Consider the following 72,089-nt stretch of genomic DNA (forward strand, 5'->3'; position numbering starts at 1 on the left):
TCTGTTCATTAGTAAACAAATTTTGATAAAAGTTTACTCAGACGTTTTACAGTGTCATAAAAATAAACTGAGTATGGAAAGGACACATGCATTTACTTAGTTTTTTCTGCTGTATTACATTTAAAGGTATTTACATGGAACATACATTTGTATGATATACTACCATTCAAAAGCTTGTGGTCGGTGATTTTTAAAAAAAATGTTTTTTAAAGAAAGTATTTTAGGCTAACCAAGGCTGCATTTGTTTACATAAAAAAACAATGGAAAAGTAGCACATTTTGAAAGGAAAAACATGTTCTGTGGGAATGGCACCTAATATGCTGATTTGGTATTGATACCACAATGCATTTTTTTTATATGATAAAAGTTTAAAAAGAACAGCATTTATTTGGAACGCAAATGTTTTCTAACATCATAAATGGCTTTACTGTAACTTTGATCAGCTTAATGCATTCTTTCTGAATAAAAGTATTAGTTTCTTAAATCATACCGACCCCAAACTTTTGAATAGTAGTGTACACTGTATGTAATACATTATATTAATTTAGTACCAAAGAAGCTATTTCCCAGTGGCTGGAGATTACATGACAGTTCACCCTGAAAATAATCTGTAATTACATGCAAGAAGCAATTAGAACCTTTTTATGTGTATTAGGTGTCAGTAATTCAGTCAATGACTGAATAAATGAAGTGAATCAGTGAATCATCTGTTATACCCTGTCTGATCATCTCTCCTTTCTTGCGTATGTAGGAAAGTGTGGTTGGATTGCCACGGCAGACTGGTGGAGTCCAGCCACCTCACGGAGGACCGGGGGGTGTGGCCTCATCAGGGCCTAACGGGGCGGGGCCTGCCGGGTACCTGGCCAATCCACAGCAGGCGGCCATGATGAAGCAGATGATGGCTATGGAGCAGGAAAAGAGGGTCCAGCTCCATATGATGGAGCAGCAGAAAGCACAGCTTATTAGAGAACAGAGACAGCAGCAGCACATGCTGGCAGAACAGGTGAGTGCCATTGACACCATAGACATACAGTGCTGGGCTTTTCTTTATGCTGGTATCAAATAGTCATCCTTTTGAGTGTGCAAGCATCTGTTGACCTGTTGACCTTTTGTGGCTTAAGAGGCCTGCTTTCTGTTCAGTTGTTTGTGATTTATTGATAAGGATTTTTTGATATTCATCTAGTTTTCTGCTTCGCTTTCCCTCTTTTTCCAGTTGCAGCAGCAGCAGCAGCATCTCCCTAGACAGATGAGTCAGGCACAGAGGAATCCATATCCACTCCAGCAGTTTCAAGGCAAGACACGCACATATACAAAGAAAGGAGGATAATATCCATTCTCGTAATCTAAACGCTTTGCCACTTAACGACCATATTACTTTGTGTGGCTAAAGGGCTTATTGTGTTATACAAGCACTGTAAAGACCTGAAGTGGATAGTAGACTAGACTTCTGATGTGAAAAATCTGAACTCTTCCTTTAAGCCTCTAAGTGCAGTTCCTCTATTTAAAGGGACATTGTGTAGGAATTTCTCCCATCTAGTGGTGAAATTGTATTTTGCATTCAAACGAATTGTGCTCTTCAGCGCAGTAGCACCTCATTGCAGTACACGAGATTAGGGGTGGGTTTAGGGATTAGGGGTGGGTTTAGGGATCGGGGGTGGAGATGGGTAGGTTTAGGTATATGTAAGGTGGGAGGAGTTGGATCTGGATCGAACTCCTCCCCCTGGATTTCGTGTTCTGCAATGAGGACCATCTCCTTCGGCGCCTCGCTTTTTCAAAGGCATGTTGCATCTACGTTAGCTGTTATGTACCAAAAAGCTATGACAGGATGTCACTTTGTCAAGTTTTACATTATTGTAATCTCCGGCCACGTTTCCTTTTACGTTACGTTGTATTTCTTCTCCTGTGGCTCGGCATATGTATGGTCCGCCATTAAAAATAACAGTGCAATGCAGCCTTCTAAATTTGCCGGGGCAGTGACAAGCGTCTCTCACTGCTCTGCTCCTCTGTTTCTGATGCTTTGCTTTCAGTTACGTGACGCTGGCTCTGAACGAAAACGCGTTATGGAAACGTGTTGGCCTAGTACTTTTTGACCCTCTCTGCTATTATAGTTTTTCAAGATGGCGGAACTACATGGAAGCCTCCCCGGACCTACCCATCACATGTATATAAAGATAATAAATTCTTTGTTTATGAGGATAAGTCAGATAATTGGCAGAGGTATTTGTACACCATTGAAGACATATTTATGAATAAAAATATTGATTTTAGATAATAAAATACCTAAAAACCTACACATTGTCCCTTTAAAACCGAAGAGAAAAAATGTTCTCGTTGGCACCTCAAATTTCTGCCTGGCCACTTACACACCCAGAGCCAGCCTTTCGCATGAAGCAGTATAAGGCACATACATTCACTCAAACGAAGTCTGTTGCTTTGACAGGAAACACGTCTATTGATTCTTTTTGTTGTTGTTGTTATTGTTGTTTTTAATATTAAATTCAAGCGGACATATTATTTTAGTCTGTCTTTTGGTTTGTTAATGTTAACATTTATGTAATGTAAACATTATTATTAATTTGACTTTAAGGCAAGTCAGTTTACTCAGCGGTCATTTTGGTCACATTGCCAGGTAGCTATTTTCAATGTAGGTACAACTAATAGAATCGAGACTAAAATGTCTGAAACAGTTTGCCAAGATTACATTGTGTTAACATTTCATATCTGCAGTAAAATCTGACATCAATATCAGAAATGTAGCCCCTTAAGCTATTTTTCAGGCTTGTGTATTAACGCGGGAAATCTGTTTCTATATATACACACACACACACACACACATTTGCTCTGCCTACACTACCCCTGCTTTATATCTAATTTTTTGTCTGATACCTGTCAACATAATTTTAATATGAAATTCATGTAGGTTTATTCAAGGTCTAAGGCCTAGTCCAAATGTATTTGTATAAACTGAGCTTTTCCACCTTTGTTTAAAAAAAAAAGTCACGTCCACACAAGCACGGTTTAAAAAAAAAATCTCTGTCCACATGAAAACGCAAAAACTCGCTGTGAAGCGCTGTCAAGAGCATGCCAAACCAACAGGTGTCGATATAACCCTAACTGTAAAGCCATATTGGCTAATCAGAAGCCTGAAAAAAGGTTATTACCGGTTCTGGTAGGCTAAAAACATGTTGTAATAAACAGTGACCTGCGTAGTATTGCATTCTGACACCTCTGTTCCGCGATATAATGGGAGAACTGTGCATGTATACATATAAGCTCTGTTAGCACAGTTATTAGCAGCAATATTTGCACAGACCCTCCTCATGTAAACAAAGGAGATAGCAGCGCACAATCTGACGTCAAACAAAGGAGATAACAGCGTGCGCTCCGACATCACAAGCCAAAATCTCCAGTTTCACCGTCTACACACGACAACACTGCAACCGGAGTTTATAAAAATCTTCAGCCTAGCAGGAGTTTTCAAAAAAGTTTGGTTTCAGTGACTGGATAATGCTTTTGCATATGGACAATCGGCCAAACCGCATAGAAAAATCTGCAGTTTTGAAAATACCCTTGTTCATATGGACAGGGCTTAAGAGGTGAGCAATTCTGTTCCTGGAGATCTACCTACCTGCAGAGTTCAGATCCAACCCTGATCAAACACACCTGCATGTAATTATCAAGTGCTCCTGAAGATCTTAATTAGCTGGTTCATTTATGTTTGATTTCTGTTGGAGCTGAACTTAGGAAAGTAGATCTCCAGGAGCAGGATTGGGAACATGGAATCTGGGAACATGGAATCATTTCATTTCAAGCACACACAGTCATCCTGAGATTTCAGTGTGCAGTTTATGTCATGATATACAATTGACAGGGATTTGCTATGCAATTGTGAGTGTGTATTTATCTTTAATTGAAGCAAGCCTTTAATGTACTGGAAGTGTAACGAGAACAACAGATGTCAGTTAATATTATTTAATTTTATATGATTTTAGGCACGTCCCAGGAGATGGTAGCAAGGAACCAGACACTGCAGAACATGCGGAACGCTCGGCTTCTGCAGCAGCAGCAACAGAACCCGGGGATACTGCAGATGGCGCCCGTCCAGAACTCCGCCGCCATGCCCTCGCAGGGTGACATGAGCATGGCATACGGAGGCCAGGCCAGTTCACAGACTGCCATGTACCAGGGTATGAACCCAAACATGGGCCAAATGCTCCAGCAGCAACCGCAGCACCATCCCAACCAGCCCGGTATGGCGATGGCACAAAGACAAGCGGGCGCCGGCGGGCAAGGAATGGTCGGCGGAGGCCCGGGAGGCGGGTATGGACCGGGGATGCTAATGAACCAGGCCCTCCCGCAGCAGCAGATAAAACCAGCCAGTGTCGCCCCTGGTGGGCAGCCGATGGCCAAAGTTCAGAGACTGCAGAGCATGATGGGAGGCGGAGTCCCGACGTGGCCGCAGCAGCAAAATATTCAGGCCATGGCCGGAAGGACTTCAAACGACATGGTGTTTAACAGTAACCCTGCGTACGCCATGCAAGGTGGCCAGCCTCCTAGGATAGCCAAGCAGCATTTCGCACAAGCGATGGGCGGACAGACTATGGTGGACCCGCGTTCAATAAACCCAGCTGCAATGGGTGGGCCGATGATGCCGCACATGGCGGGGCAACCAAGGACCAACCAGCCGCGGGGAATGGTAATGCCAGGCATGAACCAGGGAGTGCCCAACATGGCCGCTTTTGGACAAGGCCCTGCTCAGGGCATACCGGGAGCATCGGGAGGGGGTGGGTCGTACATGCCAGGGGGTCAGCCTCAGGGCTACCAGAGGACGTCAAATCAGGACCTGGCATACGGTTACGGCAGCCAATCAGGGGCCGGGGCCGGGGTTTCGTTCGGCCTGTCAGATGGGACAGATTTGGATTCAACGGAAGGTTGGATGGAAGAGTTTTTCCCCAACCAATAGCCTAAGGGATTTTTTTAACAGAACGATTTTGGAAAATGTGATCCTTTTTTTTCTTTTTTCTTTTTAACATGGTCAACAAATCTAAGAAATATATTACATGTTGTGTAATACATGTGTGTGCTGTCACAATATTTAAACCAATTCCTCTCTGTTTGGGTTGCTTCTCCAGTAAGGTTCCGGTGTTCAGTTGTTGTTGTTTTTTTGTTGTTTTTTAAAGAAATACCCATTTTAGATTTGATCCATTTGTGTCTTTGTCTTTTTTCTCTCTTATGTCCTTTGTGCTGGACTAAGGGCAAGAGGCACTGAAAACCTGCAAAATGACATTGGGAAAGATTTATGGATGTTTTTGTGTATTTAGTTCTCCCTTGTTCTGACATCCTGTTCATGTATTAAAGAGTGTGTGGAAATTTGAGGTGGGCCTTTGTCACCAATGGATCCCTTTTCCCAAACCAAACAATTCAACACACCTCCTCTTTCTTCTCTTACAAATCTTCTCTCTCTCGCTGCTCTTGATGTGTGTTGATTTGCTGTGTGTGTGTGTGTGTGTGTGTGTGTGTGCGTGCGTGCGTGCGTGCGTGCGTGCGTGCGCGCGCGTGCGTGTGTGTGTGTGTGTGTGTGTGTGTGTGCGCGCATTTATTTGCACTAAGAGCATCACAACAAAACACATCAGACTCCGTGTGCTCTCAGTGCATGCAAGATGGATGCTCTGCTGTCGCTAGGCGACCGGTGTCAGTAGAAGAGTGAAGCCGTGTGTGTGTGTTTGTCAACTAGGTGTTTGTTAATATTGCTTGAAGAGATTTGGCAGCTACGAACTTCTCCCTCCCCTCTCTAAAACTGTGAGAAAGATGTTTTCTTTAGTCACAATGGCAGCTATAGAAAGAATATACGAACTCATCTGGATTACAAGAAACAGTTCACCAAGTATAAAGTAATATTTATACGATTTTAATGTAATCCCCCACTAGTTTGTTAAAGTAATCTGAGGCAAATGTAGTGTTTTGATTCTATAATTTAAAACGCTTCACAACATTCTAGTTTTGTTCCTTTTCTGTAGATAATTGCTTGTGAACACTGGTTAAAGATATTTTAATAAAAAAAGAAAAAAATTAAATACACCGTTCATACTGTATTTCCGCTGATGGGTCATGCCACTTTTCTTTTATTTTACCAGTCAAATGACATATTATTTCAATGACTTCAAGCTCTTGCACACACTGACACTCCTTTAACCTTTACACAATGCCTGACAGAGAAATAACAAGCACATCAAGACTCCGGCAAGCCGTTTGTAATCCAGTCAACTTTCTTTTTCTCTTTCAACTGTGGCAGTTTCAACAAAAATAGAAAAAATTGACTTAATTTGTACATGTAAGCCTCTGCTCTGTATTGGGAATTTCAATTTATTTACAATCCATTCCCACCAACTTGTTCATTATTCGAAAAATGTATAGTTCACATAAACTAAAGAATGATTTGTTGTGTTACTTGTATGAGTTTAACCTGGTCTGTCAACTAATTTCAAATGAAGTCTCAAAATGGTAACCATTTCTTTACTTTAGTTGTCTGTTGTTTACCATGAAATGCCACACAAAGAATATCAGTCTTTTCTCCTAGTTGTTACTTTATGGTATTATAGTCATGCTGTCTCTTTCTGTGATCGAGCTCTAGTTTGATTGTTTCAGCTCTATGAGGAATGTAACTGACTTGAATTTCTTGAAATTTCTGTCTTAATGGGAGATTGAACGCATTCACATCTTCAGTGTTTCGCAGTGTTATATTGTTGCTGTGTCAAGAGGATCGCAGTTGGAGAGGGTAAAGCCCACGTTCTCCTGCCGTCTCACCAAATATCACCAATCTGGGACCAAGATGAACATGTTTTTGATTTCTGTTGAAGTCATCAAGATTATCTTTTTTCTCCTTTTTATTTCTTACTGGTGCTGACATATATGTGATGGAAAAAGATATATATCAGATACAGTTATATGTAAATATGTTTTTACAATTTTAAATACATCAGAGGATATGTCTCTACTAACTGTAAAATATTGCTGTTTGTTTAAGATAGAGAAGTATTTTTATTTCGTCTTTTTTTCCACTTTTAAACTCATCTGAGCTATACCATTGCACTTCAGACAATGTCTTACTACTAATTTGTAATGTAAACCTCCTCTAATTTTTATTTTGAAGGTTTTTTCTAGTTTTCAAATTTTAATCTGTATCTAAAGCAGTGCTTTTTTTCTTTTTCATGTACAGAATTATGTAAATGGTAATGCCAGAGAGTTACAAAGAATTTGTTTTTCAGAAAAAAATACATTAAAGAGATTGATCATTAAAAATGTTCTCATTAAAATAAGTCTCTGCAACTTTTTTGATACAAAAACAAGGGTATAACACATTTGACATTTTTATATGTTTAAACTATATTCAAAGAAACAGCAGAAAAAGAAAATAAGACAAAAAATATGGAATATTTACAGAAAAGCCAGAAAAACAGGTGTTGAACTGTCATCGTCGTGCATGAACTGTCATTACGGTTGATGATGATGATGTGTGTGTGTGTGTGTGTGTGTGTGTATATATATAGTACAGTCATGCTCAAAAGTTTACATACACCTTGCAGAATCTGCTAAATGTTAATTTGGTTTTACTTTATTTTGATGGTCCCTTTAACACATTCTGTTGACTAAATAACGTTGCACCTACATGTCTAACTCTTGTTAGAGTGCTAGTAGAGTATTAGTAGACTGTTAGGGTTAGAATAAGTTGACATGTAGTTGCAAAATTACTAGTCAACAGAAGGTTCAAAAGAGACCATCAAAATAAAGTGTTGTGGTTAATACTGTGTCTGGTTACCTGGATGATCCACCACTGCTTTTCTTGTTTCTGTTTTGTGGTGGCTATTCTTGAGTTAGTTGTCTGCCTGAGCAGTTAAACTCCCCAATTCTCTTCAGAAAAAGCATTCAGGTCCTGCAAGTTCTTCAGTTTTCCTGCATCCTTTGCATATTTTGAACCCTTTCCAGCAGTGACTGTATGGTTTTGAGATCCATCCTTTCACACTGAGGAGAACTGAGGGTCTCAAACACAATTATTAAAAAAGGTTCAAACATTCACTGATGCTCCACAAGGAGAAAAGGTGCATTCAGACCTGGGGGTGAAAACTTTGAACAGGATGATGTCCACATTTTTCTTATTTTGTTTAAATAGCAACAGAAGATACTTGCATGTTTCCCGGAAGATAAATTAAGTACAATTCAATGATCTTCAAACTCAAAAGGTTTTCACCGCTTACTCTTAATGCATAATGTTTCCTTCTGGAGCATCAGGTTTGCATTTTTCTGCATGGCGCATGTAAACTTTTTGAGCATGACTTTGTGTGTGTGTGTGTGTGTGTGTGTGTGTGTGTGTGTGTGTGTGTGTGTGTGTGTGTGTGTGTGTGTGTGTGTGTGTGTGTGTGTGTGTGTGGTTGTGTGTGTGTGTGTGGTTGTGTGTGTGTGTGTGAGTTGTGTATATATATATATATATATATATAGTTTTATATATATATAGTTATATAAATATATAAGTAAAACATGCTGTGAAATATAATACAAACAATATATGACCTTGAACCAATACAACACATTGAACAAACTGCATCTATCTCTCAATGTCTCGTGGTCATTTGCGATAAATTTAAAGTGTTGCCTACCCTGATTAAAGTCTGAAAGTAAATAAAGATAAACTAAATGGAAGACCAATAAAATATACCATGTTGCTTGTTTGAATAAAATCCAGGAGAATTGGTAGCTAAAGATGTAAATTACAGGGAGAGACAGGGGGCGGGTGTATTAATTAATTAAAGCCACATATGCTAAAGAACGCGGTTTAATATGAATCACTCTCCTTCTCTTTGTATCTTTCTCTTTTGCGCTGTGCTGCTTTTGCGCGCTATCTTCTGATTATGATGAATGGAGAGGTGTCACTATGACACAGCCATTACTCATCTTCAGGGTTGAAACAACCTCGCAGTGAGAAATTTGAGGGAGAAAGGGGGTGGAGGACGGAGTTTGTTTGGGCTGTTGGCTGCAGAGTAGAGATGGGACATAAACACACAGACTGCCGTGTCCCATGGGGTTTCCTTCTAAATGGGGTCATCTAGTCCCTCAGCACTTCGTCCATTAGTTAAATAAAATCATCCTTTAATCTGATCTAATAAAACAGCCAGTGCTGCGAATCATCTAGCAACCATCTGGAAGACTAGAACAAATCACAAGCAAAGGTGCCTGTGTGTTTTATCCCCCCCATTATTTTTCTAAATGTAGCCTACATGTACCCAGGATTGTAAACGAAGCAAAAACAAAATGTAGAAAATATATTATGCAAACAGTTTCCAGGGGGTGTCAACATCCAAAAAAGGCAGACCTATTAGTTTTTTTTGTTTTGTTTTTAAGTTCAGCCATATTATTTCTAAGCTATATTCAGGTTTCCTGAAGTCATATGAGAAATTTCTGTGGGGAGGAATAGATATTTTAAGTAAAGATTTATTTATATAGCACCTTTTAAAAACAAAAGTGCTTTAATGCTGACTCGACAATTTTATCCTTGTTTAACAAGTTTCTCATTGTCAGAAGGGGATATTTCTGAGTAGAATCTCATGATCAACTGTGTTAAACGTAGCACTCAGATCTAAAAGAACAAGGATTGCAAAGTTCCCTGAGTCCCGGATAACTTGCAGATCATTTAAAACCCAATTCAAGGCTGTTTCGGTGCTGTAGTTTTCCAGGTAGCTAGACGAAATGTTTCATTAAGTGTATAGGCATTGAGATAGTTAACAGGCTGTAAGCATACTATTTAAAAAAAAAAAAAAACATTTTAACAAGAAATGGAAGATTAGAGATTGGTCTGTATTTACCGAGCACAGAATAATCAAATCAAAAATTGCAATTGAAAAAGTTTGTGGAAAAACTCCTTGCTGTAGGCTATACTGATTAACGATATTCGGGGTGTTTGGTAATAGCCGATCATAACTGTTTCGAGACATTTAGTGGGTAATGGGTCGAGAGAGCAGCTAGATGAATTCATGTGAAATGACCGGTGTAAGTGTACTGGGGCTGACAGCTGAGATGGAGGACTGGTTACATTGCAAAGCACTAGCTGGGAGTCGGATAATTTACAAGTAGGACAAGTGCTGGCAATGTTTTGCCATATGGAAGTAAATTTGTCAATAAAAAATTCTGCAATCTCATTGCAATTTACTCTTGTTTTTACAATATTTAAGCTGAGGTTCAGCACGATAGTGGAGAATAATAATAATAAGTAAAAATTTGTTACATATATAGCACTTTTCTGGGTACTCAAAGCGCTTCACATCTCCTCAACCACTACCAATCTGCAGCATCCACCTGGATGATGCGACGGAAGCCATATTATGCCAGAACCCCCATCACACACACACACCAGCTAGGAGAAAGAGTGATACAGCCAATCTATGTATATGGGGATGATTAGGAGGCCATGATGGACAGAGGCCAATGGGTAAATTTGGCCAGGATGAATAGAATTAGAAACTAGTATTGTCTTTGTTGCAGTTAATTAAACTTGAAAAATAAGCTTTTCTGGCAGGCTTCATTGCATTATTTAACATTTCCAGATGCGTCTTATAGGTATCATGGTGAACTGTAAGATGTGTGTGCTTCCATTGCCTTTCTGCTCTCCTGGAGTCTCTTCTAAATCATATAATGGATGTACTATTCTCCATGGAGCTTTAATGATCACAGCAGAGACAGAAGGTGCAACAAAGTGAATACATTCATATAGCCTGGAACAAAAAATTTCAAGTCGTTATTCACAAAAAAAATAGCTCTTAATTGTTATTTGCTTAAATTTAATGAATCAAAGATCACAGCACGTGGGTTACGCCAATTGCAAGTTTGCTAAAACATGCCAGTATTTCAGTTCACTGCATTATTGAACTATGTTGTCAAAATATAGCTGTAATTAAAATAGCTGTAATTAAATATCCTAAAAGATGCTTAACTGTTTTACTGGACTTTACATAATCCTAAATCTGGCCGATGTAATATTGTCTCTCATATACCTGTCCCTGTAATGACCACTAGATGGCAGCAAGGTCTTCTACTAAAACTCAGAGCCTCTTGATTGAGAACCTTACGCACCTAACAAGATAAAATAATGAAAATTAGTTGTGGGGTAAACTGTCAATCCTGGATACTATATTACATAATTAAATGGTCAACATATTAGACAGGATATGAAGATTAATCTGAGCTTTGTTTGAGGATCCTTTGAGATAACAATGTCTGTCTCAAAACAGCTCTTTGTGGAATCCACACATCACAAAAGAACAAAAAGTTTGAAAAGCAACAACAGTTTTTTTTTTTACTGAAAATATTGATATAATAATATAAGAAAATAGTATGATTACTGTTATTATTATATAATTGTTTTTTTTTTTTTTTTGGTGTGCGGATTTGAACTCATTCTGGCCCAGTCGGAGGCGGAACTGATCTCTCACAGATCTGTGCTCCTCAGCCATTTAAAATGCCTACTGTAGGACTCAGAATAAATTCAGCCAAGAGCTCTCTGCTTCCCAGTCAGATGATCTCCTTCCTGGGTGCAGTTATAGACTCAGCCCAAATGAGGGCGTGGCTATTGCACAAACGCTCTCTCGCTATTTAGCGATTTGCGAGCTCGTTCAGAGTGGGGACCAAGAGACCCCTCAGAAACTTTAAGAAGATTCTAGGCCTCATGGCTCCGCATCATCCGTACTTCCACTGGGTAGAAACCACAGGTTCCCCCCCAAGAGGCGCTCAGGCCATCTTTATATCAGGGTAAACCATGGCTGCACCAGAGACCTGGCACCCTGGTCGAAACCCAGTCTGTTCGAGTCAGGGGTGAGCTTGGGGATAGTCTTGAGACTAATTAGTCTTGAGACCTCTGTGTGAGGGCGAACCGGCCTCCGGCTCTTGGACGAGCACGGAGGGACGTTGCATATCAACTGCCTGGAAATGCTGGTGGTTTTGCTGGCCCTCAAAACGTTCCTACCACGTCTGACAGGTCACTATGTTCTGGTCTGTACAGACAACACGAAGATAGTGTCCTATATAAACCACCAGGGCGGGCTGAGGTCGAGACGACTGTACATACTGGCCAGGAGTCTCCTCTTATGGGCAGGAAGCAACCTGCGCTCGCTGAGAGTGACGCATGTGACGGGCAAACTGAACCAGGGAGCAGACATGCTGTCCCAAACAGTTTTGATGTGGAACATCTTCGGGAGATCAGAGGTCGACCTCTTTGCCTCCGAAAACAATTCTCCTTGCCCAATATTTTTCTCGAAGAGCAGGGATGCGCTGGTCCATGAATGGCCCAGCGTTCCCCTTTATTCTCCAGTCTTGCTCCTCCCTCAGGTCATAAAAAGGATCAGGGAGGGCAGACATTCAGTCCCACTAGTGGCCCCTCTCTAACGGATCCAAACTTGGTTACCCGAGTTGATTCAGCTGCTCACAGCAGCCCCATGGGCAATACCCCTGAGGAAAGACCTTCTTTCCCAGGCGAACAGGACAATGTGGCACCCCCGTCCCAAACTATGGGCCCTCCATGTGTGGCCCCTCAACGGGAGCTAGTGGACCTCCCAGCGAGTGTCCTAAGCACAATCAGCTAGGCTAGAGCTCTGTCTACGAGACACCTCTATGCACTTAAATGATCTGAGTTCTCTGGCAGTTGCTCAGCCAGGAACCAGGACCCAGTCTCGTGTGAAGTATCACTGATACTTTCGTTTTTTCAAGAGCTGCTGGATGCAGGCCGTACTCCATCCACGCTCAAGGTCTACGTGGCAGCCATTGCAGCCTCATATGCACCGGTGGCTGGCCATTCAATAGGGAAAAGCGGCATGATTGTCCGCTTCCTAAAGGGAGCAAGAATGCTTCACCCTCCACGCCCTCCTGGGACCTATCAACGGTCCTCTGGGCCCTCAATATAATTATCTACCCCATTATAATTCGGTTTTTTTGCCCGTTCAACATGCTTCGGACCCTTATACAGGCGTCCCAAATTGGGTATCTGAACATGTCGTTGCGCTTATCATAGCACGACATGATTGGATTGGTTCCCCATAGCGTATAGCTACGCAATACGACTGACCGTTCGAAAGGGAACGACTCGGTTACTAATATAACCTCGGTTCCCTGAGATAAGGGAACGAGTATCGCGTATATGGCCGTGCTATGGCGCACACAACTTGCCGTTCGTCGCTTCAGTCGATAAACATGAAACCATGGCAAAATCGAGCGTCTTGTATAGGCAGATACCCCGCCCATTCTGGCAGGATCTGTGCTCAGCATGGCGGGCTTTGCACCGATTGGTTCGTGCAGTTACGCCGCTCTACCATGGGTTCGTGCGGTTACTACTGACCAGCCAATAGCGTGCAAGTAAGCCTCAGCACTGCTGGCTGTGCAGTAGCACTGCGTTATTATATAAAGGGCTTCAGTATTTGGAGAAAAGGATTTCCCCCATAAAGCGAATAGCTACGCAATACTCGTTCCCTTATCTCAGGGAACCGAGGTTAAGTTAGTAACCGTGTCGTTTTAAGGAACTTTGTGAAATTAAAAATGTTCACTGGTACCAGTCTATAAACATTTTAATTATCTTAAAATAATTAACTCGATTGCTGTTCCTGATCCTGATCGATTGCTCCTGTCTGCCTAGCTGCCTGCTGTGTTTTGTTTGCTTCGAGGCTGTAAGCTCCGTCTAAGCCTCGTATTAGCTTTGTATTTCTTTGAGTTTTGAACCATCATTTACTACCATTTCTAGTTGTTTATACTACTAAATACAGCTTAGACAACATCTCAGATTAACCTGACATCGCTAGTTTCCGTTATTGTTAGAACAACACGCTAGTAACTCGCTAGCCTGTTAACGCGCCACCCGTGCGCTCAGTTATTTATTTATTTTTCTCTCGCGCGCCTCTGAGGTCATAAAAAGCCCAGGTGAGTAAGAATCAGGCAACAAACACGGTGAGTAATGTCTTGTCCTGTTATTGTCACCTGCACTTCATGTTACATGTTTAGCATAGCCTTCCCCGTAAATATAGGGTTTATATGTGATAAATGCAAGGAAACAGTCAGGCTGACCGAGAAGATTTCAGAATTAGAAACACGCATCCAAACTTTAATTGAGGATAGTAAGTGTGCTAGAGCTTTAGATTCTACTTTGGATGCGCCTAGCATAGTGAACTCTTTACATAATTCGGTTCCGGCTGAATTATTGCCTGTGCGGCCAGGCAGATGGGTGACAGTAAGGGATCGCTCCAGTCACGGATCAAAAAACCACTCTTCCGTTCCGATTACCACAACAAATCGATTTGCCCCACTCAGAGAAACACCCACTGAGAATTCTGTTGATTGTGCCCTGGTAATTGGCGATTCTATTACACGGAACGTGAAAATAGGGACACCATCCAACATAGTCACATGTTTGCCGGGAGCCAGAGCGCCTGACATCAAAGCAAATTTAAAAGTGCTGGCTAATGCTAATCGTAAAATCTCTAAGATTGTTATTCACGTCGGCACTTATGATGTTCGACTCCGCCAGTCGGAGATCACCAAAATTAATATTAAAGAGGTGTTTGAACTCGCAAGTACGATGTCAGGCACTGTAATTTGCTCTGGCCCCCTTCCTGTTCGAAGGAGTGATGAGATAGTTAGCAGATTGTCATCACTCAATGGCTGGCTGTCTAAGTGGTGTCCGCAAAATAATATAGAATTCATAGACAATTGGAAAAGTTTTTGGGGCAAACCTGAGCTGTTGAAAAGAGATGGTATTCATCCCTCCTGGGATGGTGCTGCTCTTCTCTCCAGTAATTTGGCTCATAGTCTTAGAGACAAAACATGACAATCTGGGGCTCAGGTCAGGAAGCAGACAAACTGGCTAAACCGACCGTCTGCTAGCGGCCTCGCGTCACCAAGGTCAGATAAATCCCATCACATAGAGGCTCTTTCACCTAGATATCATCATATAGAGACTGTCTGTTCCCCGAATTTGGAAATCCAAAAAACGTCCAAACCGATCTAAGGTTAAAAATGTAATTGATATTCAACAAATAAAAAATAGATATAATACAGATGAGCAAACGATAAAGCTTGGATTGCTGAATATTCAATCCCTTACTTCAAAAGCACTCATAGTTAATGATATGATTTCAGATTATAACCTAGATGTGCTGTGTATGACAGAAACCTGGCTAAAACCAGACGATTACATTACTTTAAATGAGTCCACCCCTCATGATTACTGTTATAAACATGAACCTCGCCTGAAAGGCAAAGGGGGAGGTGTTGCTGTAATTTATAGTAATATTTTCAAAAACACAAAAAAATCTAGTTTAAAATATATTTCTTTTGAAGTGTTGGTGCTTAATGTAAAAATATATAATGTAAACGATAAATCAAGTTTGAGAATTCTGCTGGCAACTGTCTACAGGCCACCAGGGCACCATAAAGATTTTATCAAAGAATTTGCTGACTTTCTATCAGAATTAGTATTGACTGCAGATAAAGTCCTAATTGTTGGTGATTTTAATATACATGTAGATAATGGAAAAGATGCAATGGGATTGGCATTTAAAGACATTCTTAACTATTGGAGTTAGACAACACGTGTCAGGACCTACTCATTGTCGTAATCATACTCTAGATCTAATATTATCACATGGAATCAATGTTGATTCGGTTGAAATTCTGCAGCAGAGCGATGACAACTCAGATCATTATCAAGTCTCTTGTAAACTTCATTTAACCAAGGCTGCAAAGCCAACTCCATGTTACAAATATGTTAGACCTATCACTTCTGCCACTAAAGATTGCTTTAATAATAATCTTCCTGATCAGTTTCATCATCTCAGCATCCCAGATAGCTTAGAAGAACTTGATATTGCAACAGAAACTTTTAACTCTCTCCTTTCCAGCACTTTAGATACAGTTGGTCCGTTGCGCTTAAAGAAGATTAAAGAAAATAGTCCACCACCGTGGTACAACGAGCACACCCGGGCCCTTAAGAGAGCAGCCAGAAAAATGGAGCGCAACTGGAAGAAAACAAAACTAGAGGTATTTCGGATTTCATGGAAGGAGAGCTCGATTGCTTACAGAAAGGCTTTAAAAGCTGCTAGATCTGCTTATTTTTCAACCCTATTTAAAGAAAATAAACATAATCCAAGGTATTTATTTGAAAAAGTGGCTACACTAACGAAAAAGAAAGCTTCAAGCCCAGAAGTTTCCAAGAAACACAGCAGTAATGACTTTATGAACTTCTTCACTTATAAGATTGATAATATTAGGGACAAAATTATAACTATGCAACCGTCTACTACAGCATCACATCAGGGAGTGCATTATAGTCTCCCTGAGGTAAAATTTGATTAATTTGTTGCCATAGGAGAGGAAGAATTTTGCAAACTCGTTAATTCATCTAAATCGACAACATGTATGTTAGACCCTATACCGACTAAACTACTGAAAGAGATGCTTCCAGAAGTCATAGATCCTCTTCTTAACATCATTAATTCGTCTTTGTCTCTAGGATACGTACCAAAAACCTTTAAGCTGGCTATGATTAAACAGCTTGTTAAAAAAACGCAACTTGATCCTACAGATTTAGTCAATTACAGGCCGATCTCGAATCTACCGTTTCTGTCAAAGATACTAGAAAAGGCAGTATCCTCACAACTGTGTTCCTTTCTTAAAAGAAATGGTATCTGCAAGGATTTCCAGTCAGGATTTAGACCGCACCAAAGCACTGAGACAGCTCTCATTAGAGTCACAAATGATTTGCTCTTATCATCCGATCGTGGTTGTATCTCTCTATTAGTGTTACTTGATCTTAGTGCTGCATTTGACACCATTGACCACAACATTCTCTTAAATAGACTAGAAAACTATGTTGGCATTAGTGGAATTGCATTAGGATGGTTTAAATCATATTTATCTGACCGCTATCAGTTTGTAGCAGTAAATGAAGAGATGTCTTATCGATCACAAGTTCAGTATGGCGTACCACAAGGCTCAGTACTAGGACCGCTGCTGTTCACTCTGTACATGCTACCTTTAGGAGATATCATTAGGAAACATGGAATTAGCTTTCACTGTTATGCTGATGATACTCAGCTCTATATTTCTTCCAAACCTAACGAAACTCACCAATTCACAAAATTATCGGAATGCATAGTTGATATCAAAAATTGGATAACTAGTAATTTCTTACTACTAAATTCTGAAAAAACAGAGATTCTAATTATTGGACAAAAAACTTCCACACGTAATAACCTAGAATACCGTCTAACACTTGATGGCTGCTCTGTTAAGTCTTCGTCGTCAGTTAGGAACCGGGGTGTGCTCTTTGATACCAATCTTTCATTTGAAAGTCACGTGTCTAGTGTCTAATTTTTCCATCTTAAAAATATATATAAATTACGTCATATGCTCTCATTGACAAATGCGGAACAACTAGTTCATGCGTTCATGACATCAAGGCTAGATTATCGTAATGCTCTAATGGGTGGTTGCCCTGCACGCTTAATAAACAAACTACAGTTGGTCCAAAACGCAGCCGCTAGAGTTCTTACCAGAACCAGGAAGTACGACCATATTAGCCCGGTTCTGTCAACACTGCATTGGCTCCCTATTAAACATCGTATAAATTTTAAAATATTGCTGATTACTTACAAAGCACTAAATGGTTTAGCTCCCCAGTACTTGAGCGAGCTCTTAACGCATTATAGTCCTTCACGTCTATTGCGATCTCAAAACTCCGGGCAGTTGATAATACCTAGAATATATAAATCGACTGCTGGCGGTAGATCCTTTTCCTATTTAGCACCAAAACTTTGGAACAATCTTCCTAACATTGTCCTGGAAGCAGACACAGTCTGTCAGTTCAAAGCTAGACTAAAAACACATCTCTTTGACCTTGCATTCACATAACACTCTATAGACTTTAATAATTCAATATTAGGCTGCTTAGATTAGGTCAGCCGGAACTGGGAACACTTCCCTCAAATCCTGATGCACTCGTTACATCATAAGAAGAATGGCATCTACGCTAATTTTAGTGTCTTTGTTTATCCCGAGGTTTTCCCGCAGCCTGCTGGATCCAGGCCGTTTCCAGATCTGACGAAGGACTTTCGCCTGGACCCGATGACAATGCAGTGCTGAAGTGCCAACTAGCCTCTCCCTATGGAGGATCCCTATACCACTCTACAGATAAAGCTTTGTGGAATTTTTCGGTTCGCGTACCTACCCAAAGTGATAAGATAAAATAAAAATTCTGCATCAAAATTTATAGACAAGTAGTTTGTTTAGGCATGGTTTGTAAGGAATTACAAACCTGCGCACATATATTCAAACGCACATAACTATAGAATCAATTCTTAATGCGCATGTGAACGCCATCAGCGTCTATCACAGGTTCACGTTTAAAGTCTGTTTAGAGAGAACGGTGTCGTCTTAGCGGCCCCTAATTTAATAACAAATGATCATTTAGACGGAAGTGAATCAATTAAAACTAACTTTAGTTGGAAAAAACATTTTTCAAGAGCCACTATAAAACCAAACCAATCTCTGTTACCTTAAATTATATGTTTATCTCTGTAAAGCTGCTTTGAAACAATCTACATTGTTAAAAGCGCTATATAAATGAGGATGACTTGACTTGACTAAAAGTATTTATTTAGGAGTATCAGACAGGATGTAACTGAACTCAGTCTAACACTTCAAACCTAATAAGTACAGGTCACAGCTGAGCTCTCCCTTTTTTATATCAATTATTTCTGAATAATAACTTCTTAATAACTTCATATTATATAATCGTACTATATCATATTAAAAAGAAATTGAATACAATATTTTTTTTAAGTAAAAAGAGACAACTCTTTGTTCTCTGTAATAATTTTAATGATTATTGCACACAAAAAAGGAATTAGAAAAAGATAATAAAAAACCATTTTATCCACCACCTAAGCATTTTCACATGATTTAGACACTGATTAATGTAAATGTACTTAAGAGGCATGATATTCTTATCTCATTATATAGCTGAACTTTCAACTCAACTAAAGTTGCTCCTATTCACATAAAAAAACAATTAAGTTGCAGAGCAAAACAGACATTGAGAAAGACACAAAGTAGCCTCTATTGGGTGTGGTGATTGTCGAAGGCTTATTAGTGATTGTTGAGGGCTCAACTGTGGTTGCAGTTAAAGAGGGACTCTTTATAGAAGTGAAACATGTGCCCACATTTCCCACCATGTCCACAACTACCAGCTCTACTTCCTGAGTACAACAGGAAGCATTGTAGGACGCCACAGTCACATTTGCGCCATCCTCACTTATCACAATGCTTAAGCTGAGAGAGCCGTTCCCACGGCTGATAGACACACTGGATATGCCTGTACCATTCCTGTCCGTCAAGTTGGCGGAGAGTTCCCATGATGCCGTGCTGCATTCCACAGGACAGTCAGCTTTGATGCTCACTACCTGACAGACAGGGCTAGAAATATCAGTCACCTGCCAAAAAAAAGAAAAAATTGAGGTTAATCAGAGTCAGTGAAGGGATCAAATGCTAATACTGTTTGCACCCAAAACAATGAGTCACGAAGAAAGCTATTCTATTCAATGTAGATCGGTTACAGTACAATGAAAATGCAACAAAAGTCAAACTGATGGTAATTATAAATAATGTCTACTCTAGCCGCTTTCATAACAGCTACCTTAGGCATGACACTGAACCGCAGTGCCACGTAATTCGAGTCACTGGACTCTGGATCTTCTGCTTCAATAGTGAGTGTGACATCCGACCCTGACTTTGTGTTGGAGGGTGCAGTCAGTGTTACAGTTCCCTGAGCACGGCCCTCTGTCCCCATGCTCAGAGAACTGGGGAAAGACACGGTGAAGCCGCGGTCAGTCCGGGCTCGGATAGCGTAGTTGCTAGCTGTAGTATTATTGACCAGTGTAAAGTTGAGATCGAAAGGAATTCCAGGCTCTATGGTACTATTTGGTTGGGCCTGAGAAGTGAAATTGTTAATATGGTTAGAAATATTGTCAATGTAGTATTTTGCATATATTTCATTGAATATTCTGTGCTGCTCATACTAAACTTATACAAAAATCATGTGTCATTGTTTTTTTTACTGAACTATCCCCATAAGCTCACCGTGATGGTAACTCTAGAGCCTTTTAGCTGTGTGGGTGACTGTCTCTGGAATTGACTAGCCAAAGATCGAGTTGAGTCATTCAATAGTCCTTTAAGTTGGACCACAAATGCCCCCTCTGGGATCCTGTCTACGTTCACCAGGAAGTCTGTCGCTCCCACTGCTTTGATGGTTCCATTAACAACATCAGATCCTGAAGCTTCAACTAGAAGCACGTCAGTCACTGTGACTGAAACTCCTCCGGTCACAGAGACAAACAAAGTAGCATTCCGACCTGATCAGCAAGCAAAGAAAAACATTTTTCATTCACATTGACTACACTAAAAAAAAAAATTGTTGTTCATGTTTATACACTCCTGTTCAAAAGTTTGGGGTCAGAAAGATTAAAAAAAAGTTATACTTTTATTCAGCAAAGACAGGACAAATTTTTTTATAATGAACTCTCTATTCATAAAATAATCCTGAAAAAAAAATTCAAACAAAATGTTAAACAGCACAAATCAAACGTAGTGTCAGTTCTGGCAGGTCACATTAGTCAAGCTCGCATCAGCTTACTCACAGCTGATCAATGTCTACCTATACGAATACGACACCTATCACTGTATACATATAAGCTCCTCGGTATTATCAAATGGTGAAATTTGGCAGGGAAACCGCATCATCTCACAAGGAATAGTGCAATCGGGAATTCAGCGGGAGGAATTTGTTCCCCACAAGGATTTCACCTCAGATTAATTGAAGTTCATGAACACGAGATTGGCCGCATTGATCATAAGCTGCCTGATTTGGAAGTGACTTCAGTCTGCATTGCTGCTCACATTGCTGCATTATTTACAAAGCACTCGATTTGATTCACTCTCCATTCATCTCTGAAAGTCTTCATGAAGCTAAACTATAAGTTCCTTTTTTAATGCTCATTGCTAAAAGCTATCATCATGGTATTGGCAACATGCTTGTTGCTAATGTTATCCGTGTTGCTTGGGCTTATCTAGTCGTTTTCATTAAAATGGTCTTGCTAGGCTTATGCAATCATATTGGCTATGTGCGTTACTTGTTGTCATCGGCAACTGCTCGCGTTGCACATGCTGTGCTATGCAGCACAGATTCAAGCAGCTTGCAGTGATAGTTGGGAAATAACAATTCATGGTGCAAACGGAAATAATTTCTGCTGTGGTACAGCTCTAAAAAGACATAGTAAACAGTCACTATTCAGTTGAGTCAGTTCAGCGTTTATTCTGTCAGGTATCAGACACGCTTGGTCTGTCTAGTTCTTGGAAACACGGGAATTCTTAAAGCTATAGTGTATTGGAAATATGCTTGCTCTAAAAACACTGCTTGGTCTAAAGTGTATCTAGTTGCTATTGAAAACTGCTTGCTCTACACGCTGTTTGTTGCTATTGGAAATATGGTTGTTTTAAGGTTATTTAGCCCAGTCGTTATTTGGAACATGGCTGTGTTTTAGGCTTATATCGCATTGTCACATGCTGTGCTAACCTTATCAGGTATCAGTAATATGCTGTCCTTTCAGCAACTTGCTCTCAGTACTGTTCTGGTGGTTGCTAGAGCAAATGTTATTGAATATATGCTTGTTACTTAGGCTTCTAGTATTATTGTGCATACTGTCTTAAGCAACGTGCTGTAGTAATCAAGTATTGTTTTAGGCTTATCTGGTTGCATTGTAAAAATGCTTGTTCTTTATTCTATCTGATTATTGCAACATGCTGTGCCGCTAGGGGTGTAAGCTTCCCCCAATAGATCCCGTGCACTGTTAAATTTGCTACAGCAACACGCTTGTTGCAATGTGTCCTTGCTTGCTCAAGCTGGGGTGATGCTTCCCCCATTAGATTGGATCTATATTGCTCAACATATGGCACTAACATCAGGATGTATTAACCATTCTATAAGCATCAGTCAAAAAAAAAGGCTTCCAGAATTTCGCTTTCTGTTTGTGTTGGGGGGGGATATTGGCATATGGTCTAAAAAAAGATGATATCATACCGATGAATGGACGATTGGCTTTCGGTGTGAGGTCACCTCCTTCTGACTGCTCCACAAAGTTAAAGAGAAAGTTCACAGAGCTCTGACCTGTAGTCACAATTCAAATATAGTGAAGTAGCACTTACTGCAATAGCACTATTGCATTAATAGCATTATTGCATCTTCCAAATGAAAACATTTGACTGCTTTTCTTTTCAAAACCATTTCAACTAAATTCAAGTTAGTTAAACAAATGTAATTATAATAATAATAATACATTTGAATTTTTTTTGAATCTCAATGGTTTACATATCTGGCAGATTAAAACCACTTACCAGTGACTTTAAGGCTGTAGAAGCTTGCAGAGTTAATGCTGATCTTCCATTCCATCCCTGTCTGGTTGTCAGAGTTTAGATTTATTCTCCTTAAATTCCCAACAGTCAGGATGCTACCCAGAGGACCATCTGCCACCGAATCTGACTGAGACACACCTGAAAGGCAGGAGAAGCATAGCTTAGTTATTTTTAAAGGGTCATTCCACCGGTGGAGACATGAATATGTATTGAAAGTGGGTCATATATGTAGTAGAATAGTATCATAAATTTCTAATTTGAAAGTGAAAAGTGAAAGTGACACGTGATGGCCAAGTATGGTAACCCATACTTGGAATTTGACCTCTGCATTTAACCCATCCAAGTAAGTGCACACACATTAGGAGCAGAGTAGTGAGTAGTGAACACACACACACACTGCAAACGTGGATACACACACCCGAAGCAGCAGGCAGCCTTGAGTGGCGCCCGTTGAGCGATTGGGGGTTAGGTGCCTTGCTCAAGAACACCTCAGTCATATTCCTGTCGGTACTGGAATCGAACCAGCAACCTTTGGGTCACCAGTCCAACTCTGTTACCATTAGGCCATCATCATAGTATTATAGTATCACTACAGTAGCTAGCTAGCCCCCAGGGGGCAGTCATGGGGCCTTCTTGGCCGAATTTGGGAGCTTCTTGGCCGATAAAAGGCAGAAAATGACTTTTTAGTGCTTGTGGATTTTAGACAACAATCCCCATAGTGCATTGCAATGCTCAGCTCAGCAGACCACTCCCACTACAGTAGCTAGCTTAACTGCAAGATATTTGTGCAATGAACCTGCCACGTTAGCGTGTTAACAAAATGAAAATAAACTTACTTTACAAAAAGACGACTATTTGACCCTGTAGGCTTTGGCTGACGTTGCCAGTTGACCGTAGGTATTCTAAAGTAGGTCTCCAGGACGCCGCCATCCATATGGGGTGCGAAACTCGGGTGAGCAACAACACACACGTCCGTGTCATCCTCCTATTCCGTATCACCGCTGGAAATCTCGGGAGCAGACAGACTCTTGTTCTGTGTCCATTGGCGCACAGTGAGAGCACAGGCACCACCAATCTGCCCCAGCTCGAGCCATTGCGGGCTCCTCGTCCGCGGCAGGCAGATCGTCTGCATCGGCTGTGGTGACAGCAGCTTCAGCCGCCTCCGGTTCCTCCATAGAGCTCAGCTGCTCGTCGCTATACTGTGGCTCATAAAGGTAGCCACGAACATCCGTTTCTACCATAACTTCGTCAAAATCCAGATCCTCCATAATGCATCCGCCTGTGAATTCAGTACCTTCGTCCATATTTTCAAAAAGTTTCTCCCGGTGAAATCAAACGCACTGGCACTGATCTGATAGGTCTGTTAGCGCATTAGGTCCAACCCCCTATGGGCGGGTTTGAAAGGGTGGGAACTAGTGCTTGTAGTCTTCACAGAAATCCCCCCCTTTTACACTTCCTTCTACAATGACGTAAAATGACGATTTTTGCGTCATTGTAGGAGGAAGTGAAAAAGGTAAATAGAGGATTTTTCTCGTCTCAGGGGAAAATGAAAGAGTGTTGCACGACCATTCAATAGTATGACTGGATTTCTAACAATGGAAATTTTAATGCAAATGGGTGGAGTGACCCTTTAACAATGATTATGGCATCCGGATTTTTGTATTGGAGAAAATAAATCCCTCATATCATCAACACACAATGTCCGAGGTGCGTTGGCTCACCTGTAGGGCTGTAGAGAGTAAAGACTGGAGAGTCTCCGGTGACATACACAGTCACATTGGACAGAGATGGATCCAATACAAAATAAAAGTTTTCTGCAATGGCTGGACTTCTCACAACCTGAAGAACAGTCACCTTCAAGAAACACAGAGATGTTTTCAATGTTGCAGTGTTTCACAGCAAAATTCCAACCACCAAATTGAAAAATTTAAAATCACACATTTTCCGATACTGAGTCTGAGTCGGATACCTATACTTTCATCTTTGGTACTTGAGATAACTGTATTTTCACCGCATTTTTATATTTTTTTATATTTTGGGTTGACAAACCAAAAGAATATGAATCAGAGCTGTTCAAATATTGCTGTTCCAGCAAAGCTCAGTGCTAAGGATTGAGTCAGTGGTTCAAATGTTTAGATACCAGTGAAATATCACAATTCTCTATTCCAATACTGATACCGATACTGGTATCGGTATCAGTGCATCCCTAATATATATTATACATTAGTCATTGTCAGAACATACAATGGTTGAGGTAGATGCATCCGTAATGACTGCAGTGGCCTGAGAAAGTGTAGCCCTTGGGACCTCTATGGTCTGTCCACCTGAAATTTGAGCCAGGTCTCTGTACAGCTGTATGTCTAACCGAGGAATCGATCTTGAACTAAACTGTTGAGATTGTGAGACATCCCGTCTTCTACGGAATGAGAAGGCGTCAGTCAACATGAAAGTGACCTGGAGGGCAGAGAGAAATTGCAGAGAGCAGATTGAAATGCAGAAAAATTTCAGTTACAATTCAACAACACATTAAATTAGCAGCAATGACGTTAAAGTGATCTGCAGGCACTCACTGTTGACTTGGTGCGTTCTATCATGGCCTGAATGGTGCTTTTTAATTCAAAGTCCTTTGCTGAAGCATCTGTGAAAACAAAAATGTCTGAAGATGGAGAAGCACCTGCTAGTGCCAACTAGAGAACAATGAGAGAGAAAAAAACAAGATAAGTGGACCTCGAGATTGTTATAATTTCTCATTCCATCTATCTCATACCCAGCTGTGATATTCAAAATAATTATATCAGTAATATAATCTGATATACTGTTTCAGTGTGAATAGGAGTGTTTTTCTTAGTTTAAATCAATGTTTACAAAGCTCTCCAAAAGACATGCATGTAAACACACACACACACACACGCACCAGCAGTCCTGACAGGCACATCTCTGGAAGGTCTCCTCCACCAGATGCTCTGAGGGAATTTATTTTCGCTTTGAAAATATCTGCATCTGCAGTTCTTGTCAAAGGTCCAAAATCTGTATGACACAAACACATACCAGAACACTACAGCAACGATAATGTTTTACATAAATTAAATTGAATAATGTACACATTTAATAATAATAATCTAACAGAAATATTAATATATCTTTACATAATTTACTTTCACTAACTATTATTCAGCTATCATTCAGATCCTCTGTAAACATCACACTTGTATTGATGATGGCAGACATATACTTTTAATATACCGGTATTCTATAAAAAGCAAATCACTCACAGATCATTTCATGTTCAAGTCATTGCAAGTTCAAGTTAGATTTGAACATGAACATAAGTGATTGTCCGAATAGGTGAATAGTTTACTAATTATTCCATCCATTTTCACTTGCTGCAAATGCCTCAATAAATGTTTGATGCATTCAGGTTCATTTGCGCACACGCATAATGGGAAGGCATTCATGTTGACCGCGTGATCAGCCAATCACAGCATTACCACGCCACAATGAGTGTCATCACTGTGTCACATTGGGACAGTGAGTGCATATAAGCTATCATAAAAATTAGTAGTCGATAGAATATTAAATCTCATATTTCTTATTTTTTTTACTGTTGATTGACTATTTTGTCATTCAAATTCACTGTTTTGAGGCACTGCCTCCTTTGCTTTTTTGCCCTTTGTTTGGGGGGGGGGGACTGGATAATATATACATCTAAATACACAATATGACTACCTGGATCATTAAATGGGACTAGAATATATTCTGAAGGTTCCTCTGATGTTCCTCTCCTGCTGTCTATGATACTGAAGGACACTCTCTTGGCTTCTTCAATGTCATCAGACATACTGCCCGTGGTGTCAATCACAAAAGCCAGGACTGAGGTCTGACTGAGGCCCATCAATCTGAGAGAAAGAAAAAAAACAAATAAGACTGGCAGTATAAACAGACTCTAGGGGCGCTATAACTAAAGAACTTTGTGTAACTACAGAATCAGCAGAAATGGCATTTTCCCCACATTTTTCCGGACAGTCCCCAAATAAATTCACAATACTGCATCCTATATAATAATTCAGTTGCTATGCTTAGTTCAAGTCATGTTGGAAAGATCGTATTTATGAATTGAATGTTGTAACCGACCCTTTGCAGGGAGTTTGATTGACAGGCTACCTGACCAATCATAATCCGCCGAATCCGCCATTTTTGTCTGACAAAGCAGTCAGGAGAGTTAGTAGATTAACGTTGAAGGATTTGAACTTGAAAAACGGTGTGTACTGACGTCTTTCCAAGGTTAAACAACATTCCTTCTTATGTATTTAATCTATGGCTTGTCGGACATAGCAACAGTATCTAAAGGGGGCAGTGGTGATGATCAACATGATGACGTTTTTATGTGGGCGGAGCTTAGGTGGAGGCAGAAAGATCCCTCTGGCCCGCTTCACTAACGCTAGTTTGCAAGTTTTGTTACCTTGTTTTTTAACAATGATGGGAGAAAATCTGATGTTATCTAAATGTGCAAGGTCACTCACTGTCCAGGACCGCGATTGTTCTTTGCAAAAGGTAATTTAAAAAAATAAATTTTAACGGATGGAACCAGATTAGCTGACCCATACACGCCCAGTCAAAGGATGGACGATCTGACAGGATTAACGTTAATGTTACCTCGGTTGAGTGGCCTTCCTTCTACACCTACCTGATAGAGAAACCGAGCGTAAAGACAAACTGAGGGCATATATATCTTTAGATGCCTAACGTTATAACTATGTGATGAATGGTCTTGACTTGTTGCAACGTTACATTGCGCCGTCCTGCCCAGTGCCAAGGCCAGAAGACGATAATGTAAAGAGTGACATTATTACAGTGTAATTTTAATGATGTTTCAGAAAACTCAGAAATAAGAAAACAATAAACGATAGCAGTTTGAACACTTCTCCACTTTATTATCCATCTCCTCAGATCACTACTTCTCAGAAAACAAAAACCCCGCGACCCTCTAGTACCAAGTGCGCATGACCAATGCCTATCTACGGCAAGCCCCGAGGGGAAAAATACATTTCATACACATATACAACGAGCGCCAGTACATCCAGAGTTAGTACATCATAACAGGATCCAACAAAGTCTGTTACATACGTCCCCTCCTCACAAAATAAACATCCCCGTTTATATTTCAGAATAACAACATCAACCGTCATAAACAATAAACAGCCGTGTACAATGGAACACAGAACAGAGTACATAGAACATTATTGTTACTGCAACAAGCCTATAGAACACAATCGTTATCTTTTTTTTTCCGACAGTTGCAACAGGCTCTACAATAGAACAAATTCTAACTTGCACACTCCCATACACATAGGTATACAGTTATATCAATACAAAACAAAATCCTTCAAATGGCCCGGAAGTCTATGAACTCTCCCAGTCCTACTCATGATCCGTTCAGACCCTATAACTGAACATGGTGAATCAGACAAAGCACTCAGATATTTCTGGGGAGCAACGCAATCCTTTCCACCATAAACTCCTGACTCCAGGGAAAGAGACTCAGGCTGTGAGTCCGGAACATTGGACAATGTCTGGTTCTATGACCCAAGAGAAACAGGCAATGTGTAAGGCCGCACCCTATTGCAGGGGCGCAGATGGCACTAGGGACGGGGGGGACATGACCCCCCCAGATTCATAGTGACCCGATCCGTCCCCCGCCCTCACTATCCCTACGAAAGGCGACAAAAATCGGTAAAACAGAGGATTAACCAGTGTTTTCGCCAAGTACATTAGCCAAAGTAGTGTCCCGGCCCGCCGCTGCTTCAGAATCGGGTCGGGGCAGACGCGGACTGACACACAATAATAATCTACACCGGTCACCATTACTTTGTTTGTACCCACGTTCTCACAACACGCTGTTCTGTTGTCAATAAACACACGATGCCATCATGCCACCGACGTTTACACTCTCTCTTCTGTGTGTGTGCTACGACTCCTGAGTGACGTCGCCGGGGTCCTATGAGGAGCTGGTAGCTGCCTCAATCGTGCCTGTAGGGGCGGGCCGGTAACCATAGTGATCATATACAATCTATGACTGAGCTGAGTCGGTGATTTTCTGAACTGAAAAAAATCGACTGTATAAATGCCACATAAAGGCAATGAAGAGACAAAAAACAATCACCTCATTTTTTCAAAAACAAACAATGTAAGTATCCTATGCCTGTTGACTTTCCCAGATGTGGCAGATTAGATTTGTTAAGGGGAATAGCTAGTCTGACAATAATGGCAAGAAGGCTTTTGCACTTAGTAAACACAGCAAAATGTGGAGACCATAACTATGCATTTAGGTGAGTGGACAGAGACAAATAATGAATGAACACAAAAAGAATGGTTGGATAAATCAAACAATTTATCGTCGTCAGGAAATAATGTTTTATCTTATCATTTAACCCATTGTACTGTATAAATTGACTGAGGTATGTTCACTGTCGTGTAAGCCACTATAAAAATAATCATAATAAGTAAATTTGTGTGGTGCAAGGTTTATGCAAACAACAAATAAAGGCCTACATAAACTTTTGAGATCCTCTTATAGCAGGAAATCATGTTTTCTCTATTGTATGGACTGGAGCAACGGAGGATATAGATTCTTAAATTATGGGCTATGAAAAACATTTCTTAATTTGTCATACATCATTTGAAAGATATTTCTAATCTATAAATTGCAACAAACTTGTAATTAACACTTAAATTTAAAATTGAGTTATTCTTAGACATTTTTGAAATAGTAGTTTTAGCCATTAATTCTCAGGAATATGTTGTATTTCACATTGTTGTGAAATTCTATAGAGGTATAGAGGGTTAACTGAAATTATAAGATTTAAAATGATGTCCTCCTGGCCTGCAGGCGATTTCTGATGACAGTAAGGCAGGCCCTAGTCCAGAGGTCTTCAATCCTGCTCCTGGAGGGCCACAGTTTAGTTCCAACCTGCTTCAGCACACCTGCCTTTGTATATTCAAGCGATCCTGAAGAGCTTGATGAGCTGTGTGTTTCAGGTGTGTTTGATTAGGGTTGGAACTAAACTCTGCAGGACAGTGGCCCTCCAGGAGCAGGATTGAAGACCTCTGCCCTAGTCAGGCAAGTGAGGATCTGCAGGAGGGCAGCCACAAAACATACTTTGCTGAAGACATGAAGTTTTGGTGGGTGATTGAAATACTAGTCAAATAATAGTATGATCATGCATTGCTAGTGGTGATCAGGTAGGCATTTGTTTACCTTTGTTCATTGTTGTTTATCCATGATTTCAAATAAGAATCCCCCAATGGCTTTTAGTGCAAATCATTAGCCCAAATTACGCAAAGTAACTACTTGACCACTTATTAAAGCCCAAATTACGCAAAATAACGAATTTAGTTTAAATCATTTGCTGACAGCTTGGTCCCCCCCAGTTAAAAAATCCTATCTGCGCCACTGCCCTATTGTAATGCACAACCGGCGCCGTCTCACCAGAGTCAAAAGGATCTACAATCTGGTAAGTCAGTCCCTGTTCCCCACATGAATCCATGACTTGCACTACTTTATACGGTCCCTTCCAATGGGGTGCCAGTTTCATGCGGCTCTCCACTGGGTTGTGGAGCCACACCATGGCACCTACATCATAGGGCTGGTGACGCAATCCAACATCATGGTACAGTTTTTGACGGTCGTGAGCTGCCTCACCGTGCATCAGTGCACTGCTAAAGGCAGAGTTCAGGTTTGACAGCAATTTGGAAACAAACTCAGCATGTGATGCTGACATCTGAGAGACAAGAGCATGGGTGGGTAACAGTAAATCAGCAGGGACTCGTGCTTCCCGACCGTGGGTCAAGAAGTAAGGTGTGAAACGAGTACTGGAGCGAGTCGTTGTGTTGTAAGCAAAAGCCACATGCTTCACATAATCGTCCCATTCCCCTCCATAAGTCAAAAGAGTCTTAGCCAGTTGATCAATCAGGGTCCGATTAAATCGTTCAACCATACCGTCCGACTGCGGATGGTAGGCAGTGGTGCGTGTCTTTTTAATGCCCAGCAGATGACAGAGATTCTGAACCACCTCCGACTCAAACTGACGACCCTGATCTGAATGCAAAGACTCTGGAACACCATGAATCAGAACATAGTCCTCAAACAGACAAAGTGCTACTGTCTGTGCTGACTGATTAAGCAAAGCATACAGGTTGACAAATTTGGTGAAGTAGTCCTCGACAACCAGCACATACCGGTTTCCTTTCGAAGTCTTTGGCAGCTCTAAGATGTCCATAGCCACTCTTTCAAATGGCCGTACTGAATGCTGGAACCGGGCCGCGCCGTGTCTGACATGCCTTGCACTGCTCACACCATGCTTTGATGTCCCTGTACATAGAAGGACAGTAACAAAATTGTCTCGCCCCTCCCACACACGCTCCGAAGAGAAATGGGCAGAAGCTGGGGCTCCATGCAGCTGCAAAAGAATATCCGATATTAGAGTAGAGGGTACAACCATTTGGACTACAGGGCCACTTGTGAGGGGACAAAAAACTGAGCGGCCATCAGTCCATCAATTATAGAAAGACGGTTGAATTCAGTCCAAAGCTTCCGTAAGCACTGAGAAGATTCTTGTAGTTTTCTCCTGGATGGTCTTTGGAATTGCATCACCCAGCTCAACACAGTCTTAATATCAGGGTCATCATGCTGCATTGACCTAATGTTCGATAAGCTGTGTGACAAAACATTCATGGAAGACATGCAGTCTGAATTGTCATGTGAGTTGACAGCAGTCGCATCTCCTGCCGAATCAGTGACTTCAGAGGAACATGGAATGTTATCTGTTTGACTACAACTCACCACATTCACTTCCAGTACCTCTTTAACACTGGCCTCTGCCTCGCTAGGGCCAGGTGTCTCAGGGCGGCGAGAAAGCGCGTCCGCATTCTGAGGTTTTTTTCCCATCTTTGTGTACAATGACCCAATTCAATGGATCGAGCTCCAGAATCCACCTCTCTCTTCTTCCTGTTGGATCATCATCAATGGACATACGCCGAAGCGCCAAGAGTGGTCGATGGTCTGTGATAATGGTAAATGAGGCAAGTCCAATGTAATGCTTGAATTCCCTTACTGCCCACACGATAGCCCACAACTCACGATCAAAGGTGAACCAACGCCTTTGTGTGGAATTCAATGCCCGGCTGGCGTATCCGACCACATGTTCGAGTCCATCTCTGTCCTGGGCAAGAACTGCACCGACGGCCAGGTTGGATGCATCAGTGTAGATTTTAAAAGGCACACTGAAGTCAGGCAATACGACTACAGGACCGCATGACAACACACTTTTCAAAAGGTTAAACGATTTGTCTCACTCAGCATTCCACACAAAGGGCACATTTTTCCCGACGAGATGGTTCAGTGGAGCAGCAAGTTTAGAAAAATCCTTGACGAATCGTCTGTAATAGGAACACAGTCCCACAAAGGCTCTCACCTCAGAAGGAGAACAGGGAATTGGCCAGTTCAAGACTTTCTCTGTGTTCTTTGGATCAGGATGAAGACCTTTTCGAGAAACGACATGGCCAAGAAAGACCACGTGATCTCTGGCAAGGTGACATTTGCCTGGATTTAGTCTCAAACCAGCAGATTGTATTCTTGAAAACACCTCTTTCACGCTAGACAGGTGTTCTTCAAAAGTTTTGTTATAAATTAAAATCTCATCGAGATATACCATGCAGATGTGCATCGGGAGCCCTCTGAGGACAAGCTCCATTAAGCGTTGAAATGTGGCGGGGGCGTTAGATAGGCCCATTGGCATGGACCGCCACTGATAGAGGCCCTGTCCTGTGGTAAAGGCCGTCTTTTCTCTGTCCTCTTCAGTAACTTCCACCTGCCAGTAACCATTAGAGAAATCTAGCGTGCTGAACCACACTGCGCCCGATAACGCATCCAGTGTGTCATCCACACGGGGTAGAGGATGAGAGTCTTTAATAGTCGAACTATTTACTCGCCTGTAGTCTACACAAAAACGCCATGTGCCACACTTCTTTTTCACCAGAACAAATGGTGACGGGTGATACAGGGACTACAGCTCTCCTCAATGACGCCATCTTCTAACAGGCCAGCCACTTGTTTCTCTATCTCAGCACGTATTTCAGGGGATGCACGATATGCACGCTGTTTGATAGGCGTCTGCTCACCAGTTCTGATGCGATGTTTTACTATTGTACACCTACTGGAATTCCGTTTGGAGGAGCTAAAAATGTCATTGTATTCCAACAGCAATGCTGAAATCGCAGCTCTCTCAGATTCAGAAAAAGGTGACTCATCCAGCGACACAGGAGGCACAACCCTGGAAAAGGTTGCTGCAGCTACGTCAACCAGAGCATGAAACAGCTGAACATCTGAGTCATCAACTGTGTAAAACTCACCCAGGTGCATACCCTGTTTCAATGAAATGTCCTGTCCAGTAGGATTCAAAATCCGAGCTTTTGTCAGTCCGTTGTGAACCATCTGCTCAGTCCCCTGCGAGACACAGCCCTAGCCCCGGTCTTCGCAGATTGAAGGGTGTCGACAGGTCAGGGTGTTATCGCGTGCAAATGGCGGGGGATTAGCTGGCGATGAACGCTCGCCAATCTGTTAGTATGAAAGAGCCAACAAAGACGCGTCGCCGGCCTAGAAAAATATCTAGCATGCTAGATATCCAGAGCTGTCGCACGACTCAATCTCATTGATGTCATGAACAACAGCCAATCAGAGCAAGGCATGGGTTGAGGTCACCGGGTAAATACGCGGGTAAATACACGATTTTTGCCGTCAGCCAAACATAAACATGCAGCTACATCTCCGATATAAACATGCTGTACTCACCTCCAACTCTCTCTGTAGCACAGACAATCCCTGCTGTTTGCGTATGCGGATCCACTCGACCATACTCTCTTATTTTTTCTTTTTTTGCGTTTTTTTTCAGAGCAAATCATCGCGCAAACAGTTTGCAGCACTAGTTTCTGTCTGACGTACACATTCGCGGCCGTGTTTGTATTCTTCTTCGGCGCGCGTGCGGTTTCGCCTCATTTCCGGTTCGCGTGATTTTTCGTGACAAAACGTGTTTTGTAGACAAGATAGAATCGTTGGGTGACAGAGTTGTTGTCAACTCGTGTAGTGCGTTACCTCCTGTTGCGGATCAATCACGTTGTGTCGTGTGGTGTGAACAGCTCAACAACTTGAACACTCCTGATTTCACAGAGAGCAAGTCATGTAGTGTGAATCCCACAGTTCAGCCCGACGTTTTAAAATCATGTAGTGTGAACTAGGCATAACCTGCTCATCTCCGCCGCATACACCTCCAAACTTTCCCGTGGAGCACGAAGGCGGGCTGATAAACTGGCTCTGAAGCGATCCATAAACTGCCTCTGCCCGAAAGCCTCCTTAAGTCTTTCCTTTACAGCTGTATAGTCAGCCTGAACAGTTTTAGGAAGGCTGTCCCACAGAAGAAATGCTGCATTGCTTAAACGTGTCGGCAGAATCCTCACTGGCTCATAATTAACCAACGCAGGGCCATCCCCCTCTGTGAGTGCTCTGACGGCGACCTCGAACTGCCTCGCCCAGCACAGAAAGCTCTGCTTCTTGTCACCAGAGAACGGCAGGGGTAGCTCAATTTTCACGAGTCTGTTGATATTGTCGCGGTCCCGTCTCGAATAGAAATCATCATCGCCTTTACACCACATGATGGCCGCGTCGACGTTGAACCTGCGCGTGCTTACTCAGCTAAAAACTTTCCACTGTAAACAAACTAGTTAAACACCCGTCGTAACACTGGACCACGTAAACGCAAATAAATCAAAACAACACCGCTGCCACCAATGTGACCGAGCGTCCATACAGGGTTCGCCTAACACTCAGAAATAAGAAAATAATAAACGATAGCAGTTTGAACACTTCTCCACTTTATTATATATCTCCTCAGATCACTACTTCTCACAAAACAAAAACCCCGCGACCCTCTAGTACCAAGTGTGCATGACCAATGCCTATCTACGGCAAGCCCCGAGGGGAAAAATACATTTCATACACATATACAACGAGCGCCAGTACATCCAGAATTAGTACATCATAACAGGATCCAACAAAGTTTGTTACATTGTGAATATTTTCTAGAAATAAAAATATTTTTTATGTATTAAAACGATATTAATTAGGACTTCCGGTTTAACGTCTGACATGTGAGGTCGTAGTATCGGAAGCTCTGCAAACTAATTGTTATATTTACTTTCTATATAAGTTATAACCCACTCAACTTACGCATCACAGCTGTTAAATTGTTTTGTGCGATATTTCTTAGCTTTGCGCCTCAATGTCAAAAGCTCCGCGGCAGAAAAAGACTGATTCGGCGAGCTCTAACGGATCAGCAGAGTAAGCAAAAGATGAAACTAGCATAACGGAGGGTGCTACAATAATGTCAGCGATTAAGTCTTTAGAAGCTGGAATTTACCAAACGTTTGACGCGCATGCAGCGGAATTTCGGAAAGATATATCATCCATGAGAGAAGAAGTACATAATTCACTAACGGCGGTAACTTCAGAAGTGAAAGCGCACGAGGATAGACTAACTAGTCTGGAAAATGCTATGTCAGAGTGGACGACTAGTCTGCAGGCACTTGAGCCCACCGTGACCTCCTTACGGAACGAGATTACCGCTCTTCAGGCTAAGTGCACAGATTTGGAATGCCGCTCCCGTCGAAGCATTTTGCCTCTTGTGTTTATTCCCAAGGGTATGGAAGGTACACAGCCGACAAAATTTATCTCAGAAGCACTGCAAGAAATATTCAGCCTCCATGAACCCCCGCTTCTTGCCCGAGCCCATCATACGTTGGCAGCGCGACCCGCGGAGGGTCAGAGACTGCGGGCATTTGTCATATGCTTTCACCGATTTGATGTCAAGGAAGACATTCTGTGGATGGCCATTCAATCCAAACAGATCAAATTCAAAAGCAGTTCTGTCTATATTTTCCCTGATTTCCTCCCTGAGATCGCCAAAAAGAGGGCAGCGTATTACGACGTGAAATGAGTGCTGAAGTCCAGATCGAATGTGAAATATGGACTGAGAGGTCTAACTGGCTTTCGAATCACGTATGAAGGTACTGAGCACAAGTTTGATACCCCAGCTGAAGCGATGAACTATGTGAAAAGGCACATTGTGACCACATAAGACAAGAGGTTTGGCTGAGGTAATAGAAGGGTCAGCTGGTTGAAGTAGCTGCCTGACTTTCAAAGCTTATGGCCTAATGTTTGCTGAAAAAATACCATGTTATTATTTCTGTTATTGTTATATTACCAGCTGTGTCATTCTGAGTTTAAGTTAATTATTCTTCTCAAGAGTTATCGCATAGTTAAAAATAAAATAGGTGCTGAGGCTATTTTTCGCTCATTAGCCTATTATAACAATATTTAAAATTTCAGTTTCTTGTTTCTGTCATAACCATAAATGTGGTTGTAACATGATTTAGTGGTTTGCAGAGTCATGTTCGAGTTTCGTGTTAAAGTGACTCGGGCGTATTGTTGGGTGTCAACCCAGGGAGGCGTACACTCCATCAAGGGTAGTGTTAGCTTTGTTCATAGGGTGGGAGTGGGAAAGGGGAGTAGGGGTGGGGATGGAGGGATGGGTGGTGTTGCGGTTTCAAAGCTGAGCTCATCTTTAAGTTCATTTATTCTTCATGGTGTTCATTTTTGGGTGTCTTTTATACACGGATGTGTTACTGTCTATTTTAGGTCTCTGTTTTTTTTGTTTTTTTGTCGTATTTTGTTAGTTGGATTTCGTTTGTTTTCATTTTCTCCCGGAATATTCTAAAATCATTAAACACTTTAGGATGGCAAATTCTTTGAGATATGTTAGCTGGAATTGTAAGGCTGTTAATAACCCTTTTAAACGCAACCGAGTCTTAAACCATCTGAAGAGCTTAAAGGCAGACTTTGTTTTTTTGCAAGAAACGCACTCCGTTCTGCTGACCACTTTAGATTAAAAGGGATTGGGTAGGGTAGGTTTTCCATTCAATATTCCATTCTAAATCTAGAGGCTGTGCAATTTTAGCGCATAAATCTGTCCCATTTATAGTTTCTGACACTATTGTAGATCAGAAAGGGAGATATATTATTGTATCATGAAACAATAATATTATATTATTGTATCACTTTTCTCTACCCCCTTGACTCTTGCAAATTTTTATGCACCCAATTATGACGATCCTACGTTTATTTCTTCTTTTCTGTCTTGTATTCCTAATATTCACTCACACCCACTTATTTTGGCTGGGGACTTTAATTGCATTATGTCTCCAGGTCTTCAGAGATCTTACAAAAAAATCATAGCTCTATCAAAATGTGCATCAGTTAACCTCACTTTCATGCAAAAGTACGGTACATGTGATGCATTCCGTCACTTACATCCCTATGATAGGAAGTATTCATTTTTTTCTCATGTTCACCAGACGTATTCTCGTATTGATTATTTCTTTCTGGACCATAAACTTCCTCCATATTTACAGGACTGTTCTTACCAAAGTATCATAATTTCTGATCATGCACCTATTATAATAGAGCTTAGGATTCCACACCAGCCCCCTAAATACTGTCCATAGCGTCTTAATTCGGGTCTCCTATCTGACATGGATTTTATTGAACTTGTTTCTTCTAATAATTGAGTTTTATGGATGTCAATACCACACCAGGCATGCCATACTCAACCATTTGGGAAAGCCTGAAATGATATTTGCGTGGTCTAATAATTTCTTATTCATCCCATAATAATAAAGAAAGGAAAGAAAAACTAATAGAAATATCCCACTCTATAGCGCGTATTGATAGCCAGTATTCTTCTGATCCCTCCCCTGGGCTTTTGAAGAGCGTCAGTTATTACAGGCAGAATACGATATATTATCAACCGAAGAGGCTGAAAAACTGATTCTGCGTGCTCAAGATAGGATTAATGAGCAAAGTGATAGAACAGGGAAGTTGTTTGCTCGGCAGATTCGTGAGACTGAAGTGATGTATGATTCCCCAACTTAAATTACAATCAGGAGCCATCACAGCAAACTATAAAGAAATAAATTCTGAATTCAAAAAGTTTTATATTGACTTATACTCCTCAGAATCCCCACCAGATGCTTTCACAATGAACACTTTCTTTAATGGAATTGAATTCACCACTATTAATAAACTGTCCTATGACTCCTTGGAGAAGGACATTCAGGTGGAGGAAATTGAAGAATCCATAGCATCCATGAAATCTGGTAAGGCCCCAGGGCCTGATGGATTTCCGTCCGAATTTTATAAAGTATTCTGTAAATTATTAAGCCCAATTTTACTTTAGTTTTTTTCAGAAAGTCTTCAGAATGGTTATTTGCCTGCGGGTCTCTACCAAGCGACTATTTCTCTGCTTTTAAAGAAAGACAAGAATCCACTTGAATGTGGTTCATATCGTCCCATCTCTTTGTTAAATTGTGACTATAAGATCTTAGCAAAACTGGAAAACTCTATGGGTCAAATAATCTCACATGACCAAACCGGATTTATTCGGGATAGATATTCTTTGGAATCTGTTGGAATCTGCCTCTTGTACTCCAGCAACTTTGACATCTTTATTATGTGTACCAATCCCCTATAAGCATACTACTTTAGTAAAAAAAAAAGGATTTGGTCTCAATTACGTTTGCGTTGGCCCTTTAGGACCCTTGTTCTACAGCGCCTGTTTTTTGTAATATATTACTTCCACCCTCTATGATGGATGGGGCTTTTAATATCTGGAGGGAAAATGGCCTATCTACAATTGATCAACTATACATAGACAACAATTTTGCATCCTTTACGCAACTCCAAGAAAGATTCGATCTACCCAATTCACATACATTTAGATACTTTCAGGTACGGAACTTTATTCGTAAGCAGTTTTCAAACTTTCCCTCTCTGCCATCTAAAAATATACTTAATAATAATAATAATACATTTTATTTATAACGCACTTTACATCAATTCAATGACCTCAAAGTGCTACAAATACAAAATAGAATAAAAACAGAAACATTAAAATAACACTTTTAGCCCTAAAAGGCTTTTCTAAAAAGATGGGTTTTAAGGCCTTTTTTAAAAGAGTCCACAGTCTGTGGGGCCCTTAGATGGATAGGGAGCGCATTCCACAGACTGGGTGCAACTGAACAGAAGGCACGGTCACCCATAGTACGAAGCCTTGTCCTCAAAGGCTGGAGGAGGTTGGCCTGTCCAGAGCGAAGATGGCGTGATGAGGAAAGGGGAGTGATGAGTTGTTTGAGATATAGGGGGGCAGTGCCATGGAGGCACTGATGGGACAAAAGGGAAACTTTGAATTCAATCCTGTACTGGACAGGAAGCCAATGGAGCGATTTGAGGATGGGTGTAATGTGGTGGTACTTCCGCACGCCCATCAGGATCCTAGCCGCACAGTTCTGGATGTACTGCAGCTGCTTGATGTTCTTGATTGGGATCCCGATAAGGAGTGCATTGCAATAGTCCAGCCTGGAGGAAACAAAGGCATGGACCAGTTTTTCGGCATCAGGGAAAGTGAGCATTGGGCGAAGTTTTGCAATGTTCCTAATATGAAAGAAAGATGTTTTACAAAGATGTATAATGTGGGCCTCAAAGGTCAAGTGAGGGTCCACTCTAACACCAAGGTTTGTGACTGAGGAAGAGAGGTGGATGTCATGACCAGAGAAGATGATGCTGGTGATGGTGGATGACCGGGTCTGGTGTGGAGTGCCAACAAGAATGGCTTCCGTTTTTAAGCTGTTGAGTTGCAGGAAGTTAGCCGCCATCCACGTCTTTATCTCCTCCAGGCAGGTGGAAAGTGTGGAAGGGGCTGCAGAGGGTTTTGGATTTGTCTTGATGTAAGTTTGGGTGTCATCAGCGTAGCAATGGAAAGATATTCCATGCCGGCTGATGACATGACCAAGGGGGAGCATGTACAGCGTGAAAAGGGTGGGGCCAAGGACAGATCCTTGAGCGACACCACAAGTGACAGAGTGTGTGTCCGATTTAGCAGCACCCAGGGATACATACTCAGTTCTGTCCGTGAGATATGATGTAAACCAGGCCAGAGCAGTATCAGAGAGTCCAATGGAGGAGTGAAGGCGGTGTAGAAGAAAATGGTGGTCCACGGTGTCAAATGCTGCGGTGAGATCGAGAAGGATGAGAAGTGATGGAGAGCCAGCATCAGCCGTCATCAGCAGGTCATTGGTGACCCTGACCAAGGCAGTTTCCGTACTGTGGCCAGAGCGAAAACCAGACTGGAACTTCTCATAAAGACTGTTTGTTATGAGATGATTGTGGAGCTGAGCAGAAACTACCTTTTCCAGCACCTTTGACAGGAAAGGGATGTTGGAGATGGGGCGGTAGTTTGCAGGTACTTCGGGGTCAAGGCAGGGCTTTTTGAGTATTGGCTTAATGACCGCAGTTTTCAGAGACTTAGGGACTTGGCCAGATTGGAGAGACTGATTGATGATTTTGGTGATCATTGGACTTATTGCAGAGGAATGACTTTTTATTAAAGCCTGAGGGAAAAGGATCCAGATCACAGGTGGAAGGCTTCATCTTCCTTAGAAGGTCTTCGATGTCATGCTGAGTGATATCAATAAAACAGCAAAGGAGCTGTGTAGTCCCAGATTGAGGGTCAGTGGATGTAACTGGGGGAACAGAGGGGCTAGGGAAAGAGGGGGCTGGTGCGAGGGAGCAGACACAGCGGGGGGCTGGAGGGCAGGGGAGCTGGAGAGAAGGGAACGAATTTTTTCAACTTTTGTTTTGAAGAAGGAGATGAAGGTATTGCAACGCTCCTGGAAGTTCTCTGAGTGTAGGGGGAACTGAGGTTTGAGGAGATGATTTATAGTTGAGAAAAGTTGCTTGGAGTTACCAGGGCTATTGTTGATTATATGATAGTAGAACTGGGACCGGGTGTCACTGAGGGACTTGCTGTAGGCCCTCTGATGTTCCCGGTACGCTAATTTGTGAACAGCAAGCCCTGAGTCCTTGAAACGCCGTCCAAGGACACGCCCTGTTCTCTTCTGCAGCCGCAGCTCCCTGGTGTACCAGGGGGCTGAGTGTTTGAAGGTGACGTTTCTGGACTTGACTGGGGCATGACGGTCCAGGAGAGTGCTAAGTGATAAATTGTAAAGATCCACAGATTCAATGACTGACAGGGGGTTAGCAGCAGAGAGATGACGGAGATCGGTAGTCAGGGTGACTGGATTGATGTTTTTAAGGTTCCTGAAACTGATTTGTCTGCTTGACTTACTGAGGGGGGACAGGATGGGAAGCTCCATTGAAATGGCCTCATGGTCAGTCATACCCAGATCGTGCACCAAGAGATTGCTGATGAAGGTGGAATTAGTGATCAGCAGATCAATCGTGTGGCCTCTGGAGTGTGTTGGGACATTGACGTGTTGAGTGAAAGGCATTCAAAAGAATAGTGGACAAGCTAGGACAGGGAGGACAACTCAGACTCTACCCGGTGCACAACGGCAAGACCACCACCGCGGCCAGTGGTGCGAGCCTTACTTAGGTAGGTATAGCCAGGGGGACAGGATTCATTTAGACTAGTGTAAACTTCTGGTTGTTGCCAGGTTTCAACTAGGCACATGAAGTGTATATGCTCATTGATGATGTGGTCATGAATAAAAGATGCCTTATTATTAAGGGATTGTACATTTAAAAGTTCAATTTTGACTGGAGATGCTGGGTTGAAGGTAGCAGAGTGTCTCTGAAGGGGCCCGAGTAGGCTGTGATCCACTCCACGTTTTATGTCCTGCTTGGAATGAAATAGCCTCTTGGTGGCAGCGCTCTGATGACGTGTCAGTTGTGCGACGGGCGTCCAGATTGATGGAATATGCTGCTCAGCCTGCTGGTGGTAAACAAAGCATCTGCGTACACTCCGATGGACATAACAGGAGCGACGCAAAATTCTGAGTTCTCTTATAATGGAGATGTTAAGTCCAGGAGTAAATGCAGAATTGAGTTTGTGGAGCTGTGAGGAGGAATAACTGAACGCCATGCCGAACAAAGACGAATGCCACCAAGCCTCGCTAACCGCTGGCCGACAAGGAAGCCTGTCTGCCGATAGCCGTCTTCGTGTGTCAGCGCTGATAGCCAGCCCCGTGCATGAGACCCACAAAAGGAAAACAGCCAGACACAGAAAGGCAGCCCAGACCACGAGCAGCCATAAAAAACAAAAACCTCCCACGGCGGGCTCCAGCCAAACCCGTGGAAGACTCGTGGAACTGACGACAGAGAATGTATAAACAATCCAAAAGACTCCAGTCGAACTCGTAAAAAACAGAAACAGAGGGCTTTTTTCAGGTTGGTCAAACTTTGATTGATATAAAAAAAAACAGTCCAAAGAGAGGACTAAGTCCCAGTGAGCAGCGGCAGCCAAACGCGCCTGCGTACGCTCAATGTTACTTGATAACATATTAGATCTCCATACTTCTTTGAAGGGGGTTATATCTAAAATATTTACTATAATCAATACAAAACAGTCCCCCTCAATTCCACCACTGAAGGCGCTCTGGGAGGAGGAACTGAATTTGACGCTGGAGGGAAATGCTTGGGATCTGATTTTTGCACGAATACAATCATCATCTATAAATGCTAGGCACACCCTCATTCAATTTAAGGTAGTGCACAGGGTCCATTGGTCCAGAGTTAAACTAAGCAGAATATTCCCAGATCTTGACCCAACCTGCATCCGCTGTTTAACTGAACCAGCTACGTTATCACATTCTTTCTGGTCTTGTCCGAGATTGTCTAATTTTTGAGGGAAAATCTTTGGATGCTTTTCTGTTATTTTTTCTTTAACAATAGACCCCAACCCGTTAACAGTACTATTTGGTATCTTGCCAGAACCTGTTCATCTAAACACATGGCAGGCTGACAGTGTAGCCTTTGGAACTCTACTGGCCAGGCGACTTATTCTCATGAATTGGAAGGCAACAGCTCCCCCTCTTATCGCAAACGGGTTTTTGACCTTTTGCATGCTCTTGGGATGGAAAAGATTCGGTTCGCAATGAAACAACAGCCAAAATTATTTCTGAAAGTCTGGGGCCCATTTTTGGAGTACTTTAAAGAGACAACAATTACATAATTTGTGGTGATTTGCTTTAACCCTTTAACTTTTTTTTATTTATTTTTTTTATTACAAAACATAAAATTTAAATTCCTATTTGATTTTTTTTTGTGTGTGTGTGTGTGTGTGTGTGTGTGTGTGTGTGTATGTGTGCATATAATTATGTTTGTCTTCATTTTCATAATCTGAATCAATGTATGTTACATCACAAGTGTATATGTATCTATATTACTTACACTATATTACATGTTATTGTTACTCTCTGTAAGACCCAAGATGAAGCTGATAAAAAAATAAAAAATAATAAATGATATTAATTAACTATGTATTTGATTATTCTTTCTTACCAGGTTATTCAAAAAGTCTATCACAATCAATCATAACAATATATACAATCATAGATGATTCACAAATAATCACATTAATTTAGAAAACATTAAGCGATAAAATTTCAAATTGGATCCTGTAGGTGATTCTTGCACCCAGAAACACAACAAGCCGAATCTAGCCGAATCTGTGCTGGTTTGTATTGGCCGCCTGTTTTGCCTCCAGCTAACGCCGTGACGTAATTGTGACGTCGGCGCAAAAGGGGTCTATAGAGGGTTTTCACTACACGTCATCTATCCGGAAGTCAGCCATTTTGGAGGCACTCATAGATATAAACACTAGATGTCGCCTTGGCTACGGCAGTTCATTGGAACGAATGGATCAATAGAGCCGCCATCTTGAAACGGGAACCCCTCATGGGGTTCGTCAATGTAGGAAAAGGTCTAACGGAAATAATAGGCTTGTTTGAGATGTGCCCTGCCTCGCCTTAAATGTAGTCGAGAGTAGGCGGCTGCAGTGAGGGGAGGAGTGAAAAAAGGCCACGCAAGCCGGACAGTTCTCGCTTCTCGCATTGGATATGACACCTGCGAGATCAATGATGGATATCTCGGGATTCACGCTCGTGCACAGTATTGCTAATAAACTGGATGTAATTTACGTTCTGTTGCTTTTATATGAAAATAAATATAATGAACAAGACACCCAAAGTACTTGTTATTTAATTCCATTCCAAATAAGTGTTTATCAATATTTTTTTCTTTAATACAGACATAGGCTATGTGTTTTTTTATATATATATAATAAAATGACATTGCATAACCCATAGAGATCGCACTGTCCGAGAGTTTGGGAATATTCACACATAACATACACATAAAACATGATATCCGAGTTTTAAAATCAAACATTTTAAAAGAGAACAATACATCACGGTTGTTTAAACCAATCAACATTAAGCTGTGACGTCAGCAAGTCGTTTCCCATCATGCTCTTGATCAGCGCAGTCGGTGGAGAGCAACTGCGCGCGACTGCAGAATCCGACACGTGCGCCTTGCGCTCGCGAGAGCTTTTTGACACGCGTCAGCATGACATCAGAGCAAGGCGGACCGCTCTCGGACACATTTCTAACCGACATGCATTACGCGCTGATCACCGGTGATCGGTTCTGCGCAGATTTTGCTCATCTCAAACAAGCCTAAAATCACCATAAATCGTCATGAATGCGATTTTCTAGTTGTTTTGGTTCGTTCCAACGGTCAGACATGTTTTTATTATAGAGTCCAGAGAAATTTTTAAAAAATTACAAAATTTCACAATCTTGTGAAATGTAATCCCTTGCTGTCTGGTTTTAAGATTTCGTTCGTGTAAACATCCATACGCAGCACAAAAAGTCCGGCATTATCCATGAATTCAGTGTTACCTAGCTACTTCCTATGACAAGACCCCTGTTCCAAGATGGCGGCGGTTTTGACGCATGTTTAGAACCCCAAGGCGACATCTAGTGTTTATATCTATGGGAGGCACTGAACGTAAACACAAGGGGGTAATCCACCAGCCGGAAACTGAAGCCTCGCGGGGGCCGCCATTGTAGAAGAACTTCACCTGCTGTTAGCATTCCATTGACTCCCATTCATTTTGGCGTCACTTTGACAGCGAATAACTTTACATCTGAGGCGTCCAAAGACTTCATTTGTCCATTATTTATTTCTAAAGAAACACGACAATCTATAAAAGGCTCAATTACTTTGTATCTTATGTTATGGCCCAGTAGAAGCTGTTTTTGTAAAAATAGGCTAACGATTGCATCATAACCACGCGACTTTCTGTCACGCAATAGAGACATTACCATACAGACAGGAGGAGAAGCTCGCAGGCAATCTTTTACTGTCTATGAGGCAATCGGGGGGACATAGAGGCATAAAGTCAAGGGATAAAATATTTCAACAACGTTTTTGAGGAATTAGGTGATTCAGATTTGTCTTGGCACAGCTACTAGAAGATTTGCAACTGTCAGTTCTCTTACGAGAGTATCCCTCGTACTGCGTAATATCTTACGCTATGGGGAAAACCTCTTTTCCACGAGATATTGAAGCTAAAAATTATCCTTAATTTTGAATTAATGTAAAACGCTGTGCAGCAGTATGCAGATATAGGCAGGACGGCTCGCGTGCCTATTGGCTGCCCTGCGGCAACAGCAGCAGCCTATCGAGAGAGGTGCTGCGTAACACCATCCTATGGGGGCATTTCGCGCCCATTTCGTTACGTCCCGCCAGAAAAGGCGCAATCTCGCCCTATAAATATAGCTCGATAAGGCTGGTACACTGATTTTTCATCTCTTCAGCGAAGCATCACGCATCGCTGGATCCGGAGTGAGAAGCAACGCCGTCTGAGGACAAGCACACAGCGGGACGAGCCTTTGTGTCTGAAGTCGCTGGCACCGCCGCCTTTAGCCGCCGTACCTGCTACGCTTTCCGGCGTTATATCCTTTCAATTACTGTGTGTGTGTGTTCGCCGCTGCGACGCACATTTTTTCACTGTCTCTCTCTCTGCTAAAAGAGCTGCGTCTTTTTCAAGATGCAAAGATCCTGCGACTCGTGCCGAGCCACACTCAGCGACGGGGACCGTCATGTCATCTGCGTTTCCTGCCTGGGTGAGGATCATGCGGCTCTCGCTCTCGTCGACGGCGGATGCCCTCACTGTGAGCTACTGCCTATGGTGACTCTGAGGACTCGCCTGGCATCCTTCTCAGAGCCTGCACTTCAGCCCGCCGTAGCGCCGCGCCGTAAAAAGCGCCGTGCCCAGCGCGGCCCCGAGCCTTCTCCTGCCCGCCAAAGCTCGCCGGTTCGCCCGCCAGCTTCGCCGGCATCGCTCGAGTCCCTCCCCGACGGACAGCGGCTGCCGTCCGCCGCCGCTTACACCATTGAGGTCGACGAAACAACCGAGGTCTGTTCTCTCCTGGCATCAGATAGTGAGGAATGGGCGTCGCGAGGTGGACCTCCCCCCTGCTAGCCGCGAGCCTTCTGGAAAACGAGCCGGCATTGAATCAGAGCTGATGCGTCTGCTCTCTCAAGCCGTCGACAACCTCGGCATCGACTGGGAGGCGCCCGCGCAGCCTGCGTGCAACCGACTGGACGGATGCTTCCTCAAAAAGGACCACTCGCCGTCACAATCCAGGCCCGCGCCTTTTCTTCCTGAGCTTCACGAAGAAGGCGCGAGGTCCTGGGGCGCCCCCCTCTCGGCCAGGGTGCGTACCTCTGTCTCGGCTGCATTCTCCACTGTGGACGGTGCGAAAGACAGAGGATACCTTTCTCTTGCCCCAGTGGAAGCATGGTAGCTTCCCATCTCTGCCCGCCCTCTGCTGGACGGCGAGCGCAGCCGACGCAACCGTCTAAAGCCTGCCGAGTGACGTCAACCATGCACGGTCGCGCTTACACCGCCGTCGGGCAAGCCGCGTCAGCTTTACACACAATGGCCATCTTGCAGATCTTCCAGGCCGACCTTCTCCGAAAAATGGACGAGGAAGGCGCTGAATCGATCAGCGTTGCAGATTTGCGGAGCGCTACAGACCTGGCTCTACGCGCCGCAAAATCAGCTGCACAGGTCATTGGGCGGAATATGGCCTCTCTCACGGTGGCTGAGAGACATCTGTGGTTGACGCTGTCTGAAATGACTGAAGCGGAGCGCTCTGTATTCCTCGACGCGCCCATTTCGTCAGCTGGCCTCTTCGGATCTGCCGTGAAAGATTTCGCGGACAGATTCCAGGAAGTTCAAAAGACATCACAGGCGATGAAGCACTTCCTCCCGAAGCGCTCTAGTTCCGCAGTAGGTTGCTCTAAACAGCCGCCTGCCCGGGGCTCCCAGCCTCAACCCACACAACCCGCCGCCGCTGCTTCTCAACGCCGCCAGGCCCGAGAACAAAGACCGCTCTCTCGCTCTGCTGGACGCCGCCCCCCTCAGCGCGGGCCCCGGCCGAGGATTGAAATCAAGCCCGAGGTCTCAAAGCCTTCCTGGCCAATCTGGGAAGATAAATGGCCAGTCACTGGGGAAGAACGACCTAGTCGTGCGATTCCTCAAGGGAGCTCGGAGGCTGAACCCTCCTAGACCTCCTTCAGTCCCGGTTTGGGACCTTTCTACGGTTTTGGAAGCCATGAAAGGTGCCCCGTTCGAGCCAATCCATTTGTCAGACATGAAGCATCTGTCTTTCAAAACGGTGTTTCTTTTGGCTCTCGCTTCAGTGAAGCGCATAGGGGACTTACAAGCGCTTTCTGTAAGTGCGTCATGTATGGAGTTTGGGCCTAATGACTCAAAAGTCATACTCAAACCAAGGCACGGGTACGTGCCCAAATCCCTCAACACACCGTTCAGGGCCCAGGTTATTTCCCTGTGCGCTCTCTCGGCTCATGATGAGGAGGAGGATGCGAGTCTCCTTTGCCCTGTCAGGGCACTGAGAGCTTATGTGTCCCGCTCGTCTGCCTTCAGACAGACCGAGCAGCTCTTCGTTTTGTTTGGCGGACGCTCCAAGGGACTGGCCGCATCAAAACCGAGCCTATCCAGATGGATAGTCGACGCCATAGCACTGGCTTACACTTCTAAGGGCCTGCAGTGTCCTTTGGGTGTCAGAGCGCACTCCACGAGAGGCGTTGCCTCGTCGTGGGTGTGGTATAGTGGGGTTACCTTGCAGGATATCTGTACGGCTGCGGGCTGGGCCTCGCCGTCTACATTTATAAGGTTTTATAACCTAGAGGTTCCCGCCTTACAAGCCAAGATTCTGTCGGTATAGAATTCAGTGCTATCTGCCCCGCTGTGCCGGCCCAGATGCTGAGTTTTGCTTATGTATCGCTCACTGAGCGATAAAACGGCTCTATGGGTGTTGAATAACCCGTACTATTACCCAGTTCAGGCTGAACACGTTCACCCTGCATGTGTCAAACACTATTAACATAACTAGCTCCTATAGGATGCTATTTCATGGGGAATGATGCTTGCAGCCTCTCTTCTCCGACTCTCTGTGAGTCAATGGTGATTATGGACTACATGAGCCCCAGGCTACTGCCCTTGGGACCTTGGTGTCGGATCCCAGTACGCACGGCGTATTGCATTGTGTTCCCCATAGCGTAAGATATTACACAGTACGAGAGATACTCTCGTAAGAGAACGTACTCGGTTACTAACGTAACCTCGGTTCTCTCTAGAGAGGGAACGAGAACTGCGTATCTTGCCGTGCATACACAGCTCTGGTTTGCTTCGGCGATGAAAACCAGTGTACCAGCCTTATCGAGCTATATTTATAGGGCGAGATTGCGCCTTTTCTGGCGGGACGTGACGAAATGGGCTCGAAATGCCCCCATAGGATGATGTCACGCAGTGCCTCTCTCGATAGGCTGCTGCTGTTGCCGCAGGGCAGCCAATAGGCACGCGAGCCGTCCTGCCTATATCTGCATACTGCTGCACAGCGTTTTACATTAATTCAAAATTAAGTATAATTTTTAGCTTCAATATCTCGTGGAAAAGAGGTTTTCCCCATAGCGTAAGATATTACGCAGTACTCGTTCCCTCTCTAGAGAGAACCGAGGTTACGTTAGTAACCGAGTACGACTGTCGTCAAGCTCAGTTTGAGCCTGCGCAGTCGCTCAGCCATCAGGCAGGAAGTGCAATAATCGGGCTTCAGTCTTCTCCGTTGAAATCAATTGGGTCGCTGTGTCCATTTCTTTTACTGTCTATGCGTAAACAATGCCACTGAACTGAATGGACTTGCATATTTAGCTTATTATTGCTGATGAAAAATGGTCGTGTTTTGGTCTGTAGGCCAACTAATCGGTCGCACCGGGAAAAAACAATTTGAGTTCTATAGACTGCCAAAAGTCCAAAAACCGGATCTAAGAAGGCGTTTGTGGTTGAGGGAGGCACAGCATTAGCCACATGTGTAAATGAAGCGTTGACTATGGCTAAAATGTTGACGTAAAGTAGTTAACTATGGCTACATTCACACTGTCAGGCCAAATCCGATTATCTTTGTATCCGATTGGAATCTGATCTAAAATGATGTCCACACTGTGTATCGCAACTGTTCAGATCCGAGTTGTGTGTTCATGCAGCTCTTTAGCAGTATGGCAATGACGTTGTGTTGATGGAGGGGTTTGCATTTGCAATGGAGATGTTGTCTTATTTAAATTTTACAACATGGAAATGTGTAGCCGCGCTGGACTACTGCGTCTTGAGCTGCAGAACTGTAGGAGGCTGGTATGCACAGGAATCCGCCCTCTTATCTGCGCCGGTTTCAAAAATAATACTTTTCTGCTTGTCCGGCACTTTGCAACAACACAGCCTGCTTTCGGCAGCACCATGTTCCCTATAACAACGTCTGACGTTTACATTTTACGTGGCGTGAGAAAGTCACATACCACGCGAAAACCGATCAGAGCGTTCAGACTGAAGTGGATTTCCTGATATGTGATTTGAATAGGATTTCAAACCACATATGGATGTAGCTTGGAACGGATTTCATGTGCTTTTTTTGGACTGACAATCTGAACGTAGCCTATATCGGGGATAGGAAATAGTAGGAAGAATAGCAGTAAGGGCTAGCTCAGCTAGCTCGTTCGGATCTTTACCACATTTTAACTTTAATGTATTTTGAAAGTATACTTTCAATGCATTTTTACAATGATCATTTCCAGCACACAGTCAGTCAGTTGTTTATAAAAAATATATTTTTAATAAAGTGATACACTTTTAAAAAATAAACTAAATGTTCACTTCAAGTATATATTTATAAAATATATTCTTAGAAAATAAACTAAAGTACAATTATATTATATTCATATATTAAGTGTGTTAAAAGTGGTGTTGTGAAAATAGGTAAAAGCATGATGCTAATATAGGCTACTTTTAATATACTGTATTTAAAGAGAGAACAATTTGTGTTAGTATATTTGCAATGTACTATTGAAAAAGGGAATATATTTCAAATACAATAAAGTATATATTTTTTTCACTTAGGTAGAGTTAAAAAATCTAGCTTCATTTTATGTAGAAATGGTACATCGCCCTGTTACTGACCTCGTAAATATGAAATTTTCAGAAGTACTTAAATGTTAAATTTTTTTAATTCGCAAAAGAAGAGCTCAAAGAGCGGTGTAAATGTAAGGTATGTGTACCGAAGAAAGGCTTGGTTGCCTGTGGCCAATCGGATGTCTTGCAGCAGTTCCATAGTAGCGTTGATGGCCATTTCAGCGGCACGCTGGTGAAGGAAGCCATGACTTGAGCTGATGTCATCCTTGTTGATACCTCCGGTGGGGTCTCTATAACTGGTCCTGTCAAGAAAGCCGCCATGGCTACACTTGCCTGAGAGAAAATTATGTCAGAATATATAGATTTGTAGTTCCAATTTCAAACATCCTGTGGACTGTGATGACAGGCCTATACAGAGGAGTTTTAATTGATAGGCAGATCAACACTACACATGGGATGCTAAGCTTCCTTACCCACAGGTTTTGCAGAGAAGACTGAAGTACTGAAATATCCTGAGGTTAGTTTCTTATGCAGCAATATTTCTGGGAGAATGTTATCACTACAGTCTTGCCCAGTGCAGCTTTTGCATGTTGGTGTGCTGCGGTCTGTATACAGATAAAAGATAAGAATGTGAAACTAGTTTCTAAACTCTCGGGAAATTGTAGAATGAGGGTAATTGTATTTTGTCATACCTGCTAGATTGTTGAGTTGAAGCTCACGTCTGATCAGGGGGCTGAAAGGAGCAGTGCTTCCCAGTTCCACCCAGTTACTGTGGCTATAGAAATCCTGCACACAAACATTGCAAATCAAATATTACAAATAATAATGTACAAAGTTCTAAAAGTATGTATACACTTTGTGGTTGTCAAACATAGTGTAACATGTGCATACAGTTCATTTGCGGTGGTAAAACTAAACATGTTGACTGAAAAAGTTGTCATGTTAGCAGATGTTACTTGGTTTAACTTTGCTTGCAATGAAATTCAAATATTTTCATTCAAACATGTTCAAATACTCTTAGTTAGGTAAAAAAAAAAGGAAAAGAAATTGAATGGTCATTTTAAAATGCTTAATTTTTAATTATTTTTAAATTACCTTAATTTTACCATGAAGTCCCATTGAGATTGATGATACAACTAGGGTTCAACTTGCCAACTTCAATAAAGAAAATGAGGGACAATCGTTGTTTTTTATAGGAAAATACTGGACACTCAAAATATTTGTAGCTACTGTAGGCTACCTCACAGTGTAGTCTATGTCATTTCAGTGTCTGCAGTTAAGTATGTGTATAAAGGGTTCTCAGACATAAACACATTGTTTTGCTTTGAAAAACCAATTTATGTACAATTAATTCTAAAAAGAATTGTATTAATGTCATAAAAAAGTCATGGTACACACAAAAACCATCGTTCAAAAGAAAACCATTTATCTGAAATAGAAAGCTTCTGTAACATTATACACTACTATTTTCAAAAGTTTGGGGTCATTAAGAATTTTTATTTATTTAACGAAATTAAGAAAGTAATAGCCTACTTTTATTCAGCAAGGATGCATTCAATTGATCAAAAGTGACAGCGATTTATAATGTTACAAAATCTTCCTATTTCAGAAAACTCTGAAACTTTCTATTCATCAAAGAATCCTGGAGAGAGAAAAAAAAGTTTTCTACAATGATAATAAGACTGTAAAACTAGTTGAGGAACGAACACTCCTCGAGTGGACAAAGGACCCTGCTGAAAATTACAATTTGAACTCACTCTCGTGCACCATTCGAGACGCAAGGAATAACAAGTTAATGTAGGCTATATGAGAAAATGTATTGAATTTAATCAAAAATACTTTGCTGCGAGAGAAGACAGTAACACGTAGAGACTTTCCGTACTGGTCAGATATCAGATGCAGAAACAATGATTTTTCCCAAAAGAATGATTTATAGGCTATTATTGATTGGATTATAACAGGTGTTGGTGATCATTGGGATTGGGGGTTTGGCTCTCGCTATCTCCCTCTCTGCCGTGCGTGCGCTACACTGTTTGGAGCTCGTAAGCTTTAGATTCCGGGATATTTGAACTAATTTGCGGGCACGGGGAGCCGCTATCAATATGCGGGAGACTCCTGGAACTTGGGACTTGGGATGTCTGGTAATGCAAATATATATCTGGTATAAAGCCAGCATGAAAAAAAAAAAAAAGATCAGACCACCCTACTATAATCTCCATTTATAAAGTAGGCTACGTACCTGTAGAGTATGACATACAGCCCCCAGTGTTATTCGACCAGAGATATAGCTCCCCTGCTGCACATTGGCCTTCACTGCAGCCAGGCCACTAGTGATGAGGTCCCGGCCCTCAACGAAAGCCTCATTATCTATGTGACGAGCCGCACTCAGAGCAAACGTTGCATCTATGGCCGCATTGCTTAAGTACATCTCTGTTATTGCTGAATAAAAACCCAGTGAAGAGATGGCAGAAGATAAATCAGGATGTGTTGCGCAGGCTTGTTGAACAGCTGATACAGTCAATCTGTTGTTTATCTGGAGGTGAGGTGTAGAAAGAGGAGAATATTATTATTATTAAAAAAAATAAGTCAAATTACCTCTGTTTTTCAGTTGTCTATTCGGGTTTCAAGTCAGTGTAGCATAACTTGAGACGCAACTTTAAAAAAAAAACGCATTTTAAAAATTCACATTTGTGACCCTGGATGACAAAACCAGTCATATGGGTCATTTTTTTTAAAATTGAGATTTATACATCACATGAAATCTGAATAAATAAGCTTTCCATTGATGTATGGTTTGTTAGGATAGGAAAATATTTGGCCGAGATACAACTATTTGAAAATCTGGAATCTGAGGGTGCAAAAAATCGAAACATTGAGAAAATCGCCTTTAAAATTGTCCATTTATGTTCGCGATTGTGCTGCATTCACTCACAAAAATAAATGTTTTATACATTTATGGTAGGATATTTACAAAATATTTTCATGGAACATGATCTTTACTTAATATCCTTATGATTTTTGGCATAAAAGAAAAATTGATAATTTTGACCTAAATTTTCCCTCTGTTCCCATCCCACAAATATACCCGTGCTACTTAAGACTGGTTTTGTGATCCAGGGTCACATTTGAGGTATGATTTATGTTGAAAATCAAAATCAAAAGTCTCTCCAAGGAATATTAATCACAGAACCTTTTTTACTCATTAATAGTTTGCGTGACTATAAAATTCTAAAATCTTCCTGGTTCTAAGAACAATTCAGTTGGTTCACTCTCATGTTCTTTTCTTACAGCCAGTGTAAAGTCTCGTCCCTGGGCAGTGGCTATGTCACGGCACACTTCTGCCGTCTTGCGGAGGATGGCCATCTGAGTGATTTCTCGATGGGTGATGGAGCCGTCATGAAAAAGAGGTTTGAATGCTGCTGCCTGGGGGGGTTGAAACAGGGTCCCCCAGAGAAGAAATAGGACAGCCACCACAACCAGTGAATCCATTACTGTCCACAATAAATGGTCTTCTCTGAAGAAAATCTTGATGAAATTTTACTAAACATTGCAAATAAGATAGATTAGCTTAGATATGGAAATTTCTAAGCTTGGAAATTTCCACATAAAATACGACACTTAATTAGAGAAAATTTGTGAATTAAACAGTAAAAATAGAGAATTACCTTTTCACAGATTTTGCGTGTATACTGTACCTTATGCCTAGCCTCTGTCAGTGTATTTATACACCTTTAAGTGATTAATGTCAGCGTCACACATATTTGTGACACATAAGGGATTGCATAAATAAGAATACCGTAGGCTACGTGTGTGTGTGTTTGTGTGTGTGTGTGTGTCTGTGTGTGTGTGTGTGTGTGTGTTACTAAGAAAATCAGCAAGAAAAAATGTTTACTTCCTTGTTAACCACCATTGTTGATTGTGACTTTTTGAAATCCAATCTTACCTTGCCTCTGTTACCTTGACCATTCTTAATGGCCTATAACAATGCTAAGTACAGGTTACAAAATAATGTATTCATAATTAAATTATTATTAATATATCAAATTAATATATAAAGTTCTTATTAATGTGTATATATATAATTTATTAATAATAATTTACAAATTTATTAAACTTGAAAATGTAATTTTCAATGAATCTGCCTGATTCATTGATATGGATGCTTTAAACTTTCCCAGAAATTCAAAGATCACAATCATACACATAATTTAAGAACATCATGCTTCACAACATGCTGTTTACGTCAAGCGTGAATTACAAAATTCCAGATTGCACATATTACAAACTACTTCCGACGTCTTCGTAAATTGTGCATTAGGGGCAAGTAGATTGTGTATGGCCATTTGGCCGGAAGTTAAAATTTTACTTTTTAATGTGTTTATGGATATTTCTCTTACACAAACTCATTGCTTTGCTTCAGAAGGCCTTTATTAACCCCCCGGAGCCATGTGAAGTTTGTTTATGATGGATGGATTCACTTTTTTGAGCTTCAATCTGTTGGTTGCAATCCACTGCCATTACAAAACTTTGAAGAGCCAGGATATTTTTTAATGTAATTCTGATTGTATTCGTCTGAGAGAAAAAAGTAATATACACCTATGGCTTGAGGGTGAGAAAATCATGGGGTAATTTTCATTTTAAAATGAACTATTCCTTTAAAGCAAAATTATTTTTGTGTGGAATTTTTCAATTCATCAAAAATATATCTAGGATAATTATATGCATGACCTCCAAGACCCTACAAGGGGATAAGTGGTTTGGAGAATGGATGGATGATGTATGATGTTATACTCAGAGATGGACAGTATTTTAATTACATGTATTTGAAATACGTATTTAATTACTTTTGAGTATTTTGTCATTGGTATTTTCCCTAACAAAAAAAAATCAAATGTAATTTGTATTTAAATACTTTGAGAGACTGTATTTTGTATTTCAAATACTTAAATACTTATTTAAATAGGCCTATGTCATTTTATTTTCGTATACAATAACTTTAATCAACAGGCTTAATAGGACTACCAAATATAGCCTATCAGCAAGTAAATCGCGTCACATGTTCCAATCCTGTTGGATCCATTCCATCGCGCAGCCAAGTAAAGTATCCTGGTCTGTTCTTTCTGCCAGCGAGTTGTCAGTGTCCTCTCTGCTCCGCAATGTATTTTTCACTGCGTGAGAACATGGTGTGGCGTGAGAGCAGCGTGGCTTGTTGGACAACGGTCAATTGACAGGATATGCGCTTAATTAGTATTTTAGTGTACATGGCAGGAAATCAAATCAACACCAGAAAATTATTATGGTGAATGTTCTATGTCCAGTACAACTTTTTATTGAAGCTTTTCTAGGACTAATTATTGATTTTTAATCTCTTTAGATTCCTTACAGTCAGGATGTTACCCAGAGGACCATTTGCCACCGAACTTGACTGAGACAAGCCTGAATGTGGCATTCATTAAATCAGATGTTATTTAAATGCATAATAATCATCACATAATCCTAATGTCAAAGCCCTCACATGCAATGGAGCCTTTAGTGGATACTCACCCAAAAATGTAAATTCTCTTATCATTTACTTACCCTAAGATAAACACAAACAAAGATTTTTAGAAAATAATGCATCTCTGTTATCACATAAAATGCAAGTGGGTGGGTCCCTCAAAGTTGATGCTTCAAAAACCACACAAAGCAAACATGGCAGTATTCCATCCGATCACAATTGATGAATCAATGTCTTCTGAAGTGAAACGATAGGTGTGTAAGAAAAGTACAAATATTTAAACTTTTTAAACTAAACCATTCCTTCCGGCAAATGGTTATACATGAGTTTATGAGAGCATCGTAAAGTTCTACATCAGCATGAAGCTCATGTGAGAAGTGATGCGGAAACAAAAAAAATGTGAATTCATGTGTGATAACATCAGATTAATGATTCAGTTAAGCAAATATTTTAGCAAGAACTTCCTGCCAGTCCTGTTTTCTTTATTGTAAGTCAAATGAGTCAGATAACTGAGACTCTCACCCTTTGTCTTTAATGGCTCTTGGATCCCCTGTCTCATTCTTTGAAAAGGATTACGATTAGGACAGGTAACACTCAAGAGTCTGGGGCAGGTTCCTATACACTTAATTTGTGTGTGTAGTAATGTGGAATTTCCCCTTTATTTGGTTATTTTTTTATGGGAATGGGTAATTCGGATAAGAAAAGACTGTGTATTTAAATGGGTGTGCAGGAAATGTTAGAAACTAGGCCAGAGCTGGTCCGAGCCTTTTGGGGGCCCTAAGCAGAATTTGATTTGGGGGCCCCCTCTCACTACGCGAAGTCACCTGTGCTTGACGATTATTGACACAAATGTCACACAATAATGATACATTATAAATGAATAGAGTGAGATTATGTATTAATACAAAATAAATACTTAATAAAAAATAGATGCCTACTTAACTTTTTTTTTTACTTTACTCTTTTACTAACTCTTTGAAAATTCTATTATATAATAATAAGAGCAAGGGTTCAACAATGACAATTATTGTTGAAAACTGTAAAAATATTATTATTTCTCAACTGTCTCAATACAGTGTAACTGTCCTCAAAACCCACTGCCCTCGGGTTTTTGGAGTTAGTGATCTGATGTGTGGTATAATAAAGTGGAGAAGAGTTCAAACTGCTATGTTTATTATTTATTCAAACTGCTACCCTTACACCTAGAAGGTAAAGTTCCCCTCCGGCTATTTTCTCCAACTTAAACCGATACCGTGACTATGGGCAGTTGCGCACGAATTGTCTATGCACTCGCGAGGCGTCTACATTATGCGCATGTATTAAACGCTGGCAGACACAGCAGCATTTGTTGGCAGGTATATTGATCATGAAATCAGAATTTTCTTGTCTTGAATTATTAATTAATTAATTAATTCATTCATATTTATTCATTCATTTATGTCACTTGTTTAAAGCTGCAGTAGGGAGTTTTGAGAAAATGTTGGCTTAGCCTGAAAATTTGAACAAGCACAACTTACAGGTCCAACTCCCTTGCTCTCTGCTGCGCTACAGCCCTCCCTCCACAGCTCCTCCCCCACAGCGGAGCCTGCCATGAACGCGCAGGCTAGTAGCAGCCAACAGCGGCCATAGACACCATATAGATAGACGCCCTATCGACCGCTACTGCCTATTGGCGCGGACGAGCCGTGGGGCCGCCATCTTAAACCGGTCACCCGCTCCGCAATCTGTTTGGCAGGTGCAATGAGCTGCCAGAGCATTTAATTAATCATATCTCACTGAATACCGAACTGATTTTCACGCGGGTTTTTTTGCTGCAAAGGTCATACACGTAGCTACGATACAGGACACATTGAATATTTTGTTTACAAAATACAACCAATAGTACGGTAATGTTAAATGTTAAATCTTACTTGTGAAAAGTAATCCCCGAGTGATGGTCCGCCGATTTGAGCAGGAATAGGCTATGCTGCACAGTGCTCTGGCATCTACTGCTGCTATGCAACGCAAATAGGAGTATGACCAGTTTAAGACAGCGGCCGCAATTCTTGTGCCACAGCGGCCAATAGGGCATCTATTCTCTATATGATGTCTATAACGGCGGCAACCTCCCTGTCTCTCTCTCGAAACCAACACGGAAGTGAATTAAACTGCAATTCATCGCCTAGCCGCTTGAGGCTGACTGCAAAAGTGAGCCAAATCTGTATCTCCCCCATGTTAAAATGCCCAACTTTACCGCAGAAAAAAAAATGTTTACAGCCTGGTGTCTTAAGTTGTTTTGGTCTATACAGCTAATTTTACCCTTCATGACAACTCTGAGGGGTGTGAATTTTTTTTAGAACTCATCCGTTTAAATTATATTAAGCCTTAAAATGCTGTATAATCAAGGGCGTGGCCACTTGAGTGACAGGTGGATTACCACTGCTGTTACTAGCTGTTTGTCTGCTTTCTGTTAACCATCATGTCACCTCAGCTGATTCCAGCTGCTGAACTTGTCATCTCTGCCGTGTTTGTACTTTTTCGGGATTATTTCATACAGTTTATTACACACCGCCCTTACCTTCGCCCACGCCGTTGGATTCCGTCGTTGTCGAGTGAACAACCACTGCTGTTCTTCAGTTGTTTTCCTCTGTGAACATGCACTCATGGATGTCTGACAATATCGTTGCTTTTTGGAGTTCAGATTTAAAAACGTCTAAGATCTAGAGGCCACACTCGTTCTGCTGTACCATTGATCTTACGGAGCAGTAGGCTATAATATTCTTATTTCACTTTTTAGTGTTCAATAATAAGTACCGTCAGATGTCCTGCAGGTGTCAGTGCTTTCTATTCGTCCCTTAAATGAGCTCTTATTTCTAGTGCATTTACTTGAACTTCTTAGGTAATATCTATCAGAATTTAAAATGGACTGAATAAAGCTCTCTACGAACTTGACGTGGTGTGCTGACTGACATGTATGCGCATCAATGTCACACACACGCTCAGAGCAAATATTGTAAGTTACTGCATAAGAATAATAATGCATCACAATACACATAGTCTCACGGTTAGTTATGTCTTTTAACTATTATAGTATTCCAAAGGGCAAAAACATGAACTTTAACTATTGGCTTTAGGTCTACTTCTTCAAGTCAGCTGTCACTTTAGCGTGAGGCCAGTAGCACATTAGCTCTTAGCCTGAGCAAACTCGAGCAAGGCGGGCGTAGTTTCAGCATCCAGGCACCACAATTCCACCCACGTCCCACCTTTTGCCCATTTTCGTTTATCCGGGAGTGACGCACTGTGACGCGCTTCCAAGATGGCGACGAGCGACTCCGCCCACTTTAGGCTTCAAAAATGCTCTTCAGAAACCTACGGGTGACGTCATTGACACTACGTCCATATTTTTTTACAGTCTATGGTAGCAGCACTAGCGTAGCCAGAAAAGCATCTCTGGGTGTGCATAAGAAAAATTGGGTGTGCCACATTTATTGTCAAATTAATGTGCAAAAAAACTTGTACCCGGCTTAGCAGAATAGACTGGGCTGATGTGTAAAACTGGCTTGCCACATAAACATAATACTAGGCCTACAGTATATAAAATATAACTCAGGGCTCAACATTAAGGCTTTACATGTGCTTGTCCTTCGAACAAGTAAATCGGCCATTCTCTTGTCCAAGTAAAAATCCAGAAATCGGTTTAAATGTATGCTTCATCTTTCATTTTAAATTCTTAGATTTGATCAATAAATTCAATTGAAATAATAAGACACATGCTGTTACCAATCAAATTAATTAATTTCAGGCATGAAAACGGTTCAGGGGTGAAAAAGGTGAGAAGGATATTACCCATCTAGAGGGGTTCGGGGGCATGCTCCCCCGTTTGAAAAATGTATACATTCCATATTTAAAGGATCAATCTGATGCATTTTTAGATGTATTTTTTGCATACCAGTGCAATAAAAAAAAAAAATCTAATAGAATTTCTATGACTCTGTGTTGAACTGATAATCACTCTTTTGTGTGTTAAACACAATCTACTTAATACAGACAACTTCATTATAAAGAAAAACAACAAATCAAAAAAAAAAAATATGATCATAACCCATGACAAAAATTCTATTGTAAACTACATTAGTGGATAACTCAGCAGTAAAATTTAGTCTAGAAAAATCACAAGTGTACAATAAATTTATAAAATCAGTGAAAAAAAACATTATTTAGTGGGGAACAAATAAGACACAATAAGTGTAGCACTAAATCTGGTAAAACGTTACACTTCGCTCATTGTATTGTAAAATACATTAATGAAAAACAAGATAAAAATCAAGATCAATTATTTTATATATATAGGCTACTATAAAATTAAGAATTGTGTTTAAATGTATATCACAGCTGTTTAATGAGGCAGCAACATATGATAGATAGGACAGAACAAAAAAGGCTATTAATAATCTTTCATTGCGCAAAAGTATTATATGATTATGAAAGGATCCAACACAGTGCGGCACAAAGCGCTTATGCGCATCCCGAACACAGAATGATGCGCTTGAAACAACACGAGTCACAGCGCGCAGCGCGTCGAGTCCGCATTGAAAAGTTCAAAGGACAAAGGAAAGACATATTGATACGTAGTGTATTATACAGTATCTATCTATGCCATATATACCCTGTGATGTTGCTTAACTGTATCATATCATATGTTATATAAAAACTCCACATACATTTTTTAACCGCTCTCAGTGGCGGTTCTAGAGGGGGGGCCGGGGGCACCGTGCCCCTGTGACAACAAGCTCGGCCCCCCTTGTGGCCCCCCTAAATGTGGAGTGTGAAATAATTTTTACAAAACTGTTTTTTTTGCTATCGTTGTTCGTTGTATGCGTTTTTTTTTATTTTTTATTATTCTATCTTTGTGGATTTGCTTGTTCACGTGACAATTCGCATCACATTCGCGGGAATCGCGGCAGGATAACGTCTGTCTCCTGCACGCGAGAGAGGAGAGAAGGAGAAAGCTGGTAAATGTCAGTTCAGTTGCAAGTTCATTCTTTATGTGCGTATCGGGTGTGCGATGTGTATTGTCTATTATGATTTTGTAATCAATGTTTTAACTGTATACGAGGCACCGTGAGCTGACATCGCATTTGTCTATCGTCCTTTCACTGCTGTGTGCGGTTCATAGCTAGGCTATGTCCCCAAATTAGTTTATGTCTTATATTTATATCATATTATGTTCTTATATTAGAATATCAGATCAGCAAGAGGGCCGTTTTCCCGTGCACAATTGCAACTGTGATATTGATGTTATACAACAGTTAAATTAACAATAAGTGAACATTGGGCGTATTACTTTTTAGACACAATATTGTCAATATTGTTTGTTTTCCCTTTATTTCGCCGACTAGAATTTCAAAATGAAACCGTAGCAGAGTCTCAATGCAACAGACAGCGATGATTTATTGACTGAAATCCGCATTTTGAAGGAATCACTTGCTCCTTTCCCGAATGAATCAGCCGTTTGAACAAATCCGTTGAATGAATGACTCCCTCAACTCGCTCATTAAGACCGTGACTTGCCGCCGCCTACTGGCGGTTTTAGTTTTATATTTAAAGTACCCTTTAATTAGAAAATTACAAATAGAAATCATTTCATATTTAAATATTGATTTAAAAAAAATCTCATAGCTTTATTTATGCAATTACAAATGGAGTGTAAATATATTAATCCCATTTCTGTGTCACCTCTAGACTGCACTGCAAAGATGGATTTTGATTAAATTATTTAATTTGACTGGTAACAGTGGTACTGTATAATTATTGTATAATTAAGTATTATTGTATAAATAAGTATAATTACTGTATAATTTGAATGTTAGTATTTGACATAAAAGGTGATTCATAACTCTAAATAAGTTTAGAAAGAATGTCCATATATAGGTGAAAATGCCCCTGGAAATCAATTTAAGGTGGCAAATTAAATTAATTAAAAATTAATTAAAAAATTAATTTGGGTCCCTGCTGTTAACTGACCACTGCATAGAATATTAAAAAATATGAATATCTTTGTGAGTCTGCTATCAACAACAGGCCTAAACCAGCCATGTCACCAGCACAAAAACACAATCAGTAAATCATCATCTAATTATCAACAAAACATTGAAAATATTGAGATATATTTTTGTCGATATTGCACACCCCTAATGTACGGTATGAATTTTGATTTCTTCAGGTCTTAAAAAGCCTTAAATTTGACTTTAAAAAGTGTGCAGGAACCCTGTAAACGGTTAGTAGTTACCTAGCAAGTCAGTTATTTTCAGTAAATTAATTAATAAGCTTCTTGGTCCCCATTGCTTTTGCTCTATAGTTCTCACCAAAATGAAGAGAAAGAAGGACATCATGTCAATTACAGTTACTCTGACTAATACTGAATATGTAATGCAAATGTAAAAATATAATGGAAATGCAAATGCATTGTTGAATGATTATAAACATGGTATTTTGCCTGTTAATGCCTGCAGTGCAGTGCAGAAAATGATATGACAACAATAAGGTCTAAATGTAACTGGCCCCTCTAACAGTACAACTGGCCCCAGCTTGGCCCCCCCAGTTGAAATGGTCTAGAACCGCCACTGATGTTCATTAAGTTTCTTTGTGTGATCTGCGCTCATTTGTTTACATTTCTCCTCATGAGGCTGCGCGAGCCTCAACAGCACAACCGTATTACTAGTCAGCGGCTGTTTACGGATTGGCTGGCACTTGGCAGTCCGAATGTCGGCAGATATTTTTTTTAACAATAATAATTTAAAAATTAAAATACATTTCAAATGTACAAATATTTTAAGTTAACAACAATAGTCCAAGTTTAGGAAACGTTTTTATTAAAACTTTAAAAAATAATTCTGCATCTATTTTTAGGTGTGCCGGTGCCACCGGGACACCCGTGGCTACGCCAGTGAGTAGCAGGACCACCGATAACGGCGGATTATAAACAGTTACGGAACATTAACTAATAGGGACGAAACATCAACAATATGCTTTACATTGACTATGGCCTGCCCATACTTTGACTACAAACTTGGTCCTCAAATCATTATGTATTTTGCAATACATGTAAATTTCTAATGTTGCACTCCATCTTTCTATAAGTTATAAATAGCTAGTAAGATAACGTTAAAGGATTAGTTCACTTTAAAAAAAACTTTTGCTGATAATTTACTCACCCCCATGTCATCCAAGATGTCCATGTCTTTCTTTCTTCAGTCGAAAAGAAATTAAGGTTTTTGATGAAAGCATTCCAGGCTTTTTCTCCATATAATGGACTTCCATAGGACACAAACGTTTCAAGGACCAAATGACAGTTTCAGTGCAGCTTCAAAGGGCTTTAAACGATACCAAACGGGTATCTTAAGGGTCTTATCTAGCGAAATGATCGGTCATTTCAAAAACAAATAAAAAACGTTAAGTTTTATAAGCACAAATGCTCGCCTTGCTCTGTTCTGTGATGCACGTTCGTGACTCTCCTGTTCGAACTCGTTCATCAAAATGAACAAATCTTTTTTCGAGTCATTTCGTTCGTTGAATGAACGAAATGACTCGAAAAAAGACTCGTTCAAAATGAACACATCTTTTTTCGAGTCATTTCGTTCGTTGAATGAACGAAATGACTCGAAAAAAGATTTGGTCATTTGGATGAACGAGTTCGAACAGGAGAGTCACGAACGACGGTACGCGCTCACGCTGTGCAATAGAGGGGTGATCAGGCGTACACGAGCGTGATTGTCACTGCTAAGACATTCCTCCTGGCTCTGATTGGTTGTTTCTGACCGGGAGCGGTGTATTTATGCAAATGGCAATAGGACCACAGGGAGGAGCCAGTGGAGCTTGATTTTTTCACAGATTATCTGTCTCATATTCTACTGTCAGGACATAATAACAGTTTTAACAAATATGTGACCGGTCACAGAAACTAGAGACACAAGTCGGTTCTGGGGCATTTTGAGTTATTCATAGATTTTGAAAGTGTAGTCTCCAAGCTTTCCAACGATGTGTAACATGTGGAAATCTGATAATATTTGGAGAAGTTGTGGCCATTTGAAGATAGGCACTTAAAAAAGCTCAAAGATGAGAAAACGACCTCTAAAGATTGTGCAGTTCTCACCTGTCTCTGCTGCTGGGAGTGACAATAGGGCTCATTTACATCTCATTTAGATAAGCCATACCCCCTGTAAAGCTCCTCCATGTGCTTTACAGCTTTTTTGCACTTCGAATGAGTGCACTTCTGCCGCACTAGGCGAAAAACAATTGTGCTGCCCCTCTATTAGCAACGTACCAGCAACAACACACAAAGACCAATATGCCATATAGCAGGGGTCTCCAACCTTTTTTCATTTGAGAGCTACTTTTTAAAAAGATAGTGGCCGAGAGCTACTCATGTAATACAATACTTAAATATGTTAAACAATGTCTCATAACTCTCATATTAACAACTATCTAAACTGTTTTAGACCTAAAAGAGTTTTTGTAGGCCTATATATGTCACCCTTAAATGTCAGAGAAAAGAACAGAATCAGAGATTAATTTTTTTAAAGAAAATTGTACTTTGCATATTATACTGTAAAAACACATAATTAGGCCTATAGTTGATTTTATAGTGCATCGTAACTAGAGATGAAATGTCATGAAAATTTCATTTCATGTTTATAGTGACCAAAATGATCACGGTTATCACAGAATCCTGTTCAAAAAGTACTAATACTACACAATAAAATCAATTCACCAAGGTTTATGTCGATAACCAGCAAATAAGAAATATAATTAGAATTCATTTGCACTTTTTGTTTACATAAACAAAATAACAACATTGAAAATGATGGATTTTAAAGGAGTGTCTTGCGACATGTTATCTACTAACATGTAGCCTACAAGTTCAAATAAAGTTTTGACAAAAAAAGATTTATAAAAAGCTCGCATATTTCAGCCTTTAAATCATTTTTATAAAAAGATTGAGTCAAAAAAGATAAATTACTGACGTTCACAATGCACATTAGCTTATCTTTCATTATTAATAGTAAAATTCGGTCCGATTTTCCCCTGGCGTCTGTCGTTGCTATGCAACCATGCACTGCGCTCTCCACAATGACAAAGAAGTTTTAATGGATTTTTCATCTGCGCCTGGAAAAAATGAGCGCGTCGCTTCAATTATGAGCTTCCTACATTTGAAATAACGAACTTGAGCGCGCAAAAGACGCGATATGTGAAAATCGCAAAAGACGCTTGGTGAGCTTGCTCCAATCAGGCCACGAGCTACTGGTAGCTCGCGAGCGACGTGTTGGAGACCCCTGCCATATAGCCTACATATAACGCAAAACCAGCAACAACACACAAAGACCAATATGCCATATACATATAACGCAAAACCAGCAACAACACACAAAGACCAATAAGCCATAGGCCTACATACTGTATAACGCAAATAGCGCTTGTGCCCAAAATGTCAACAATATTAAAGTTTATGCAGGAGGCAAATGCCTGCTGGCATTTTTCTTTAAGCAGTCATGACAGGAATTTTCCAAATAATCACATTTAACCTCCTCAAATTACTGTTGCAAATCTCTTTACACCACTTTCTTATGTGCGTATACACACACAAATGAAATGTCCGCAAGCACATTATATCATCAGCAGGTTCAGCATCTTAAATAACGACTAAAGAGCAAATGAAGCTTAACTTACATTTCAGAAACGCGCACGGCAGGCCTTCATCGCAGCAAAGGTCTTAACTGCATCCTCTATTTCGATTCTCTGTGCCAGTTCATGTTCTATGGAGATTGTTGCCAGTCCGTTAACTCTGTTCCCTGTTCACAAAACGTTCCCCATTCAAAGCAATCGGGACGTCACATATGAAACAGCCAGCCACCGCTGTCAGCGAGCCGAGCCGCCGTATTCAAGCACTGAGGGCGCGCGCGCCGTGCCAATACCTCCGGTTCAGTTTCCCGAGCCCACGAAGTGCGGCGAAAACATTTTCGGTGTAACTGCCACGGTTCAGCTCGTCTGCGACAATCTTTGCGGCATCCATCTTCATTGAATTTTGATATCAGATAGAGCCGGCCAGAGCACAGCATAATAAGTAGCCATGCGGTTCACTTGGAGGGCGGGGGCAAAAGCGCCGGGTTATTCAGTATGGAAATACACACAGACAATGACACGCCACGCCCCTACTGCATGCTAGAATCTCCGAAAACAAGCCGATTTCAACCTCAAAATGTAAGCTTTTAAATATACCAATACTGCTATCTCAAACATGGAGAGGCTTCTTCGTGATTTCAATTAACAGATTCTGCAAAAAATTGAAATTCACCAATTTTGAAAAAAAAAACTCTTCTTTCTCATTTTCCTTGAAAGTTGTGCTGCCGACTTGTGTCCCTGGTTTCTGTGACGGGTCACATATTTGTTTACAAAAGTTACCTACTGCAGCTTTAAGTCATCTAAAAAAAATTAGATTTGATTTGATTAGAGTTAGATTGATTGATTAGAGTCACAAATGATTTGCTCTTATCATCCGATCGTGGTTGTATCTCGCTATTGGTGTTACTCGATCGTAGTGCTGCATTTCATACTATTGTCCACAACATTCCTTTTAAATAGACTCGAAAATTATGTTGGCATTAGTGGAATTGCATTAGCATGGTTTAAATCATACTTATCTGACCGTTATCAGTTTGTAACAGTAAATGAAGAGATGTCTTATCGTTCTAAAGTTCAATGTGGCGTACCACAAGGCTCAGTACTAGGACCGTTGCTGTTCACTCTGTACATGCTACACTTAGGAGATATCATTAGGAAGCATGGTATTAATTTTCACTGTTATGCTGGTGATACTCAGCTCTATATTTCTTCAAGCCCTGACGAAACTTACCAATTCACCAAATTAACGGAATGCATAGCTGATATAAAAAATGGATGACTAGTAATTTCCTACTACTTAATTCTGAAAAAACAGAGATTCTAATTATTGGACAAAAAACTTCCTCAGGACTTCCGGCTGGCATGTGTGGTGAGTAGCTGCATTTCGCCCGTGCTCCCACAGTTTTCATTTTAAAGTTTATTTGTTAGCCCATCAAGACCTGATTACCCAGTTTATCAGTCAGCTTTTTACTTTAAAACTTTCTGGGAAAATGGCTTCGAAATCGAGACAAAACACCAAGAAAGACGAACTTAAGAAAGACGAAACACCGGCTAGTGGGAACTTCGATATTGCTACTCTGACGACGCTGCTGGAAGAACACAGGGCGGCATTGTCTTCGGAATTTAAATCGGCATTTTCCACCTTGGAATCGAGACTGGACAATTTACATACAACGGTGAATGACCACGAGCAGAGACTTTGCTCACTTGAAGCAAACGCGGACACGACCGGCCTGAGCGTTGAAACCCTGGAGTCGAAGTTCGCGGCTTTAGCTGACGAACACGCTAAACTCAAAGCCAAGGTTATGGATCTAGAAGGGAGGAGCCGCAGGAATAACATACGAATATTTGGCTTACCTGAGACGATCGAGGGCCCTCGACCGACCACTTTCTTTTCGGAGCTCTTAGTGGAAGTATTTGGCGCAAGCATATTTACCTCTCCTCCCGATTTGGATCGTGCTCATCGCGCCCTCACAGCGAAACCGAAACCAGGGGAGAGACCTAGGTCCGTGATTATTCGCTTCCATAAGTTCCAGACCAAGGATTTGATGATTCGCGAAGCCCGCAAGCTCAGAGGAAAGCTTCAATATCGTGGCAACCCGATCTTCATCAATGAGGACTATAGTCCCGAAGTTTTGGAGATGCGTGCCGAATACCGAGCGGTGATGAAGGAGCTGTACCAGCTTGGTCTGAGACCATCTCTTCATTTTCCATCTAAACTTTTCATCACGACATCGGATGGCAAGAAGAGGCAGTTGTCGTCAGTTCATGAGGCCGGTGAGTTTATCAAAGCCCGCCGGCGTGAGACGACAGAAGCTACGTGAGCAGTTGACTTTTTTTGTTTTTGACTATTCGCCTCTACTCATCCGATGCTGTTTTTCAGATTTCATTTTTATTTTCATTTATCATCTAGAATACAATATCTGAACATCTGAGTTCGTAGCCAGTTATAATATATAAGATGCATCGTTTGTTTACCCCTGTACTTCTTTAAGCCAAAGGATGTTCACGCTGCGTTTTTTTCTCGTTTTTTTTGGGGTACAGGGACTTACTGAATTGGTGCTGTGCATTGGTTTTTCTTTTTTCTTTTTACTCATCTTGCTCCTGGATGATCATAAGACTGACAAGACCGTAATTTTGTAACGTTACATCTGCTGCCCAGGAGAACTTTAATGCAGACTGTTAACTGTCATGCAACATTGCTTTGTGTTACTTATCGTCTGAATTTGATCAGTTTTTCTTTTTTCATTCATGGGCTAAAATACATATTTTCGTAGAGCCGGGGTCCAGTGCAATCTGATTTTGTAATTTTGAGAAATTACATTGAGATGCTGATGTTTAGCAGGTTCTCTGCGTGGTTCTGGGTTGATATGTTAGGAATGGGATTTAGGATTTCGAAATGGGTTTTTTTTTTTTTTTGTTCTTTGTTTGCTATGGTTTTCCACCCTGCTTTATTGTGTTTTATTTTATTTTCCTTAAGGTTTTCCTTTTTTCCTTTATTCTTTTGCGTTTTGCTCAGATATGAAACTGTCATGTGGCAGATTGATAATGGCTAAGACTAAAGAGAGTTCCAGTACTCGTTTCATATCATGGAATGTTAAAGGGGTGAATAATAATATTAAAATTAGCCGCATTATGTCTCATCTCCAACATCTTAGGGGTGATGTGTTCTTTCTCCAAGAAACCCATCTTAAGACAAGTGACATTCATAGGCTTAAAAGAGCATGGGTGGGCCATTTGTATCACTCAAATTTTAGTGCTCGAGCAAGAGGTGCTGCGATTCTTATTCACAGAAGTATCCCTTTCGAGTTGGTTAATGTTTTATCCGATCCTAATGGGCGTTATGTCCTAATTACTGGCAAACTCAGAGATGTGCCTATCGTTATGGCAAGTATTTATGCCCCTAACTGGGATGATGACAAGTTTATATCTAATTTCTTTTCATCCATTCCTGATATTGATAGAAGATATGTTATAATAGGGGGTGATTTCAACTTTGTTCAAGATACTGTTTTAGATCGATCCTCGAGCAAACCTTGTGTATCAACTAACTCAGCCAAAACTTTGAATAGCTTTGCTGGGCGATTGGGCCTGTCCGATCCCTGGAGATCAAAATTTCCCACGAATAGGGCCTACTAATTTTTCTCCCATGTTCATCAATCATATTCACGAATAGATTTTTTCTTATTAGACAACAGACTTCTTTCAAACCTATCGAGCTGTGAATATCACAGCATTGTTATTTCGGATCACGCGCCCACCTCTATTGACGTTAATCTCTCCCAGTTTACATCTTTTCCTAAACAGTGGCGCTTCCCCTCTTTCTTTCTGGCTAGAGAGGATTTCAAAAAAATTCTGACTGAGCAAATAGCCCTATTTTTTGAGGTCAACGATATGCCAATTATTAGTAGAGGGACTCTTTGGGAAACGTCTAAGGCATATTTAAGAGGTATGATCATTTCTTATTTTTCTGGTAAAAATAAAGCTGACAAGTTTAAATTAGATACAATTCTTAAGGACCTACAAAGTTTAGATAGTAAGTATGCTGTTGATCCAAATAAAGATCTATATAAAGAACGCCTTCGTTTACAAACAGAATTTGATCTTTTGACCACGAATAAGGCTGAAGCACAGTTGCTTAAATCTAAGCAATGTTTTTTTGAACTGGGTGATAAGGCAGGTAAATTATTAGCTCATCAAGCTAGATCATCAGCAGCATCAAGGCTGATAAATGGAATAAGGTCACAACAGGGAGACGTGTTTCATGATCCACATAAAATTAATAGCATTTTCCTAGAGTTTTACTCAGGCCTTTATACTTCTGAGCTTCCCTTATGTTCTGACTGTGGGGAATGGCCCTTGGATAAGATCACTTTTCCCAACATTGACAGTACCATGGCTAGGACCCTTGGTGACCCAATATCAGTTTTTGAGGTGGTAGAAGCTATCAAGCTTTTACAGAATGGCAAGTCACCAGGCCCTGATGGGTTTACTACCGAGTTCTACAAAGCGTTTTCTACATCTCTAGCACCTGCACTACAGAATATGTTTAACGAGGCTTTCTCTAAAGGCTGTCTACCTCCCACCCTGTCGTTAGCGTCAATCACTTTGATTGCCAAGAAAGACAAAGACCCCTTACTGTGTAGCAGCTATAGACCCATCTCACTCTTGTACGTGGATTATAAAATTTTAACTAAGATTTTATCGTTGCGTTTACAACAAGTGTTGCCTCAAATAATTTCGGATGACCAAACAGGTTTTATGATTGGAAGACACTCTTTCTTTAATACAAGGAAACTTTTCAATATTCTCAATATGCCTAGTTCTGATGTGCCAGAAGTGGTTCTGGCATTAGATGCGGAAAAGGCGTTTGATAGAGTCGAGTGGACATATCTATTTCGTGTAATGGAAAGCTTTGGTTTTGATGATTGCTTTATTTCCTGGATCAAACTATTGTATGTCTCTCCACAGGCATCTGTGTTAACTAATGGTGTGGTTTCACCACGATTTTTGCTTCAGAGGGGCACTAGGCAAGGCTGCCCTTTGTCGCCTTTGCTTTTTGCCATTGCCATCGAGCCCCTAGCTATCTGGCTTCGTGAGGATGTAAATTTTAAAGGTATAAATCGGCTAGGTAGAGAGTATAAATTATCCCTATATGCGGACGATCTTTTACTCTTTATTTCTGATCCAGAGACTTCTAGTCCTATTATTCTGAACATTCTAAACCATTTCGGCAAAATTTCAGGGTATAAGCTTAACTTTCATAAGAGTAAGTTGTTCCCTGTAAATTCTTTGGCGAATAACCTTGCACATTCACTCCTACCATTTAGATGGGCGGCTGATGGATTTAAGTATTTGGGTATTATTGTGACAAAATCTTTAACTGGAATGTATCTTTCTAATTTTGTCCCCTTACTTAAAAAGGTTGAGTCTGACATGGAACGTTGGGCTAAGCTCCCTCTTTCTCTTGCTGGGCGTATAAGCCTAATCAAAATGACTGTTCTTTCCAAGTTTTTGTACTTATTTCAACATATTCCAATTTTCCTTAAGAAAAAGTTTTTCATGGATTTGGACAAACGAATAATTTCCTTTTTATGGGGAAATAGGTCAGCTCGAATTAAGAAATCAATTTTGGAGCTCCCTAAAAACAAGGGAGGTTTTGCACTCCCAAATTTTTTGCACTATTATTGGGCTTGCAATATCCAGAAATTTTTATACTGGAGGAACAATCTGAATTCTGAACCCCCTTGCTGGGCCTACCTGGAACAGTCCTCAGCACACCTCTCTCTGCAATCAGTTATATGCTCTCAACTACCGTTGCCTACAAACATTAGTTCAAATTTAGTAGTATCTCACTCAGTTAAGATATGGACTCAATTTAGAAAGCACACTGGTTTGCATAGGTCCTCTACCCTCTCTCCGATTTTCAAAAACCACAGTTTTGCACCCTCTAATATGGATGAGGCGTTTCGAATATGGTTTGATAAAGGCATAAAGACCATTGATGACCTCTATGAGAGTGGAGTTTTCTCATCCTTTAATAACCTTTCCAAAAGATTTGACCTACCTAATTCCCATTTATTTCGTTTCTTTCAAGTCAGGCACTTTGTGCAAAAACTATTCCCTCACTTTCCTAATCGCCCCCCTGAATCTCCATTGGATGACTTCTTAAAGCTTGAACCACATTCAAAACATTGTATTTCTTTAATTTATAATCTGATTCACAATATTAATCCAGACTCGGCAAGTAGGGCCAGAGGTGCGTGGGAGGGAGACTTGGGATTTGAGATCTCTGATGAACATTGGGAACGTATTCTCGATCTCACTCACACATCATCTATATGTGCAAGACATGGCCTGATACAGTGTAAGATTCTACATAGGATTTACTATACAACTGCTAAACTTGCTAAAATATACCCCTCTGTCAGCGATGCATGTAATAGGTGCAAGCAATCACCAGCAGATATCATTCATATGTTGTGGGGATGCCCTAAATTATTTGATTACTGGACTAAAATATTCAAAACTTTGAGGGATGCCTTTGCCATAGATCTTGATACAAATCCACTTCTGGCCATTTTTGGGACCGACACCTACTCCCTGCCCGACCTCGCTGCGTGGCTCCAGATGGAGGCTCAAGCCAAGCGTCTCGCCAGTCGGGCTACTCTTCTCTATAACTCTACAGGGCCTACCTTTCCAAAGAGAGATCAACGTAGTCCAAAGCCCAAAGATAAAACAGCGTCAGTCTTCCTCTGCTCTGAAGAGGCAGCAGACAAGGAGACTTTCCATTCGAAGTCCCAAGCTTTCAAACTCAGTCCTTATTGTCCGTTTTGCAATAATAAGGAGCACTATCTTAACTCATGCTCCGACTTCAAGAAACTGAGTACAGCTGAGATTAAGAAGTGGATTCAGGAAGGCGACAGACGTTGGAAATGTGGCCGCGGCCACAAAACTACAGCCTGCACGCTTAAACGCCCATGTAAGCTTTGCAA

The 72,089-nt window shown here is 41.2% G+C and overlaps 2 protein-coding genes across 2 annotated transcripts in view; one reads left to right on the forward strand and one right to left on the reverse strand.

Annotated features, from left to right (window-relative positions):
- Nucleotides 1-7,313, forward strand: part of maml3 (mastermind-like transcriptional coactivator 3) — a 125,362-nt gene extending 118,049 nt beyond the window's left edge. The window contains exons 3-5 of the mRNA XM_077246587.1: nucleotides 752-1,003; nucleotides 1,214-1,292; nucleotides 3,993-7,313. Coding sequence (XP_077102702.1) covers nucleotides 752-1,003; nucleotides 1,214-1,292; nucleotides 3,993-4,963 — 1,302 coding nt within the window. The 3' untranslated portion in view covers nucleotides 4,964-7,313. The remainder of the gene's footprint in view (nucleotides 1-751; nucleotides 1,004-1,213; nucleotides 1,293-3,992) is intronic.
- An 11,568-nt stretch (nucleotides 7,314-18,881) lies between these two features.
- vwa10.2 (von Willebrand factor A domain containing 10, tandem duplicate 2) lies at nucleotides 18,882-53,633 on the reverse strand. Its single transcript, XM_077246580.1, has 16 exons — nucleotides 53,606-53,633; nucleotides 53,229-53,480; nucleotides 52,180-52,473; nucleotides 50,633-50,726; nucleotides 50,414-50,545; nucleotides 50,087-50,273; nucleotides 26,215-26,384; nucleotides 25,403-25,515; nucleotides 25,059-25,175; nucleotides 24,733-24,942; nucleotides 24,210-24,342; nucleotides 22,471-22,626; nucleotides 22,157-22,243; nucleotides 20,161-20,432; nucleotides 19,718-20,011; nucleotides 18,882-19,514 (listed from the first exon to the last, which is right to left on the reverse strand). The coding sequence occupies exons 2-16, from the start codon at nucleotides 53,427-53,429 to the stop codon at nucleotides 19,074-19,076; spliced, it is 2,901 nt and encodes a 966-aa protein (XP_077102695.1). The 5' UTR covers nucleotides 53,430-53,480; nucleotides 53,606-53,633; the 3' UTR covers nucleotides 18,882-19,073.
- Nucleotides 53,634-72,089: the final 18,456 nt, after the last annotated feature.

Source organism: Siphateles boraxobius, unplaced genomic scaffold, assembly GCF_051911475.1.
Source record: "Siphateles boraxobius isolate OS27281-9 unplaced genomic scaffold, OSU_SipBor_1 29, whole genome shotgun sequence".
NCBI classification, from domain to species: domain Eukaryota; kingdom Metazoa; phylum Chordata; class Actinopteri; order Cypriniformes; family Leuciscidae; genus Siphateles; species Siphateles boraxobius.

Coding starts and splice junctions, on each gene's coding strand:
- vwa10.2 (XM_077246580.1), bottom strand. CDS start 53,429: ATGGATTCACTGGTTGTGGTGGCTGTCCTATTTCTTCTCTGGGGGACC. Junction 25,176..25,402: donor TGTGCCTGTCAGGACTGCTG/GTGCGTGTGTGT, acceptor ATTGTTCTCTAG/TTGGCACTAGCAGGTGCTTC. Junction 22,627..24,209: donor TACTCTCTACAGCCCTACAG/GTGAGCCAACGC, acceptor CCTGCCTTTCAG/GTGTGTCTCAGTCAGATTCG.